This window comes from Solanum dulcamara, chromosome 2 (genome assembly GCF_947179165.1).
Source record: "Solanum dulcamara chromosome 2, daSolDulc1.2, whole genome shotgun sequence".
NCBI lineage: Eukaryota > Viridiplantae > Streptophyta > Magnoliopsida > Solanales > Solanaceae > Solanum > Solanum dulcamara.
The window spans coordinates 65126057-65198145 of record NC_077238.1 but is presented as its reverse complement, the minus strand read 5'-3'; the positions used below and the strand labels follow the sequence as shown (position 1 = coordinate 65198145).

The following is a 72089-nucleotide window of genomic DNA, read 5'->3' as shown; positions in this document are numbered from 1 at the left end:
TCTCCCACCGAAGGGTTAGTGTGGGTGCCAGTCACGGCGTGTTGGGGTCATGACAAAGTTGATATCAAAGCCCTAGATTTTTTGATCTCACCATACCAAAACAAGTCTAGTAGAGTCTTGCAGAATGGTACGGAGACGTCTGTACTTTAGGAAAAGTTTCATTATCTTCTTTCCTTCGTGCTATAACTTGATTCCAATTAGTATCTGGTTATCCAAATTAGTATCTAAATTCTTTCACTCTCTTTTCTGCAGATGGTTAACACTCGCAATAGCAGTATACGGCACATAGCACTAATGGATCCAGAGGAAGAGCCTGTTGTTCGAGGTCGAGGCGGAGGTACAGGCAGGAGAGGGAGACGTGACATAGGCAGAGGCAGAGTAGCACCTGCTCGAGTGGAGATTCGAATTGAAAAGTTGTCAGTAGGTGAAGTGTCATGCCCCGGGAGGGTACCCTAGGAGTGGCCGGCACTCGAAAGCCATTTCTGGCCTTCAAGCGAACCACCTGGTCCAGTCACACTTTCGTTCATTCACCTTCTATCAGCAGAAGACTCAATCATAGGAATATTATTCATATATTAGGCCTAAAGGCCAAACAATTGCCCAATCAACTACTAACTACAATAAAACTAGTCAAAACGAACGAATCATCATCCCCACACTCTAGTCTATGAAGCCTCTATCAACAATCCTGGAGGTGCCAATGCCAAGTCCATGGATACCAACAATCAAAACAAGAGAAATAAATCCAAAATGATAAAGAAAATCTCGATATCCTCCAAAAACTGGGAGGACTCACCAAGTAGTTGGAAGTGATTAGATCTTCAACGGTGCGTTGGTTGATGATCTCTAGTACCTGTCTCTGCATCATGAAACGATGCAGGCCAAATGGCGTCAATACATGGAATATACGAGTATGTAAAATGGCCGAATGAAACAATATCAGAAAGAATCAAACCAACTCGGAATCTCAACTCAGAAGAAAGAACAACTCAGTCAAGTGTCCTAAGTCTAAACAATAATATGGTTTAGACGGGACCAATCACATACAATTCAACTCAATCCGACTTAGAATACTATCAAGACCTATATGGGATTTTCTCTTATCCGACAACCATTACTTATGAGCCAGTGACAGTACAACAAACCGATGTTGTTTCCACGTCCGTTCATACTTTACTAGGGTATGAACGAATCAACCAACCATGGATCCAATCCAACCAAGTCCTATAATGTCATGACAATAATTTTGGGGAAACATCCGACTTTAACGGTTCAATCCCCTCCTACATTTGGCGACGTAGTTATTGGATTCGAGTTATTACTTACTCTTACCCAATTTGGTGCTCGATACTCCTCCCAAGACTCAATGCTCATAAAACTCCATCCAATCAACTTAGTCAAATCATATCGACAAGTCTCATTTACAACCTTGTCAACTCATCAACTCTATCACAATCAAACCTCTCCCAATCATACTCTTCGATCAATCCAATCATATCATCCAAGAGTAGATTAAATATGCATTTATGACAACATACAAACCTATCCAATCATTCCTCTATTCATTTAATAAATCTTTTGGGACTCATCACAACTCCAAGGTTTTAAATCAATAATGCAAGATAAGCAACATATTTAAGAAATTAACATTTTTTTATCACAATCAACATAGTTAAGAAAATTAACAATATATGTTCGACCTCTCATCTCAATCAACTCATACCAACATGTAGCACATCACTTTCTTGACTCTACCATATCAACATAATAAGAATTAAGTTAATAGATAAAAAAGACCTATTTGGACCTAACTCTATCAATAAACTTCATTCTTATGAACAATCAATCTCAAAGAAGGTGTAGGGCTACATGGGTGGACTCTACCCATGCTTTGAGTAGCCTTACATACCTTGGTGAAGACTTTGAAGAAATCTTGATGTTGGGTCTTCAATGGAAAGCTTGAATCTTGAAGTTCTTGAAGGCAAACCTTGTTGGAGATAGATTTGAAGGAGAAGAGAGGGAATTTCTAGGGCTTATAGAGAGAGAGTGGGACTAAAAAATTGTCCAAAAATGTCCAAGACTAGTGTGTATATATAATTTAGGAAATGCCCAATTTGCCCTTTCTTCGAAAATCTAGAAAAAGGGCTAAAACACTACTGGCGCGATAGTAGCGTGTCACGCCACTATGGCGCCAAGTCGAATATAGGCTTAAAACCTGCACATCTAATAGTGGCGTGTCGCGTCAAGGACCAAACTACTGAGGCTATTTTATGGCGCTGTAGTGGCGCGTCGCACCCTTACAGCGCCAAATCTATATTTTCTGGGTTCTGGAAAATAGGCTTAAAAACCCTACACATCTCATAGTGGTGCACCGCGCTAGGGACCAAACTACTGAGGCTTGTTCCTGGCGTGATAGTGGCGCATCGCGCCACTGCGGCGCCAAGCCCAGGTTTCTAGTAGTTGCCACCCAGGCCTGAAATTCCTGCAGTACTAGTCTGTCTTAGGATAGTTATAACTTTTAATTCCGAATTCCAAAAGTTATAATCTTGGCAGCATTGGAAAGAAGACTCAAAGAACTTTAATTTAATAGGTCAGGGGCAACCCAGATCGTCATATTTCAAAAGATATGGTCGTTAGAAGTCGACCCCTTATACGAACTCATTCAAAACTTAGCCAAGACGAATTCTTTGGACTTAGCTTGGTATTAGGGATCCCTTGTGACCCCACATCACCTCTAACACTCTTCAATTACTTGGAAACTCATCCTAACTCATGCATACACTTCACAATAGTCGAGTTTGATCCTACACGCATGCGAAGAAGGGTCCGAATCTTAGTAAAGAATTTTGGGGGTATTACATGAAGCCCCTCCTGCTCCCCCGTATTAGTTAAAGGGAGATGTAGAGGTTGGAGAGGAGGAGAATGATGAATAGGAGGAAGACACCCAAGTTGGGGTTATTGGTCTTCCCCCTCTGGACCCCATACTAGGTCAGTAAATCATGGCCTTTTTGAGTGGGTTGGTTAGCACTGAAGCCATTCCCACTATGCCTATAGTACCAACTCCTATTGCTCATTCTTTTGCTACTGCAGCTCAGCTAGCAGATGAGGTGGTAGGCACTGATACTTTCTTCATACCACTTATGGGTCATTTTATGACAGGCACTGAAGCATGACATGCTCACCAAGTTTTTAAAGCTTAAGCCTTCGGTCTTCCATGGCAGTGAGAATGAGGATGCCTATGAGTTCATCCTTGACTTCTACGAGAGGTTGCACAAGGTGGGTATTGTGCACCAGCATGGAGTGGAGTTTGTGACATTTTAGCTGCAAGGTGAGGCCAAGTAATGGTGGAGGGCTTATTTAGAGTGTCTTTCTCTAATGTTTCCCCTACTTAATTGGGTTTAGTTCCATGCCCTGTTCTTAAAAATATATATGCCCCATACTTTGAGGGGCCGAAAGAAGGATGAGTTCATGGCACTAGAGCAGGGAGGTTTGTCAGTGGCTGCTTATGAGGCCAAATTTCATGCATTGTCCAGGTATTCTACTCAGCTGGTCACTATAGAGGAAAAGAGGATCAGGTTAGTTCATATGACTTCGTTCGGCAGGAGTTTCAAAGAAGTCACTGACTTTGTGAAAAAGTTAGAAGGTGTGAGAAGAGATGGGCAGACTAAACATTTGGCTAAGAAGCCCAAAAGCACAGAATTTCCAGGTATCTTATTCTAGAGGGTCAGGCAGGCCGATAATTGCAGCCTGGCCAATTTAGTCAGCTCTGTCTGCTTCTACTGGCAGTTCTTTAGGTACTCCATAGCAGCACCCAACCCATGAGGGTCAGGGAGTATTATTTCCAGGTAGCAGGTCGTCATTTGATCGCGATTGTTTTAATTGTGAAGAACTGAGGCATATACAAAGGGAATGTCTTACCCCCACGGGATAGTTTTCGCACCCCAGCAAGCTATAGCAGTAGTACCCACGGCTAGGGGAAGCAATGGTAGAGGACATCCATAGGGTGGGCGAGGAAGAAATCAAAGAGGCCGTGGGGGTGAGGTAATAATAGTGCAAGATGAGAAGAAGCCCATCTAGGCAGGAAGGTGGTCCATCAGGATGACCAACCTTATTTTTATGTATTTTGGGCAAGACCGAGGCAGAGGAGTTGACGCAGTGAATACATGTACTATTCTTATCTATGACCAGATGGCTACTATTTTGTTTGATGCGATTTCTACTTATTCTTATGTGTCTGTTAAATATGTCTTGGGTTTTGATGCACTGCGTGATATACTAGATGCCCCTGTTCATATTTCTACCCCTGTTGGAGAGTCAGTCATAGTCACTCATGTGTATCATACTTGTTTTGTAGTGTTTATAGGATACCAAACATGGTTGACATAGTAATTTTAGACATGACTGATTTTGATGTAATGTTAGGCATGACTTGATTATTCCCCTATTTTTCTGTACTTAGTTGTAATGTAAAAACTGTGGCCTAAGAGATCCCATACAGGGAAAGGTTAGATTGAAAAGGGGTGTACAAGCCTAAGCCAGCTAAGATCATATCTTTTCTCCAGAATAGAAAAATGGTGGGAAAGGATTGTTTGGCCAATTTGGCCCATATTCGAAATGTGGATGTAGAGTCTCCTTCTATTGAGTCTATTCCGGTAGTATATGAATTTTCAGAAAGTGCTCCCTTCAGACTTGCCTAGTATGCCTCCTAACTAAGATATAGATTTTTGCATTGATTTAGAGCCAGGTACTCATCCAATTTCCATTCCTCCCCACCGTATGACTGACAGAGTTTAGAGAGATTAAGGCTCAGATCAGGGAGCTTCTTGATAAGGAATTCATTCATCCCAGTGCCTCCCCATGGGGTGCTCCAGTATTGTTTGTTAGGAAAAAAGATAATAATATAAGAATGTGCATCGACTACCGACAATTGAATAAGGTTACCATTAGGAATAAATATCCCTTGCCACATATTGATGACCTTTTTGATCAATTGCAAGGTGCATCAGTCTTCTCAAAGATTAATCTCAGGTTTGGGTTATCACGCCCTGGGAGGGTACCCTAGGCATGGCTGGCACTCGAAAGCCATTTATGGCCTCCAAGCAAACCACCTGGTCCAGTCAGACATTCATTCAAACACATTCTCTCAGCGGAAGACTCAATAAATGAAGTACTATTCATAATTTAGGGCCAAAGGTCAAACAACTATCAAATCAACCAATAATTATAGAAGAACTACTCAAAAGAACAATCCAACATTTCTACGCTCTGGTCTATGAAGCCTCTATCAACAATCTAGGAGGTGCCAATGACAAGCCCATGGCTACCATTAATCAAAATAAAGGAAACAAAACAACACTATGAAGACAAATCTCGGCATCCTCCAGAGACTAGGAGGACTCACCAACTAGCTAGGGGTGGGTAGACCTTTAATGGTGCACCGGTTGATGATCTCTAGTACCTGTCTCTGCATCATGAAATGATATAGGCCAAATGTCATCAGTATAGTACGAGTATGTAAGATGGCCGAATGAAAACAAACATCAAGGAAGAATCAAATTAACTCGGAATATCAACTCAAGAGAAATAACAACTCAATCAAGTGCCCTAAGTCTAAACAAGAATATGGTTTAGACGTGACCAATCACATATCATTCAACTCAATCCGACTCAGAGTACTATCAAGACCTACATGGGAGTTTCTCTTATCCGACAACCATTACTTATGAGCCAGTGATAGTACAATAAACCGACGTTGTTGCCATGTCCGTTCATACTTTGCCAGGGTATGAACAAATCAACCAATCATGGATCCCATCGATCAGTCAGGTCCTATCATTTCAGGACAATAAAATGAGAACCATCCGACTTTAACGGTTCGATCCTATGGGAAGCATCCAACTTTAACGGTTCAATCCCTACCTACGTTGGAGGCGTAGTCCATGGGGTTCGAGTATGGAATATACTCTTATCCACTCGGTGCTCGATACTCCTCCCAAGACTCAATGCTTATAAGTCTCCATCCAATCAACTCAATCAAATTATATCGATAAGTCTCATTTACAACCTTGTCAACTCATCAACTCTAGCATGATCAAATCTCTCCCAATCATACTATCCGATCAATCCCAATCACATCTTTTAAGAGTAGATTAAATATACATTTATAGCAACATACAAACATATCCAATCATTTCTCTATTCATTCAACACGTCTTTGGAACTCATCATAACTCCAAGGTTTTAAACTAACAATTCAAGATGAATAACATATCTAGAAAATCAACATCTTTATCAAAAATCAACATGGTTAAGAAAATCAATAAAGTATGTTTAACAACTCATCTCTATCAACTTATACTCACATGAAGGCTCTTTTTTAGAAATTTCTTGACTCAACAACATCGACATAACAAGAATCAAATTAATAGATAACAATAAGTTTGACCTCTCATCTCAATCAACTCCTAATAACATGAAGCACATCACTTTCTTGACCCCACAATATTATCATAATGGAAATTAGGGTAATAGATGAAAAGGACCTATTTGGACCTACCTCTATCAATAAGCTTCATTCTTATGGAAAATAAATCAAAAAAAGATGTAGGGCACATGGGTGGACTCAACCCATGTTTTGTATAGCCTTACATACCTTAGTGAAGACTTGAAGAAAACCTTAATGTTGGTTCTTCAAAGGGAAACTTGAATTTCTTGAAGCTCTTGAATGAAATCTTTGTTGGAGAAGGATTGAAGAAGCAGAGAGGGATTTCTAGGGCTTTTAGAGAGAGAGAGAGGCTGAAAATATGGTCCAAAAATGCCCCAAGACTGATACATATATAATTTGGGAAAATTCCCAAATTGCCCTTTCTCCAAAATTCTAAAAAATAGGCCAAAAACACTCTTGGCACGATAATTTGTGATTAACCTGTTTTTTGTGACATAATGTTAAATACTGAATGTAATTGTGGTTATTTTGTATGTTGGGATCGGATGTTATGTTCCTACACATAAATTGGATTAGGTGTCATGTTCTGATACAAACCTTGAACCGGATGTCACATTCCGACATAAGTTGAGTGTCTGTAGGTCCCATGAAAGGATCCTTATGTGAAGTTATATGATTTTGAGGTTGTTGAACTCTGATCTTGCTGAATATTGTTTGAGATTACACTTGTTAAGTTATTCTGTATATATGCGTTTATTATATTGAGTTTACTTGTCCATGATTTGCTTACTATCTAGCCGCGTGATCCTACTACTACACTGTTGATTTTATATACTGATACTACAGTTGCTCTATCTTTCGTTGAGTACAGGGCATGTTAATAACAGGTGTTTAATTAGGTCCTTTGTTAACAAAACTCCATATGATCTTATGTTCAATCAAAAGCCTAAGGTGAGTCACATTAAAGCATTTGGGTGTAAGTGTTTCATTCTAAACAATAAGAAGGATGATCTGGGCAATTTTGATACTAAAAGTGATAAAGGTGTGTTTGTGGGATACTCATCTTCAAGAAAGGCATATAGAGTCTACAACAAGAGAACTCTTTATGTTGAATAAAGTGTGAATGTGATCTTTGATGAATTTGGGAGCATTGAAAAATTGAATGACAAGGATAAGTCAGAAATAGAAGAACTCCTGCAAGTGCAAGGTGTCTTAGATGATTTATTAGAAGCTCCATTTTTGAATGAAGAAGTTAGAAAGGATGATGATGAGTGTAGGGAATAAGTGCTGGAGCCTGGTTTACCTTCAATCACTTGTGAAACCAGTCAAGAGCATCCAAAACCTGATGATGAAAATGATGAAGAAGATGGAGAAGGTGATACTAAAAATTCTCAACAAATGTCAAGAGCTTTAGGATGGAAGCATCAGTCATCTCATCATTTAGACAATTTGATTTCTCCATTGGATTCTGGAATTCATACCAGATCCAAGACTAGGAATCTAATGACCTTCTCAGCATTTCTCTCAACTATTGAACCAAAAAATGTTAAAGAGGCCATGTGTGATGCTGACTGGGTAAACTCAATGCAGGAAGAAATGCACCATTTTGAAAGAATCCAAGATTGGCTCCTGGTTCCTAGACCCTCTAATAGAACTTTCATAGGGACCAGGTGGATGTTTAGGAATAAACTGGATGAAAATGGAGTGATCACTAGGAACAAGTCAAGGCTAGTGGTTCAAGGCTACAATCAAGAGGAAGGAATAGACTATGATGAGACTTTTGCTCCTGTTGCCAGAATGGAAGCTATCAGAATTCTCATTGCTTTAGAAGTATACATGGAATTCAAATTATTTCAAATGGATGTTAAGAGTTCCTTCCTAAATAGGAATCTTAAGGAGGAAGTTTATGTGAAACCACCATTTAGATTTGAGGAAATTGATCATCCAAATCATGTATTGAAGCTTGATAACGCCCTATAAGGATTAGAGTAAGCTCCCAGAGCATGGTATGAAAGGCTCTCAGGATTTCTGTTGGATCATGGTTTCAAAAGAGGGAAAATTGATAACACTCTCTTTTTGAAATATAGAGGGAAAAGTCTGGTGATAGTTCAAGTCTACGTAGATGATATAATATTTAGATCTACAACATATTCTCTAAGAAAAGAATTTACAGAGCTCATGAGGAGTGAATTTGAAATGAACATGATGGGGGGAACTCAACTTCTTCCTTGGGTTACAAATTAGACAAACTCCAAGAGGCACATATATTTGTCAAGAGAAGTATATCAAGGAGCTATTGAAGAAATATAACATGTTAGATGCAAAATCCATAGATACAGCTATGGGAACTAGTTCAAAGCTTGACATAGATTAACCTGGTCCTAAGGTAAATGAGACCATGTATAGGGGTATCATTGGGTCACTTCTGTATCTTACAACAAGCAAGCCTAATATTTTATTTAGTATGGGGATGTGTGCAAGATTTTAGGCCTGTCCTAAGGAATCTCATCTCAAGGCTGCAAAACGAATTCTAAGATATTTGAAAGGAATGGAAGGATTGGTTCTATACTATCCTAGTGGTGACACATTCAATTTGGTTAGATATGCAGATGTGGATTTTGTAGGGTACCTGGTTGACACAAAAAGTACTTTAGGCATGGCTCATTCCCTAGGATCTTCACTAATCTCTTGGTGTACAAAGAAACAAAATTATGTGGCTTTTTCTATAGAAAAAGCGGAATATGTAGCTACAGCTGCTTGTTGTACTCAATTACTGTGGATCAAGAAAAAGTTGGAGGACTTTGGGGTCATCACTGATACCATTCCATTATTATGTGATAACACAAGTGCTCTTAACATGGCCAAAAATCTTGTTCAACACAAAAAGACCAAACACATTGATGTGAGACATCATTTTCTTAGAGACAATGTTGAAAAGGGGAATATTTGTGTGAAGTTCTGCAAAATAGAAGACCAAATAGCTGACATCTTCACTAAAGCCTTGACCGAGAATAGTTTGAGAAAAATCGTCTGAAGTTGGGGTTGATAAAATACAACTAATCCCTCATCACTCCCCTATTGGCTAGATCCAGAGCACATGTATCTAGGTTTAGACACGTTAATCTTGAATATGGCTCAATATTTGTGCCATTATAAGTATACGCATTCAGCTGGAACAATGGGATGGAAGTTAAAGAATAGAGAGACTGAATGGTTTGTACTCGACACTTGAGATGGACCAGGTCCATTCTTAGAGGTTAGTATTCATTTTACTACTTTTGAAATATTTACAGAAATCGTTGAAACTTTCACGTGTCACTCATCCTATTTCTGAACCATTGCCTTCACTCTGGAACCTCAAAAGACACCTATTCATAAGGACCTGACATATCATTTCACCCTCTTTAAAAACCCAAACTCAACACTCAAACTCAACTCCTTTTCAAAACTCATCACTCAAATCCCTCTCTCTCTAAAACCAAATCAACATTCTCTCATCTATTCATATTCATCTCTAACTCTCCTTAATAATGTCTCAACCCTCTACTCCCTCAGAAAATATTCCTTCCTTAGACACAGAAACTCCCTCAACTCTCAAAATTGATACTCCACCCTCCACTCCCATATACTCTCATTTTAAGGCTGATGAGTTGAAACTCACTAATAGTAATGTAGACTCTTCTACAGACCAAGATCTCATCAATGCCTGCCTTTATACATCCTTCTTCATTCTCTATAAAAGAAAACACCCCTATTCCTTTGGAAAAAAGGGGACCCTTCTGAAACCCCACAAGTCATTTCTACAGAAGACCAACCATCCTCTTCCCAACCTGGTCCCGTATCTTTTTTTATGTCTGAAAGACTCTTTGAGGGAGATTTTACTTGAAGAAAAAGGCATAGAGTCAAACATACTTGGAGAAGGAGATGAGGGAGTTGTTGAGAGTTTAACAGAAATAAAGAGTGACAGTTTCAAGCTCCCGTTCTCTAATTTTAAAGAAAAATCACCAAACCTGCCTCTTGTTCTTACATCTCTAGTATTTGATTAGACACCTGTGAATGTTGTGAATCCAAGGAGTGTTAATGAGAGTCAAAAAGATGATAATGAGGTGGCGAGCCCTTGATATTGAGGGCTAGGCAAAAAAAGGGAAAAAGTCAAGAAAAAAAAGGAAACCATCCCAACTGAAAGTTCAAAAACTATAGAAAGGAAACGAAGAAGGTTGATAAAGGGAAGAAACTAATGGTGGAAGGCTGCAAAAAACTACCCCGCAAGAGGAACTCAACAAAAGTTGTTAAGTGATGCAATGGTTGCAAACAAGTCTAAAATATTTAAGAAGTGAAGGCAAAGGTCTCTGTCCGTACTTGAAAAGGAAGACATTCCAATGGAAAATTTGATTGATGTTTCTAAAGAAAAGGATAGGAGTGATACTGAGTCGGACACTGTGATTTACAACATTAAAAATAAGAAGTTCGAGTGTTGTGAAAAAGGTCATCAAAGGTACACAAGTTGACAAAAAGGATACCAAAGGTGTTGGTAAGAGAAAGAGGGAGGAACCTGCTCCAGCCAAGGGACCAGGTTCATTAAGCAAAAAGGCGAAGGTAAAAAAGGTTCTGAGCAAGCAAGAACAAATTATAGTTCTTGAGAAATAAAAGGTATTGAGTGGATGAGTATTTGATCCAGAGGCCAAAGGCAAACCTGGCATGAGTGATTTGGTGGATGTTGTGGAGACACAAGGATGGTCTCATTTGTTTGAGTGGACTGTTCCCACTCTTTATGAGGGAGAAGTGCGTGAATTCTACTATAACTTGGAATTTACTGATGATGGTGGTTTCGATACTATGGTGAAGGGTGTTAGCATTCATCTGACAGAATAAATCTTGGGCCGAATTCTAGATGTAGACTGAGTGGGAATAAATTCAGTGGGAGGAAGGGAACCTACCAAGAAATTTGTTCTTGAGGCTGGGAAACTTCCTAATCTGAATTGTGCAGGAGTGCCCAAGAAATTTCTAAAGGGACAGTATCAACTTTACTTCGAGTTCATCAACAAGGTGCTGCTTCCCAGGTCTGAAAAGCGCATTGTGGCTTTCTCTGCTGATTTGTTCTTGATGGAAAACCTAAGCAGATTGGATCCATTGAATTTGTCTTCTCTAATGATGGAGCATATCATCAAGATAATTACTATCAAGGATGGAAAGAACGGGTTGGCATATGGTTATTTGTTGAACAAGGTATTTGATCACTTTGGTGTAGAACTAGGCGACGGAGTACCTGGGACTATCAAACAAGCCTTTCACAAACTACCTTGAAAGATTGTGAGTGCATTGAAGGAAGGGCTGGAAACAAGGCAAAGTCTCAGGTTTTAGACTTGCTTGATCAGCAAGAGAGGTTGAAACACCAAGGGGAAGAGATGACCATACTGCTGGCAAACAAAGATGCTGAAATTGCCAGGTTGAATGCTCGACTGCTGCAGGCCCATAATAAGGGACCAGGTTCAGGTGACATATCAAGGCTCCAAGCGGAGAATGAGAAGTTGAATATTGAAGTGAAAGGTCTCACTCAACAACTCCTACAGGCGCATGCAGATTTCAATGCTAGAATGACTCTCTTACTCCAGTCTCTTGCTTCTAAACCTCCTGTCCCTTAAAGCCTTCCCATTCCATCCTTTTTTTTTCAATTTCCTTTGTTCCCTTGTGGCTAGTCCTCTTTAATACTGATTCCTGTTTATTTCCTAAGTTGTATTATGTAATGTTATCCTTTTGTTGAATGTAACTGTTTTGTCTTTCCTTATTTGATGCCATTTCCACTGATTCTGATTGTGTTGTGCTTTCCCAAGAGGTGGTGAGCTTATGTTTTGCTATATATCTTAATCTGGTTAACTGTGTTTGTTTTAATGATGCCAAAAGGGGGAATAAGTATTGAGGGTTCTGGTTGTCTGGTTCTGAGGGAAGCTGCGAGTAAGGGGGAATAGGTTGAGGGATCTGGTTCAGGAGAAAGCTAAGTTGAGGGGTCTGGTTGTCTGGTTCTGAGGAAAGCTACGAGTAAGGGGGAACAGGTTGAGGGATCTGGTTCAAGAAAAAGCTAAGTCTGCTGGTAAAATACATTACATGGTTTATTATCATCAAAAAGGGGAGAAATGTATTTTTGTGTTTTGATAATCAACAAACCATGGGAACTAATAGAGGGATAATGTCGTATCAACTTCAAACGACTCCTGTCGAAATGAAAGCCAGCTGTAATGCTGAAAGATTGGTGAAAAGGTATTTGTTGGTTCTGCAGACCATACATTACTGCACCAATGAGAGATACCGAGGTTTCTCTCATTGAAACAATTAAAAGTAACCTTTTCACAAACAAAAGGTGTGCTTTTTGGAGATTCAAAAAAAGATCTATCAAGATATTCTCTCAAGGAGAAACATACAATATTCATACTCAAGGGACCTGATCAAGCACGTCTAGTGGAGTCTTTTCCTTAAGTGTTATTGTATCTGAGCTATTAGCCATTGTAAGATCAGTTTCTAGTTTATAAAAAAATGTTGATCAGTTAGGTGTCATTGTGGTGTTGGATTCCTGGTTAAGTGTTAACTTGTAGTGGGCAATAGTCATATTGTTTAGGCTCGAAGTCTTGTGATAGAGTTGTTGCAAGCAAAGAGGTGAAAAGGATTAGTATCTAGGTATAATAGGTTATGATAGATAACTTTGCTCTTGCACTTTAGTGAAGATTGGTTGGGAAATCCTTTAGAACAGGTTATGGTTGTTTCTCCCTTGAGCAAGGAGTTTTTCCACGTAAAAGTCTTGCGTCATTTACTTCTGCATTCTATTTATTATCTTGTCTGAGTTAACGGGACCTGGTCTCATAGTATAGCGGACGCATACATTTTAACAAATTCTTTTATGTTAATTACACTCATAACGATACAATTGCTTTAATCTGGGAAATATGCTGTCTTAATTCTACGACAGATAGTGAATTCAATGACAACTTTTGGAACCATCTTGATCCAGTTATATATAAAAAAAAAAAACAAAGAAATTCTAGGAAAATATGCAGGGAACATCATATTGAATGCCTAAATCTATTGAAATGATATCTGTAGGCCTATGAGTTTTTGTATTACGTTGCTTCTTGCAGTCGTCAACAGATAGGAAAATCTACTGGAGGAGTCTCCAACGATTCCAGTTCACTAACTCCATTTTCCACGAGGAACGCCATGGCCAAACCCCAGGTAATGTGAACGTCCAAGTGACAGTGCATTAGCCACACTCCTGTTTAAGTTAATATTGTTAAGATTGTACCATTGAAATGTGACATTGTATAGAAAAGGGTTGGAAATATTAGCATATTATTCTCTCATACCTGGATTGTCAGCCACAAATCTGATGACTGTCCATCCGTTAACAGGTAAACTGGCCGTATTTCTGAGAGGTGGATCAACAAGGTTGAATTTAGCTGTATCTGTTTTTGGATTAAAGTTACCGAAACCCTCTGCAATAATGTAAAAATCATATCCGTGAAGATGAATTGGGTGATTCTCAGCTGTGAAGATGCTTGTCCCCTGTAACACAACTTGCACTCTTGCCCCATATTTCAGCTTGTACAACTTAGTTCCTCGAATAGGTTGCCATAGTGACCGGCTCACATTGCCTGTATAATCAAAATTTACAGGTGGCACACCTGGAAAATCAGTTGAGAAGACACCAGGTATGCCTTGGTGATGTGCTTGTAGCAGTGAAAAATTGGATGGTAGCACAAAAGATACATTGTTCATACTGGCAGCGAATCGGGTTCCATTTGGACCTTGACAGTTACTAGAGCTTACACCTCTTGGGCAGTTGTTGAGTCCTAGCCCGACTGTGAAGAATAGATTCTCATCAATTTCAGTGGGCACGTCAACCATTCTTGGGCTCCTGTATTTGGTTGTGAAGGCTGTAGCAGTGTTTGTGTCATTATATGCTGGTAGAGATGGGAAAACTGGATTTGTCTTGACACAATTGGAAGAACAAGAAGCTGTCTTGTACTCGAGGATGGCAGTAGTCGTGGTATTATCAAAGGGAGCACCTTGAGCACTTGCGTAGGCACGTGCTGCCATGTAGTATCTGGCTGGTGTCTGGTCAGCTCTGATTAGGACATCAGTTGTCTGGCCTGGTCCCAGCATAAGAACAGATGTTGTGAAGGGCTTAACATAAGAGGCGTCTGCTCCAACAACAGTAAGCTTGTGGTTGGCCACAGTAAAGAAAAGCTGTTGGTTCAATCCAGCATTGATAACTCGAAGGAGGTTAGTTTCGCCAGATTCCATAGGGACTATGGTGGTATCTGCATAAATAAGATTTTTATGAATACATGTCCTGAACAGGTAAATATCAAGTCATAGCTTAGTAAACGCTAGCATAACATAGTTAGGTAGAACTTAGTCTTTTTACTATGTATAAAATTGCTTCCATTATTTGATTTTTTAAGAGTATCAGAAGGAATCTTGCCTGTTTGTATAAAAGAGTCGAGATACAACGTCTCTAAGTCTTCTTTTAATTTTGAGGCAAATTTTTTGGTGTCGTGTTTCAAATATTCTGTGAGATTAGAACTAACCTTGTTTGGAACACTTGTAGAGGTCACCTGGTTGACCATTGATGGTGTACGCATCTGATACTTTAGGAGCTGCTCCTGTTCTTGTAGCTCTTCTTACGACGTCAATAGGATTTGTATTCCACCACTCACCTGATTCGCAAACAGAATATGAGCTAATGCATAATCGAAGCGTTTGGTATTAAGAGAATGTGAAGTAGTACCGAGTAGAACTGGTGTTTCTCTTTTGGGCTTAGGAAATGGATAGTTTTCTCCTTCTTTTGGGTGGATAATTAACGCTCCATAAACAGTGGCCCTGAGCCATGAGCTGTGGGCGTGCCACCAAAGAGTCCCTTCTTGTCCTTGAATGGTGAACCGGTAAGTGTAACTCTTTCCTGGTCTAATCGGGCACTGAGTGATAAATTCTGGTCCGTCTGCCCATCCAGTTCTGATTTGCCTAACCCCATGCCTTTTGAAACACAACAAAGTAGAAGAAATGTCAATACATATAATGCGTCTAATTTATTGAGTAGTAATATATACCAGTTCATTTGAGTTCTGCATGCATGAATATTTTACCAGTGAATGGTGACATTATATCGAGCTCTATTCACAACTTTAACCACTAAAGTATCCCCGTTGTTTACTTCCAATGTCGGTCCAGGGAATTGCCCATTCACTGTTATGGCGTTGCTGGTTTTGCACAGCCTCTTCACTGGTGTTGCTTGAATCTGTTCCAAGAAAAACAGAGGTCAGTATTGTAGAATTTTGTAAAATTTACGAGATGTTGGTAAATTATAATGGGAAGTCTTTGATAGCTTACAACAAAATCATGATAATGAGTTTTCTCAGCAGCTGCATTAGCAAAGAGAAGTAGAACGCATACAAAACATAAAGAACTCAAGGGGTTGGTAATGCTTTTGAAGGCTTCCATTTCTTTCTAAAACTCGATTCGAGTATTTGTAGAAATGCAAGACAGTGTTTGTTTGTGAAAGATATTAGATTTCAGAGGTCTGCTTTTATAACGGAAGAATGTCTGAGATTGACAGATTATGTTACCAAAAAACTTAGTTCAACTCTGTACAACTGATTGGTTCACCCACTTAAACCCATCTAACTGCAGTAAATTTCATGAATATTATTGCTTGAGTGCAGTTTAAGTCAATCATTAAGAAAATTTGCTAAAGCATTAACGATGTGTTGTTATGCAACAAACAGTAGTTTGTTGGTATGATTATACACCAACAATATTATTCACTCTAATTTTTTCCATAGTTCTGGTAAAGATCATTCTCAAACTTTACAACCAAATTTACTTTAACACTTCAATTTTACGGGCATTTAAATACCCTCTATTCTAGTCTGAAAGTGAATTAATACCCCCTTTCCAAAACAACCCCATATCAATACTCAAGTGTTAATTGACAAGTGAGGCTTGCTCAGTTGGTTAAGCACCTCCACCCACGACCGGTAGGTCCTGGGTTCGAGTCACATTGGAGGGGAAGTGTGGAAACACTATAAATCCTCCAAAATGGGGGAAAAAAAAGTGTTAATTTACTTTCAGACTAGAATAGGGGTATTTAAATGTCGTAAAGTAAAAATACTAATGTAAGTTTGACTATCAAGTTTCAGAATAATTTTATGTATTTTCTCTTTTATTAGTTACTTTTTAATAGTTATGCTCCGTCAAACATGGACAAGTAAAAATAAATGGTCCAACGAACCAATGGCTGTAAACAGCAATTTGCATATTGTTTACTTCTTAAACTCTGAAAAATAATGACCAAGTGTTTGGTAAAACGTAAAAAAGAAAAATTGTTGGGTCTTAAAGTCATAGGTTGGTGTCGCACAACAAGATCTTTACCAAAATTAGAAAAACAAAAGAAATAAAATTTGAAGGTGTTAGGTTAATTTATTCAATCAAGACTGCATATTTGGTTCTCTTATTTTGAGAGTTTGAAAAAGATAGAAATATCTCTACCTTCACTGAGTCGGAGTAAGACTGGGCTATTTTTTTTTCAGATTTTACTTGTAAGATTACATTGGGTATGTTATTATTATTGTTGCTAAAAAAATAGAAATACTTTTGAAATATTTATGTTGTCATAAATCTGATGAATGAAAAACTTTAAAATTTAAAGTTGGATTGGTTTCAAATATAAAAAAAATTATCATTTTTTTTGTGACAAATTAAAAAAAAAGGTGTCACATAAATTAGGGCAGGGGAATTAAATATAACATGCTTGGATGGATATTTATAAATTAGTACTTAAGTATAACATGCTTGGATGGATATTTTAGTTTTAGAATGAATTTTTTTTCACTTTTCATTCAGTGTCCTATTCTAAAATTGAGGTGCGATTAAATTAACTTTTATCATGAAGTTCCACCATAAGAAAGTATAGCGCTCTTTGACAAAACGACTTCATATCCTGAAATCCAATTTGTAACCTCAATGAAGGATTACTTAATATAGTGGTAACAGTTTTAATTTGTTATGATAGAGTAAAATCAAATATTGCATGAGTCTAGTGGGATTAAGTTAAAGATGGTAAAAAAGTTTATTCAGTTTGTTGTGTCTAATTAATTAAAAATTAGTTTGTTAAGCATTTGATTGGTTCTTAATTCTAACTATAAGATTTATATGATGTCCCTAAGTAGGTGGTCTGTCAAAATATATATATGTATATATATTATGTCAACCTTTGTCTTATGCCTTTCTCTTTTTACTCTTTTTTCTGGCACAATTGAAAATGAAAAAGTCTAAGATGGTACTTTTACATATGTTATGTTGGATTGGGAATTTCAGCTATGGCTATGGGACATGAAGTTATGGCTATTTGTCTCAGTTTCTTGAAGATTCCCGGTACTGATTTTGTGCCTATTTCGACAAACATATTTTTGGACTTGCAAGGTATGGGCCTCATTTTGTGTCCTCAAAACAGATGAGGCCCAATCTGTAGATAGCACATCTATATGCATAGTATTCCTTTTCTTTTCGTTGTAATTATCCCATTAGGTTTGTAGACAAATTAGAAATAAACACTTGTATAGTTAGTTACAATAATGATGTGCTTTACTTGTATAAATACAGCTCAATTGTACATAATTTATTCATTCAGAAATAACAAAAGGAAATTTTCTATATTGCTTTATTTTGTCATGGTATTAGCGCAGTCTTGATCTTTATCTCTTCGTATAGTCTTCATCTCCTTCTTTCTCTTTGATTTCTGAAAAGTAACTGAAGTTCAAAAATCCTCCTAATCAAACCATTGAAAGAAGTAAAGCGATTCCTGCAACTAATGCAGTGGATTCATCACGTTCTTTCTATATTCACCCTTCTGATTATCTAGGCATTAACTTAGTCTCCACTGTCTTTGATGGTAGGAGATATGATGGTTGGAGAAGGATGTGCTTATTTCTCTTTCAGCTAAGAACAAGCTAGGATTCATTGATGGATCCCTATCTATTCCTATTGATATAACTCTTCAAAAGGCATGGTCAAGATGTAATGATATGGTCATGTCATGGTTGCTCAATTCTCTTTCAAAAGAAATTGTTGAGTATGTCTTGTATTTCAAAAGTGCCAAAGTCTTGTGGTCTGACCTTGATGATAGATTTGGTCAACCAAATAGTGTTAAGTTAATTCAGCATAAAAAAGAACTAAATGCAGTAGTTCAAGAAAACTCTAGTATTTCTACTTATTTCACAAAGATGAAGAGTCTATGGGATGAGTTAAATGCTTTAAACACCTTTTCGGCTTGTACTTGTGATTGTGTGTGTGGTGTAAAAGAGAAAAGTGTAAATTGAAACATAACCATTTGTCTATCTATGAACCCTCTAAACATAGCTGAGAAGTGTCTACGAGGACAAGGCCCCCAATTGTCACGACTGAACCTATCGGGCCGTGCGGGCTAATACCTAGATAGGAGAACCATTACCATCCAAGTTAAAAACTGGAAATGTGGAAGTAAAACAAATTATGATATATTACTTTTATAAATAAAAAAGATCTCAAATCTAGCCTTTCAATATAAGAATTTTGAGAAATACAATAAAAATCCTTTTTGAAAAATACCAAGAAATCCCTCCTAAGAAACAAGTCTAAACATGTACAAGAGATACTAAGAGAGTGCAATATATGAAAAATAAGAAACAACTCCCACCATAAGGAAAGCAGAAGTAAAACTGTCGGATATCATTATTGTCTTCACCTAAGAAACATCACCGATCTTGCAACTAGACTATGCCAAATGGTACAACAAGAGTAGTATCCCTACAAATAACACGTACTGATAGGCATCATCGATTGATCTTAACCCACTACATAATACAAAGTAGATATGTAGAACGAAATATGAAATAAGAAAATGCACCATCTAAGTCTTTATCCACACACTCTTACCATTCCGGGAATAATATCCATAACTAGTACACTTTGACCCCAGCCTCCTGCTTCATTCTGCTGCCAACTCTACCATTTATCATTCCACTCTTTTATCGTGCTAAGACTTCACCAAGCCTACCCATTACACTATTATGAGGCTTCTGAATCCTAAGTTATTATACACACTAAGGCTTCTCAAACCTAGCTTTATCAGATCATAGCCTAACCCTTCTATTACATATGCGTTTACCCGACTACCTACCTATAACAACCCAAAAACATTCTAGCTCAGATCAGTCCTGGAAGGCCTAAGAGAAAGTGAGAATAGTGCACAGTTGAGAGAGCCATGGGTTCCATCTACGAGCCATAGATGGGACTCGTATAGTCCGTCTAGACTTAGTAAAATTTTAAGTATTGAGGTACTTCTATGGATAGCTTCTATGGCCCATAAAAGTTTCTATAGACTATAGGAAACGTCCATAAGGGAGGTCCTAAGTCTAGATCTCTTAACCATCCTATGAACCCAAGCCTATGACTTGTCAAAGAATCTACAACCCATAGAAGGGACCTCGAAGACCCGGACTTGCAATTCCAGTAGGTACTAGAATGTGAACCCATTTCTACTACCTAATGCCTTAGAAACCCTAGTACTTTTCTATGACCGCCATGTATGACCCGTAGAGGGTGTTTGTATACCCAACCTTGAAGTTTCCAGAGAGCTCATTTTTGGGCACCTAGTTTCTACGATTGGCCTTCAATGGCTAGTAGGAGTTCCTACGGTCTATAGGTCGACCCATAAATACCACTAAGACATTTTTAATGAGGGATAGTTTGGTCTTTTCCCACTTTTTTCAAACCAAAACCCCAATATTTTGGAACTAAAATAAGTCTCTTACCAGTACCCTACTTTCCTTTTCTCCTCATTGACACTTAGAAGATTTAGAGCAACGATTGGTGAGGGGAAAAACTAGGGTTCGAGTATTTTAAGAATGTTCATGGATTTTTGCCAAGAACATCGTTTTTCTAGGTATGTAAGACTAAACATAGAGTTGGACTGAGGTCATTCTCACGCCCTACATCTCGATTCAATTAGTATGAATTCAAGTTTGAGTTCTAATCCTAATTCTATTGAGTTTTCAAATGAGTTATGATTCCTATAATTTGAGTCTTATGTATGTTTAGTGATATCATGCTTATTCATGTTATTTTCATTCTTGGATTGTTGTTCATGTTTTGATCACATGAACCCTAAGTATTGATAAATATATTCAAAGCTTTTATGCAGTTATTTTATGCATTAATCTTGGATATTAAAGTACTTTCATGAACGCCTTTAATGTTTCATTGAAGAAGAGTTTTAAAGAGTACAAATGGTTCTAAATTCATCATTTTGCACTGAGGAAAGATGTACTATTTTGAAAAGAGAATAATGAATTTTCAAAAAATATTTCAATAAAGTAAACTTGAGTCAAGTAAAGTAAAGTGAAGATCAGTTTCCCCTAAAGAATATATTTGAGTATTAACTCAACACAGATAATAGATGAGCATTACTGATATTTCTTATTTTTTGGACTAGTATTGAGTATCTATTTGGGTAAGAATTCATATAACTCAAACTCCGATAAACTATATAGCCAGTGTAGTACAGTACCGTATCGTAATACGGATGACTCCGCATTTCCTCTGAGAAGGCCTGTTAGATGGATCCATAAGTTAAAGTTGTTGTCGCATATCCGGACAAGGTGTAGGATGTCTCTGGCAAGGTGGGTAGTGTAACACCCCCAAAAATTTTAAATAAGATTTGGACCCTTCTTCGTATATGTGTAGGATTGAACTCGACTATTTCAAAGTATATGCAGGAGTTAGGATGATTTCCTAAGTAATTGAAGAGTATTAGAGGTGATGTGGGGTCACAAAGGATCCCTAGAACAAAGCTAAGTCCAAAGAATTCATCTTGGCTAAGTTTTAGAATGAGTCCGTATAAGGGGTCGACTTCTAACGACCATACCTTTTGAAATATGACGATCTGGGTGGCCCATGACCTATTAAATTAAAGGTCTTCGAGTCTTCTTTCCAACGCCTCCAAGATTGTAACTTTTGGAGTTCGGAGTTAAAACTTATAACTATCCTAAGATGGACTAGTACTGCAGGAATTTCACGCCTGGGTAGCAACTGCTGGAAACGTGGGCTTGGCGCCGCAGTGGCGCAATGCGACACTATCGCGCCAGGAACAAGCCTCAGTAGTTTGTTACCTGGCACGGCGCGTCACTACGAGATGTGCAGGTTTTTCAAGCCTATTTTCCAGAACCCCAAAAATATAGGCTTGGCGCTGTAAGGGCGCGACGTGCCACTATAGCGCCATAAAACAACCTCAGTAGTTTGGTCTTTAGCTTGACGCGCCACTATCATATGTGTAGGTTTTAAGCCTATATTCGACTTGGCGCCGAAGTGGCACGATGCGCCACTATCGCACCAGGAGTGTTTTAGCCCCTTTTTCCATATTTTCGAAGAAAGGGCATATTGGGTATTTCCCAATTTATATATACACTAGCCTTGGACATTTTTGGACCATTTTTCAGTCCCACTCTCTCTCTAAAAGCCCTAAAAATTCCCTCTCTTCTCCTTCAAATCCATCTCCAATAAGGATTGCCTTCAAGAACTTCGAGATTCAAGCTTTCCATTGAAGACCCAACATCAAGATTTCTTCAAAGTCTTCACCAAGGTATGTAAGGCTACTCAAAGCATGGGTTGAGTCCACCCATGTGCTCTACACCTTCTTTGAGATTGATTATTCATAAGAATGAAGTTTATTGATAGAGTTATGTCCAAATAGGTCCTTTTCATCTATTAACCTAATTTTTATTATGTTGATGTTGTAGAGTCAAGAAAATAATGTGCTACATGTTGGTATGAATTGATTGAGATGAGAGGTCGAACATATATTGTTAATTTTCTTAACTATGTTGATTATGATAAAGAATGTTAATTTTCTTAAATATGTTGCTTATCGTGAATTGTAGATTTAAAACTTTGGGGTTGTGATGAGTCCCAAAAGATTTGTTAAATGAATAGAGGAACAATTGGATAGGTTTGTATATTGTTATAAATGCATATTTAATCTACTCTTGAAAGATATGATCGGGATTGATCGGATAGTATAATTGGGAGAGGTTTGATTGTGATAGAGTTGATGAGTTGACAAGGTTGTAAATGAGACTTGTCGATATGATTTGACTGAATTAATTGGATGGATTTTTATGAGCATTGAGTCTTGGGAGGAGTATCGAGGACCGAATTGGGTAAGAGTAAGTAATAACTCGAATCCAATAACTACATTGCGAAATGTAGGAAGGGATTGAACCGTTAAAGTCGGATGCTTCCCCAAAATTATTGTCCTGACATTATAGGGCTTGGTTAGATTGGATCCATAATTGGTTGATTCGTTCATACTCTGGCAAAGTATGAACAGACGCGGCAACAACGTCGATTTGTTATACTGTCACTGGATCATAAGTGATGGTTGTCGGATAAGAGAAACTCCCATAGAGGTCTTGATAGTACTCTGAGTTGGATTGAGTTGAATTGTATGTGTTTGGTCCCGTCTAAACCATATTCTTGTTTAGACTTAGGACACTTGATTGAGTTGCTCTTCTTTCTGAGTTAAGATTTCGAGTTGATTTGATTCTTCCTTAATGTTGTTTCATTTGGCCATTTTACATACTCGTACATTCCATGTACTGACTCCATTTGGCCTGCATCATTTCATGATGCATAGACAGGTACTAGAGATTATCAACCGACGCACCATTGAAGATCTATTCACTTCCAGCTAGTTGGTGAGTCCTCTCAGTTTCCAGAGGATATTGAGATTTTCTTTAGAGTTTTGGATTTATTTCTCTTGTTTTGATTTGTGGTAGCCATGGACTTGTCATTGGCACCTCTTGGATAGTTGCTAGAGGCTTCATAGACTAGAGTGTGGAAGTGTTGAATTGTCCGTTTGACTAGTTTTATTCTAGTTAGTTATTGATTGGGTATTTGTTTGGCCTTTGGCCCTAAATTATGAATAGTATCCTTATAATAGAGTCTTCCGCTGATAGAGTGTGAATGAATGAAAGTATGACTGGACCAAGTGGTTCGCTTGAAGGCCAAAAATGGCTTTCGAGTGCCGGCCAAGTCTAGGTTACTCTCTTGGGGAGTGACAAACATGGTATCAAAGCATAGAGTTCAAGAGTCCTAGGGAGTCTATGAAGCCGCGTCTAGTAGAGTCTTGCTTATGGGTGTGTTGTGCACGACACTTATAATCAGGAGGCTATAAGACATTAAGAATTATTTCACTTCTTTCATACTCTGAACTCGTGCGATAGAGTTAAATTCTATAAGACTTCCTTTCTAATTCGTGCGTTTATATGTTACAGATAATGCCTCCTCAATATACTTCTAGCCAGAGGAATACTGATAACGCAGAGATGCCACAGCCAGAGGTACGCCCACCGAAGGCTAGGGGCCGACCTGCGAGGTTTGCGGAGGCACCTCAGGTGCCTACTACTCCGCCTACACTAACTTCGGAAGCAAATTTTTGAGAAGCGATTGCTATGCTCATTCAATTAGTGGCTACCCAAAATGGTAACTAGAGTCCGCCAACTCTTAGCTCTAGTTCCCAAGATCTATCTGCTGCCACCAGAATTAGAGACTTTCTAGTCCCCAAAATTTTATTGATGAGATGTGGAAGATCCTGAAAGCTATGTATGCTACGGAGATCGAGGGGGTTGATTTTGTATCTTATCAGCTCAAAGATGTGGCAAACATTTGGTGTAACCAATGGGAACAAAGTAGAGGTGAAGATGCTGAACCTGCTATGTGGGATGAATTTGAGGGAGCCTTTCTTGACCACTTCTTTCCCAGAGAATTGAGGGAAGCAAAAATGGAGGAGTTTGTGAATTTGAAACAAAAGGGTATGACCGTTAAGGAGTATAGTCTAAAGTTTATCCAGTTGTCCAGATATGCTCCAGAGATGATCCCAGATATGAGGTCGAAGATGAGGAAATTTGTCTCCGGATTGGGAAGACATGTGAAGAAGGAGTGCAAAGCAGAATTATTGATCTCCGACATGGATATTTCAAGATTAATGGTGTATGCTCAACAGGTGGAGGATGAGAAGAGGAAAGACAGAGAGGAGCATCTGAACAAAAAGGAAAAATCAGTGGGGCATGAGAATGAACAGAGGCAAAACAAGGGCAGCAGGTCCTTCTTCCAGAACAGGCCTTCCAACTATGCCTCATCTACCGCCAGTGCACCTATGCCGTAGAACAGGTATGATCGGCAGGGAAGTCGCTAAAATTTCAGACCCCGGGGTTCTCAATCCCAAGCTAGCGTGGGTCAAGGTTCATAAGGGAAGCCACCATACGGTAAGTGCGGTAAGCTCCACTTGGGGGAGTGCAGAGCGGGAAGGGTTGGTTGTTATAAATGTGGCCAAATAGACCATTTTTTAGGAGTGTCCAACATGGGGGAACAGAGCCCACTATTCTACCCCCGCACTACCAACTAGGGTTAATCAGAGGGGCACTACTTCAGATACGAGCAGAGGTACAAACCGTCTATATGCCATGGGTAGTCGCCAAGATCAGGAGGACTCCCCAAACGTCGTGATGGGTATGATTCGAGTCTTTTCTCTTGACTATTATGTTTTGATGGATCTGGGTGCCATACTATCTTTTGTGACTCCTTACGTGGCAAGTAAATTCAATAGAATTCCTAAATGTCTTCTTGAGCCTTTCAGTGTAGCTACTCCTGTCGGTGATTCTGTCTTAGCTGAGAGAGTCTATAGAGATTGCACTGTGTCAATCCATCATAGGGACACCTTAGCTGACTTAGTTGAGTTAGATATGGTTGATTTTGATGTGATCCTTAGCATAGACTGGCTTTATGTTTGTTATGGCTCTATTGATTGTAGGACTCAGATTGTCAAGTTCAAATTCCCGAATGTGGCTGTCATAGAGGGGAAGGGTAGTCCTATCGTGCCTAAGGGTAAGTTTATTTCCTACCTTAGGGCTAGAAAACTAATCTCGAAAGGGTGTATTTATCATATCGTTTGAGTGAAAGATGACAGTATTGAGTCGGTCCCGATTATCAACGAGTTTCCTGAAGTCTTTCCTGGAGATCTTCCTAGAGTCCCTCCTAATAGGGAGATCAACTTTGGGATCGATGTCCTTCCTGGTACCCAGCTTATCTCTATCCATCCATATAGAATGGCTCCTGCTGAGTTGAAAGAGTTGAAAGAACAGTTGAAGGACTTGTTAGATAAGGGATTCATTAGGCCGAATGTCTCACCATGGGGTGCTCCCATCCTATTCGTGCGAAAGAAAGATGGTTCCCTTACAATGTGTATTGATTACAGGCAGCTGAACAAGGTCACCATAAAGAAAAAATACCCTCTCCCCAGAATAGATGACTTATTGGATCAACTTCAGGGTGCCACCTATTTCTCAAAGATAGACCTAAGATCGGGCTACCATCAGTTGAAAGTGAGGGAGTGTGACATCCCAAAGACAGCTTTTCGGACCCGTTATGGCCACTTTGAATTCTTGGTTATGTCCTTTAGGTTGACTAATGCCCCTGCAACTTTTATGGATCTCATGAATCGAGTATTTAAGCCATATCTTGATATGTTGTGATTGTATTCATTGATGATATTTTGGTGTACTCCAAGAATGAGGAGGAGAGCGCCTATCATCTTAGGGTCATCTTGCAAACTTTGAAAGACTAGGTATTGTATGTGAAGTTCTCCAAATATGAATTTTGGCTTGCATCAGTGGCTTTTCTTGGGCACATTATATTTGGAGATGGTATTCAGGTTGATGCTCAGAAGATTGAGGCAATGACAAATTGGCCCAGACCCACATCCCCGACAGAGATAAGAAGTTTCTTGGGTTTGGCTGGCTATTATCGAAGGTTTGTAGAGGGATTCTCATCCATATCATCACCATTGACCAAGCTGACCCAAAAGAAGGCTAAGTTCCAATGGTTCGATGCTCGCGAGGAGAGTTTCCAGAAATTGAAGACCAAGCTAACCTCTACTCCTGTTCTAATCTTGCCCGATGGAACAGAGGGTTTTGTGGTCTATTGTGATGCGTCTAGAGTTGGTTTGGGCTATGTGTTGATGTAGAGAGGAAAGGTGATAGCCTATGCTTCAAGACAACTTAAGATTCATGAGAGGAATTACCCAACTCATGACCTTGAGCTGGCAGCTATGGTATTTACTCTTAAAATTTAGCGTCACTACTTATATAGAGAGCATATTGATGTGTTCACCGATCATAAGAGTTTACAATACGTCTTCAGCCAGAAGGAACTCAACTTGAGACAAAAAAGATGGCTCGAGCTACTCAAAGACTATGATATGAGCATTTTCTACCATCCAGGTAAAGTTAACGTTGTTGCTGATGTTCTTAGCATGTTGTCTATGGGTAGCACTACCCATATAGAGGAGGGAAGGAAAGAATTGGCGAAAGAGATGCACAAATTAGCCCGATTGAGAGTTCGTCTTGAAGAGAATAATAAAGGTGGAGTTAATGTTTAGGATGGGTCTGCATCCTCACTCGTGGCAGAGGTAAAAGAGAAGAAAGACCAAGATCCCATCCTTCTCCAGTTGAAGGAATTTGTTCTCAAGTAAGAGGTGATGGTCTTTACCAAAGGGGGAGATGATGTGTTGAGGTACCAAAATAGATTGTGTGTACTAGATGTCGATGATGTTCGAGAAAGGATTATGGCCGAAGCGCATAGTTCCAGATACTCTATTCATCCTGGCTCTACAAAGATGTACCATGACTTGAGGGAAGTTTATTAGTGGAGTGGAATGAAGAGAGATATCGCGAAATTTATTTCCAAGTGTCCGAATTGCCAATAGGTTAAAGTTGAGCATCAAAGGCCATGTGGGTTAGCTCAAAATATAGAGATTCCGGAATAGAAGTGGGAAATAATCAACATAGACTTTATTACGGGTTTGCCGAGGTCCCAAAGGAAACATGATTCGATTTGGATGATTGTGGATAGAATGACGAAATCAGCTCACTTCTTGGTAGTTAAGACTACTGACACCGCAAAAGATTATGCAAAATTATACATTCAGGAGATCGTCAAATTGCATGGGGTCCCCTTGTCTATCATCTCAGACAGAGGAGCTCAGTTCACTTCCTAATTTTGAAAATCCTTCCAGAAGGGATTGGGTTCAAAGGTGAATCTTAGTACAGCCTTTCACCCCCAGACAGATGGCCAAGCAGAGCGCATCATCCAGACATTGGAGGATATGTTGAGGGCATGTGTACTTAACTTCAAAGAAAATTGGGATGATCACATACCCCTCATAGAGTTTGCATATAATAATAGCTATCATGCAAGCATTCAAATGGCTCCTTATGAAGCTTTGTATGGGAGGAGGTGTAGATCACCAATTGGGTGGTTTAAAGTTGGTGAAGCTGAGTTGATTGGGCCTGATTTTGTTCACCAAGCTATGAAGAAGGTGAGAGTTATTCAAGATAGGCTAAAGACATCCCAAAGCCATCAAAAATCTTACACCGATGTGAGGAGGAGAGACTTGAAGTTTGAGGTGGATGATTGGGTGTACTTGAAAGTGTTACCCATGAAGTATGTCATGAGGTTTGGAAGGAAGGGAAAGCTTAGTCCTCGATATATTGGTCCTTACCAGGTTGTGCGGAGGATAGGGAGTGTCGCTTATGAATTGGAGTTACCCTCGGAGCTAGCCGCCATACATCCAGTATTTCATATTTCGATGTTGAAGAAATGCTTGGGCGATCCCTCATTGGTAGTCCCCATTAATAGTATTGGAGTTAAGGATAACTTGTCCTATGAAAAGGTTCCGGTCCAAATTCTTGATCACTAAATTCATAAATTGAGGAACAAAGAGATTGCCTCAGTCAAAGTCTTATGGAGAAATCAATTTGTCGAGGAAGCCACATGGGAAGCAGAAGAATATATGAAAGCTAAATATCTGCATTTATTCGTGCCCATCGATGAGAATGTTGAAGGTAATGCCCATTTCCTTAATTTGAATTAATATGCGCATTTTGAGTTTGAATAGTAATTTATTTGAGGATATGATTGGTTGAATGACTGAACTTTGATTATGATTTGTACCTCGAGTCCATCCTTGGTTTATTCGTCATTTGAGGATGAATGATCCCAAGGGGGAGATAATGTAACACCCCCCAAATTTTTCACTAAGATTCAGACCCTTCTTCGTATACGTATAGGATTGAACTCGACTATTTTGAAGTATATGAAGGAGTTAGGATGAGTTCCTAAGTAATTGAAGAGTGTTAGAGGTGATGTGGGGTCACAAAGAATCCCTAGAACCAAGCTAAGTCTAAAGAATTCATCTTGGCTAAGTTTTAGAATGAGTTCGTATAAGGGGTCGACTTCTAACGACCATATCTTTTGAAATATGACGATCTGGGTGGCCCATGACCTATTAAATTAAAGGTCTTCCAGTCTTATTTCCAACGCCACCAAGACTGTAACTTTTGGAGTTCGGAGTTAAAAGTTATAACTATCCTAAGACGGACTAGTACTGCAGGAATTCAGGCCTGGGTGGCAACTGCTGAAAACTTGGGGTTGGTGTCGCAGTGGCGTGACGCACTACTATCGCGCCTGGAACAAGCCTCAGTAGTTTGGTCCCTAGCATGGTGCGTCACTACGAGATGTGCAGGGTTTTTAAGCCTATTTTCCAGAACTCAGAAAATATAGGCTTAGCGCTGTAAGGGCGCGATGTGCCACTATAGCACCATAAAACAGCCTCAGTAGTTTGGTCTTTGGCGCGACGCGCCACTATCATATGTGCAGGTTTTAAGCCTATATTCGACTTGGCGCCGAAGTGGCGCGACGCACCACAATCGCACCTGGAGTGTTTTAGCCCCTTTTTCCAGATTTTTGAAGAAAGGGCAAATTGGGCATTTTCCAATTTATATATATACTAGCCTTGGATGTTTTTGGACCATTTTTTAGTCCCACTCTCTCTCTATAAAAGCCCTAGAAATTCCCTCTCTTCTTCTTTAAATCAATCTCCAACAAGAATTACCTTCAAGAACTTCGAGATTCAAGCTTTCCATTGAAGACCCAACATCAAAACTTCTTCAAAGTCTTCACCAAGGTATGTAAGGCTACTCAAAGCATGGGTTGATTCCACCCATATGCCCTACACCTTTTTTGAGATTGATTGTTCATAAGAATGAAGTTTATTGATAGAGTTATGTCCAAATAGGTCCTTTTCATCTATTAACCTAATTTTTATTATGTTGATGTTGTGGAGTCAAGAAAATGATGTGCTACATGTTGGTATGAGTTGATTGAGATGAGAGGTCGAACATATATTGTTAATTTTCTTAACTATGTTGATTATGATAAATAATGTTAATTTTCTTAAATATGTTGCTTATCGTGAATTGTAGATTTAAAACTTTGGGGTTGTGATGAGTCCCAAAAGATTTGTTAAGTGAACAGAGGAACAATTGTATAGGTTTGTATGTTGTTATAAATGCATATTTAATCTACTCTTGAAAGATATGATCGGGATTGATCGGATAGTATGATTGGGAGAGGTTTGATTATGATAGAATTGATGAGTTGACAAGGTTGTAAATGAGACTTGTCGATATAATTTGACTGAGTTGATTGGATGGAGTTTTATGAGCATTGAGTCTTGGAAGGAGTATCGAGCACCGAATTGGGTAAGATTAAGTAATAACTCAAATCCAATAACTACGTCGCCAAACGTAAGAGGGGATTGAACCGTTAATATCAGATGCTTCCCCAAAATTATTGTCCTGACATTATAGGACTTGGTTGGATTGAATCCATGATTGGTTGATTCATTCATACCCTGGCAAAGTATGAACGGATGCGGCAACAACGTCGGTTTGTTGTATTGTCACTTACTCATAAGTGATGATTGTCGGATAAGAGAAACTCCCATAGAGGTCTTGATAGTACTCTGAGTTGGATTGAGTTGAATTGTATGTGTTTGGTCCCGTCTAAACCATTTTCGTGTTTAGACTTAGGACACTTGATTGAGTTGCTCTTCTTTCTGAGTTGAGATTTCGAGTTGATTTGATTCTTCCTTGATGTTGTTTCATTCGGCCATTTTACATACTCGTACATTCCATGTACTGACGCCATTTGGCCTGCATCATTTCATGATGCATAGACAGGTACTAGAGATCATCAACCGACGCACCATTGAAGATCTATTCACTTCCAGCTAGTTGGTGAGTCCTCTCAGTTTCCAGAGGATATTGAGATTTTCTTTAGAGTTTTGGATTTATTTCTCTTGTTTTGATTTGTGGTAGCCATGGACTTGTCATTGGCACCTCTTGGATTGTTGATAGAGGCTTCATAGACTAGAGTGTGGAAGTGTTGAATTGTCCGTTTGACTAGTTTTATTCTAGTTAGTTATTGATTGGGTATTTGTTTGGCCTTTGGCCCTAAATTATGAATAGTATCCTTATAATAGAGTCTTCCGCCGATAGAGTGTGAATGAATGAAAGTATGACTGGATCAAGTGGTTCGCTTGAAGGCCAAAAATGGCTTTCGAATGCCGGCCACGTCTAGGTTTGTAGCGACCCTCTAGGGAGGATGCTACTACAAAAAAACATATATTAAATTTGTAACACAAAAAAAATATATATATATAACTTTCTGTAAGGCCCATTTATATGATCAAAAAAAAATGAAAGGTGTAAGTTGTTAGCCAACTTAATTTTTTTTTCCATCTCAATTAAATCAAATAAAAATTTCAATTTAGGACGGGCGACTTCTCAAAATAGTTTTATTTTTTAAAAAATATCTTCTGAGACAATCATGTATTACAATAATTTATGCTTCATTCAAATGTTCTAACTCCAAAGGGTAATTTAGTACTTCATAAAATTTAGAAATGTACATACCCCAAAATTTACAAAACAAGCAACAATCTTTAAGTTACAACTCTCAGAAATACGTGCATAAATACAAATACACAAGCAAACCATAAATCGTATACACGTCCCAAAATACTACAAAATATAGGTGCCTATATGCAAATGTGATCTTTCTTAAAGCTCCCAAAACTTCAACTCCAATGGCCAACCTCAAGCATCTTCTCGGACATTTCCTACGATAGAAACAACTATCGCTAAGCATAAAGCTTAGTGGTGCAAAACTACAAGTTTGAAGCCTTTGGGTGCTTCAACTTATTTTCTCAAGTCATGACAGCACAAATGTACACATAACAAATAAATCAAGACAACAAATATATCATGACTATCAAGTTCGATATGAAAAAGGCTAAGTGCCAATAATTCATGAAAACACGTTAATAAGCTTTAACATTAAGTTTCTCCCAATGTGTACGTCATGCCTTCACACCAAACATGATCAAGTCTCAAGAAGGACCGGAGCCCTGTATCAAGAAGAGTAAACACCCAATAATCAAGAGAACCAAGAACCATATTAAAAATGGCTTCCTAATTTGTACTTAAAATGGACAACTTCCATACTTAAGACGAACTAAAAATCCATAATCAAGATGGCAAAGGGTCTGAAACAAGAGGCATGCCAATGGTGACAAAGTCACAGCCACAAGAAGGACAAAGTACACAAGAATGTCAAGTGATCAAACAATCCGTACAAGTGGGTGAGTTAAGCAAGTGTCTTGCAAATTTCCAAAGATACCAACATGACAAGACATATTTCAAGAAAATAACAAATATACCAAGATAGGCTTTTAATATATTAGTAGGTAACAAGAGTTTATACACAAACCTCAGCCCTTTTAGCATACAACAATTCAACAGTCCCACACGACTTCAAAAGTTCAAACCGTAGGCCATCAAATGTCTCAAGTTCTTCAACTTGCACACGATATAAACAACCTTAAAAATACCATTAAATATCTTATTTAAATTTCCAGAATATACATAATATTTACATAAAACAAGATTTATTATTGCAATTAAGCCTAGAATGTTTCAACCCGAATTATGTTACCAACACAGAAAATTCGGAAAGTCAAGTATCGCAGCTTGAATCTAAATTTCGAAACTCAAAAATGCAAAACTGGATTTTATACCCTTCATGAAACTTTTAGATATATGTCTTAAGTTTGTAACCCAAAAAGAATCAACTCAAAATTCATTTTGTACGAAACGATATCCTCAAAACACTAACAGGTACACATGACGGATTTTGTAAATCACGAATCTGGACAGACATACTTGTCCAGTTGAATCTAAGTTTGGAAACTGAAAAAGGCAAAACTGGACTTTATACCCTTCACCAAACTTGTAGATATGTGTCTTTAGTTTCCAACCCAACAGAAATCAACTCAAAAAGAATTTTATACAAAAGGATATCCCCAAATTACTAACAGGTACACATGATAAACTTTGAAAATCAAAAATCTGGACAGACATACTTGTCCAGTTGTATCTAAGTTTGGGAACTGAAAACGGAAAAAATAGACTTTATACCCTTCACCAAACTTGTAGATCTATGTCTTTAGTTTCCAACCCAATAGAAATCAATGCAAAAAGAATTTTATACAAAGAGATATCTCCAAAACACTAATAGGTACACATGATAAATTTTAAAAATCAAAAATCTGGACAGGCATACTTGTCCAGTTGTATCTAAGTTTGGGAACTGAAAACGGCAAAAATGGACTTTATACCCTTCACCAAACTTGTAGATATATGTCTTTAGTTTCCAACCCAACAGAAATTAACTCAAAATTCATTTTATACAAAACGATATCGTCAAAACACTAACAGCAGTACAAGTAGAGTTTGCACAAACAGAATTCTGGGCAGCACCTGCCATGTACTTCCTCGCCCAGTTTCAAGTAAATACATGAAGATTTGAGTTTTGAAAGCTGAACGAAAGTTGTAAACAGATGAAATATCTTTCTAGAACATCTTGAATCACTTAAAACAAAGCTTTATATAAGAGATTATGCTAAAAACACTAACAACAGTCAATTCCAAAAAGGGGTTTATAGCTTACCTCCATCGTGTGGAGTTTGTTTAGGGATCAACCAAGGAAAGTCTTGATGATAGATTTGGTGGATGAATATGTGAGAGAAGGGAGGTTTTGGTTTCTGTATTTCTTGAAGAAAAATGAAATAGGAGGGTTGGTGGAGAGGATAAGGGGAAAGGATAGGAACTTAAAGAAATGAGAAAATAAATGATAACAAAAAGGAAGTTTCCCCACTTTTGTAAATATCTAGTCCATTTAATAAATTGAAAAGATAATCATAGTAGGAGTAGTTTATATAACTACACCATAACACTTCCAACAAGTTTAAATGTCATCAAGTTCACATTCAAGAAGTGCAAACATATAATATATCTTTACTATCAAAATACTATAAATCAAAAATTTAGGTATTTACTAAAAAAAACTTTTGGGGTGTTACAACTCTCTCCCCCTTAAGAAATTTCGTCTCGAAATTTACCTTGTTTTAGTCATGAAACAAGTATGGATATTGAGTGCTCATGTCTTCCTCTCTCTCCCGGGTGGCTTCTTTTCCAGAATGGTTCCTCCAAAGTACCTTTACTAAGGGAATTCTCTTGTTTCTAAGCTGCTTCATTTCACGAGCTTGAATTAGGATAGGTTCTTCGTTATATGTCAAATCTGGATTAACCTCAATAGATTCTACTGGAAGAACATGAGATGGATCAGAACGATTTCTTCTAAGCATCGAAACGTGGAATACATTGTGGATTTTCTCCAACTCAGGCGGCAAAGCTAATTTATATGCAACTGGTCCTACTCTTTCTAGTATCTCGTAAGGCCCGATAAATCGAGGACTAAGTTTTCCTTTTTGGCCAAATCTCATAATCTTTTTCCATGGAGAAACCTTTAAAAATACTTTATCGCCAACTTGATGCTCAATTTCATGCCTTTTCAGATCAGCATATAACTTTTGTCTATCCGAAGCTATTTTTAGACGATCCTTGATGACTTTTACCTTATCTTCAGTTTGTTGCACAATCTTAGGAACAACGAGTTTTCGTTCACCAACTTCACTCCAGCAAAGAGGGGTTCTACACTTCCTCCCATATAAGGCTTCGTAGGGTGGCATGCCAATGCTTGATTGGTAGCTATTGTTATAAGCGAATTCTATCAAGGCTAGGTGTCTGTCCCAACTACCTTCAAATTCCATAATGCAAGCTCGAAGCATATCTTCCAAAATTTGAATTACCCTCTCGGATTGGCCATCTGTCTGAGGATGGAAAGATGTACTAAAGTTCACCCTAGTGCCCAAAGCTTCTTGCAAGCTAGTCCAGAATCTAGATGTAAACCTTGGGTCTCGATCAGATACAATAGAAACAGGAACTCCATGTAGTCTCACAATCTCATTAACATACAATTCTGCTAGACGTTCAAGTGGGTAGTCCATTCTGACGGCCAAGAAGTGAGCACTTTTAGTGAGCCTATCAACTATAACCCAAATTGCATCATGATTTCTTTGGGTACGTGGAAGCCCAGAAACAAAGTCCATGGTTATTCTTTCCCATTTCCACTCAGGTATTGATAAGGGTTGTAATAATCCCGTTGGGACTTGATGCTCGGCCTTTATCTGTTGACAAGCTAAGCATTTAGAAACATATACCGTAATATCCTTCTTCATACCATTCCACCAGTAGTGTTCTTTGATGGTTTGGTACATTTTTGTGCCTCCAGGATGCATTGCATATGGTGACGTATGTGCTTCATTCAAAATTTCTTTCCTCAAGTTGTCATACTTTGGAACACATAACCTATTATGATAAAATAGAGCACCATCCTCCCCAAAAGTAAAATTAAGCTTTCCTCCAGTTTGAACTTCTTTGATCAATTTCACAAGCTTCTCATCTAACTGTTGTGCTTTTTTCACCTGTTCAAGTAGAACTGGTTTGACTTGCAACCTAGCAACAATAGACCCATCAGAATTAATTGCAAGACAAGTATTCATGGCTCGTAAGTCAAGGAATGAAGTCAAAGGATTAATAGATAAGCTAGCAAAGGCTTTGCGACTTAGAGCATCCACAACTACATTGGCTTTACCAGGATGATAGTCAATGGTACAATCATAATCTTTAATGAGTTCAAGCCATCTACGCTGCCTCAAATTCAATTCTTTCTGTGTGCCCAAGTACTTCAAACTCTTATGATCGGTAAATATGTGACATTTTTCTCCATATAAGTAATGCCTCCAAATTTTCAATGCAAACACTATGGCAGCGAGCTCAAAGTCATGAGTAGGATAGTTCAATTCATGTGGTTTCAATTTTCGGGAAGCATACGCAACAACTTTCCCTTCTTGCATCAGGACACAACCCAAACCATGATGAGAAGCATCACTATATATCACATATTCTTTACCTTCAGTTGGTAGAGTAAGTATAGGAGCTTGTGTCAATAAGGATATGAGCTTTTCAAAACTTTCCTGGCATTTGTCATCCCATGCAAACTTGACATTCTTCCTCAAGATTTTAGTCAAAGGGGAGGCGATAATGGAGAAGCCTTTAACAAACCTCCTATAGTATCCCGCTAAACCCAAGAAACTCCTTACTTCAGTTGGACTTTTAGGTGGTTTCCATTCAACAATTGCTTCAATTTTATTAGGATCCACCTTCACCCCTTCGGCTGACACAACATGTCCCAGAAAGGCCACTTCACCGAGCTAGAATTCACATTTAGAAAGCTTAGCATAAAGCTTCTTCTCTTGCAGAATTTGCAAAACAATTCGAAGATGTTTATCATGCTCTTCTTCATTCTTGGAATATATCAAAATATCATCTATAAAGACCACCACAAATTGATCAAGATAAGGCTTAAATACTCGATTCATCAAATCCATGAATATTGCAGGAGCATTAGTTAATCCGAATGGCATCACTAAGAATTCATAGTGACCGTATCGAGTTCTAAAAGCAGTTTTAGGAACATCTTCCTTTCTAACATGCAGTTGGTGATATCCAGACCTTAAATCAATCTTTGAGAATAAATTTGCACCCTTCAACTGGTCAAACAAATCATCAATCCTTGGTAGTGGATATCTGTTCTTGATTGTTATTTTGTTCAATTGTCTATAGTTAATACCAAGTCTAAGAGTACCATCTTTCTTCTTCACAAATAGCACAGGGGCTTCCCAAGGAGAAACACTTGGACGAATAAAACCTTTCTCAAGAAGTTCTTGCAACTGAGTTTTCAATTCCCTTAATTCTGCTGGTGCCATTCTATAAGGAGTGATAGAAATAGGAGTAGATCCAGGATTGAGCTCAATTGGAAATTCAACTTCTCTTTCTGGTGGTAACCCAGGAAGATTTTCTGGAAACACTTCAGGAAAGTCACACACAGTAGGTATATCTTTAAGGCTAGGACTCTCTACACGTGTATCAATTATGTGAGCAAGATATGCACTACAACCTTGATGAATTATTTTTCTTGCTAAGGCCGCAGAAATAATATTAGATGACAATGATCTTTCACCGTGTACAATAATGTGTGAAAATGTAGGGTCCTTAAAAGTCACCTGCTTAGACCTACAATCCACTACTGCATGATATTTATAAAGCCAATCCATACCGATAATAATATCAAAATCGTGGAAAGGCATTTCAATCAAATCAGCAGAAAAGATCAAGTTTTGAATCATGAAAGGACAAGCTTGGTAAATTCGATTACAGACAACTTGGTAACCTAAAGGACTTTCAACCAGAACATCAAAGTTAAGCCTCATAGATTTCACATTTTCAGGAAGAACCAGTGATGAACAAATATAGGAATGTGTAGAGCCAAGATCAAATAGTGTAAACACAGATAAGCCATATAAGTCAAATTTACCGACAACCATGTCCTGTCCCTCTTGATCATCTCTCTGCCTCATAGCATAAGCTCGTGCAGTAGCTCTGGACCCGCTAGCTTGATTTGCTCCACTTGCCCCTGCTGCTTGGTTGGTTTTAGGCCTTGCACCTCTATTGGTTTGTGGAGGATTATTAGAAGACTTCTGCATTGAGCCCTCAGTGTACACGGGAGGAACGTTTTTAGGATTTGGACAGTCCTTCACTTTATGATCAAAGCTGCCACAATTAAAACAAGCACCAGAAGCTCTCTTACAAGCACCATAATGATTTTTTCCACATTCTGCACAAGTGGGAACGCGAGTCTTGCCTTGGCTATAACTTGGGGTACTAGCTGTAGAAAAATATAATCTGCTTTGTTTCGGTTGATTTGACTTGTTGACACTACTAGCCTTAGAATCATCAAACCTTCCCTTCTTGGATGGACCTCCAAAATCTGACCTAGGCTTCCGGAATCTATTTTCATGTCTACTAGCTTCTTCCTTATCAAGTCTTTCCCAAGTGAAAGCAGCAGAAACTAATTTATAAAAGTTCTCATGTTCCAGGATTGCCACATTCTTTCTGATGGAATCGTTTAGGCCATCTTCAAACCTCCTGCATTTATCTTTTTCATCGGTAATAATGCCTCCAGCATAACGAGAGAGTCTAAAAAACTTTTGTTGATACTCAGCAATAGACATGCCTTGTTGCCTTAGATTCAAAAACTCTTTTTTCTTAGCATCACAATAAGCAGGCGGGACATATTTCATACGAAACTCTTTAACAAAATCATTCCAAGTAAGAACTGGAGGTTTTGCTTTTGCATTTGGCACACCTACCCACCAGTCATAAGCATCCTTCTGCAATAACGAGATGGCATACTTGAATTTGGCAACATCAGAACACTCCAGCTGATCAAACACTCTCTCCATGCGCTCAAGCCATTGTTCAGCATCTGTGGGATCAACAGTACCTTCAAATTCAACTCCACCCATTTTTCTCATTTTTTCAAAGTTTAACCCACGGGGGTCATGGGTCGTTTCAGCCATACGGTGAAAGAATTCAGCCATTTGTTGAAAAGGAGGGTTCATAACGTGAGTACTAGGACTCATGTGAGGATGTGGACCAACTCTTACTCCTTGTTGATTTCCCACACCAGACCCACTAGTATGAGGAATAGATTGACCCGAGGACTGTTCGCCAATTCCTTTTTGTGTATGAGGTTGGGAATGAGAGTCACCTATATCTTCACGAGCAGCTTCCATAGGTCTACGAGAAGAAGAGGCCATAACTTAACTCCTTCAAAAGTGAAGATCGCATTGTATTAGGAACATGAATATGATACATTTGCAACTTACATGCATTAAATATACTATTTACCCTATAGTGATTAACTAATATAACCCAAACCTTCCAAAAACAAAAAAAACAAGTGTGCACAATAAAATTCCTAGAACCACAAACCTAGGCTCTGATACCAACACTTGTAGCGACCCTCCAGGGAGGATGCTACTACAAAAAAACGTATATTAAATTTGTGACACAAAAAATATATATATATATATATAACTTTCTGTAAGGCCCATTTATATGATCAAAAAAAAAATGAAAGGTGTAAGTTGTTAGCCAACTTAATTTTTTTTTTCCATCTCAATTAAATCAAATAAAAATTTCAATTTAGGACGGGCGACTTCTCAAAATAGTTTTATTTTTTAAAAAATATCTTCTGAGACAATCATGTATTACGATAATTTATGCTTCATTCAAATGTTCTAACTCCAAAGGGTAATTTAGTACTTCATAAAATTTAGAAATGTACATACCCCAAAATTTACAAAACAAGCAACAATCTTTAAGTTACAACTCTCAGAAATACGTACATAAATACAAATACACAAGCAAACCATAAATCGTATACACGTCCCAAAATACTACAAAATATAGGTGCCTATATGCAAATGTGATCTTCCTTAAAGCTCCCAAAACATCAACTCCAATGGCCAACCTCAAGCATCTTCTCGGACATTTCGTACGATAGAAACAACTATCGCTAAGCATAAAGCTTAGTGGTGCAAAACTACAAGTTTGAAGCCTTTGGGTGCTTCAACTTATTTTCTCAAGTCATGACAGCACAAATGTACACATAACAAATAAATCAAGACAACAAATATATCATGACTATCAAGTTCGATATGAAAAAGGCTAAGTGCCAATAATTCATGAAAACACGTTAATAAGCTTTAACATTAAGTTTCGCCCAATATGTACGTCATGCCTTCACACCAAACATGATCAAGTCTCAAGAAGGACCGGAGCCCTGTATCAAGAAGAGTAAACACCCAATAATCACGAGAACCAAGAACCATATTAAAAATGGCTTCCTAATTCGTACTTAAAATGGACAACTTCCATACTTAAGACGAACTAAAAATCCATAATCAAGATGGCAAAGGGTCTAAAACAAGAGGCATGCCAATGGTGACAAAGTCACAGCCACAAGAAGGACAAAGTCCACAAGAATGTCAAGTGATCAAACAATCCATACAAGTGGGCGAGTTAAGCAAGTGTCTTGCAAATTTCCAAAGATACCAATATGACAAGACATATTTCAAGAAAATAACAAATATACCAAGATAGGCTTTTAATATATTAGTAGGTAACAAGAGTTTATACACAAACCTCAGCCCTTTTAGCATACAACAATTCAACAGTCCCACACGACTTCAAAAGTTCAAACCGTAGGCCATCAAATGTCTCAAGTTCTTCAACTTGCACACGATATAAACAACCTTAAAAATACCATTAAATATCTTATTTAAATTTCCAGAATATCCATAATATTTACATAAAACAAGATTTATTATTGCAATTAAGCCTAGAATGTTTCAACCCGAATTATGTTACCAACACCGAAAATTCGGAAAGTCAAGTATCGCAGCTTGAATCTAAATTTCGAAACTCAAAAATGCAAAACTGGATTTTATACCCTTCATGAAACTTTTAGATATATGTCTTACGTTTGCAACCCAAAAAGAATCAACTCAAAATTCATTTTGTATGAAACGATATCCTCAAAACACTAACAGGTACACATGACAGATTTTGTAAATCAAGAATCTGGACAGACATACTTGTCCAGTTGAATCTAAGTTTAGAAACTGAAAAAGGCAAAACTGGACTTTATACCCTTCACCAAACTTGTAGATATGTGTCTTTAGTTTCCAACCCAACAGAAATCAACTCAAGAAGAATTTTATACAAAAAGATATCCCCAACATACTAACAGGTACACATGATAAACTTTGAAAATCAAAAATCTGGACAGACATACTTGTCCAGTTGTATCTAAGTTTGGGAACTGAAAACGGCAAAAATAGACTTTATACCCTTCACCAAACTTGTAGATCTATGTCTTTAGTTTCCAACCCAATAGAAATCAATGCAAAAAGAATTTTATACAAAGAGATATCCCCAAAACACTAATAGGTACACATGATAAATTTTAAAAATCAAAAATCTGGACAGGCATACCTGTCCAGTTGTATCTAAGTTTGAGAACTGAAAACGGCAAAAATGGACTTTATACCCTTCACCAAACTTGTAGATATATGTCTTTAGTTTCCAACCCAACAGAAATTAACTCAAAATTCATTTTGTACAAAACGATATCGTCAAAACACTAACAGCAGTACAAGTAGAGTTTGCACAAACAGAATTCTGGGCAGCAGCTGCCATGTACTTCCTCGCCCAGTTTCAAGTAAATACATGAAGATTTGAGTTTTGAAAGCTGAACGAAAGTTGTAAACAGATGAAATATCTTTCTAGAACATCTTGAATCACTTAAAACAAAGCTTTATATAAGAGATTATGCTAAAAACACTAACAACAGTCAATTCCAAAAACGGGTTTATAGCTTACCTCCATCGTGTGGAGTTTGTTTAGGGATCAACCAAGGAAAGTCTTGATGATAGATTTGGTGGATGAATATGTGAGAGAAGGGAGGTTTTGGTTTCTATATTTCTTGAAGAAAAATGAAATAGGAGGGTTGGTGGAGAGGATAAGGGGAAAGGATAGGAACTTAAAGAAATGAGAAAATAAATGATAACAAAAAGGAAGTTTCCCCATTTTTGTAAATATCTAGTCCATTTAATAAATTGAAAAGATAATCATAGTAGGAGTAGTTTATATAACTACACTATAACACTTCCAACAAGTTTAAATGTCATCAAGTTCACATTCAAGAAGTGCAAACATATAATATATCTTTACTATCAAAATACTATAAATCAAAAATTTAGGTATTTACTAAAAAAAACTTTTGGGGTGTTACAAGGTTACCCTCCCAGGACGTGACAGGTAGGACGTTGTATCATTGTTGAGCTCATCAGTGATGATTTTTGGTTAGAGAAACTCCCCAATAAAGTAAAACATATTATTTTAATATTTTGCTTCTATTGCATGTTTTATTGTAAAGTTGAATGGTTTTTACCTCATGTTTATATCTCACTTTAAATTGAGTTATGTTCAATCTTTCATGTTCAGTTATTTGTTATACTCAGATATTATTCATACCATATATTCCATGTACTGACATCATTCGACACTGCATCTTTTCATAATGCGGATAGAGGTATTCAGAATCATCAACAGGCACATTATTGAGATCATTCACCCATCAACGTTGGTGAGACCTCCTTGCTTGGGAGAACTCCTTTCAGTTATTTTGAGTATTTTTCAGTATTAGTGGTCACTAGGATTTGTGGTATCTGGAGGACATTTTTCGACACCCATCATTAGTTTTAGAGGCTTCACAGACAGTTGGAGAGTCAGATTGATGTTATCTTTTTAGACATTCTTGAAAATACTTTTCAACACTTTATGGATTATTTTCAAACTATTGCTTTAAAGTCTATTTTATGTTTAAGATCTCATTCATTTAAACTTCCGCAAGTCACATTTATTTATTTGTCTATAGTTATTGAGGACAAGGGTTTGCTTGGGACCAATAATATTTGTGTGCTTCCCACATCCAGGGTATAAACTCGGAGCATGAAAAACTTAGTATCAGAGCACAAGTTTGAGAGTCCTAGGATGTCTATGAAGTCGATTCTAATAGATTCTCCATTATCTGTTTGAAGCGAGCCACATCTATAATGGAAAGACTACAAGACTTTAGGAAGTTGTCTCACTTCTTTCATTCTCCAATTTCATGCAAAAGAATTTAACTCTAGAAAAGTATTTTTCTAAATTCATGCATTCATGTGTTACATACGCTAATGCAAAACAGGAACACAGGACATTCTAGATAGGATAAAGACCAGCAAGAGCCACAAGTTCTTGACAGATTAAGAGGTCCCGTTGTGCCTGTTTACCAGCCACCCTAGGCCAAAGTTACTAATGTTGAGTTTTATAATGCTATCCAGATATTGGCTCAAGCTATAACAATACAAGTGAACCAACAGGGAGAAGGCCTATAGGATGATCCGATACTTCAAGAGTTTGTGAGTTCATAAGGATGAATTCACCTAAGTTTACTGGGTCTGCACTCAATGAGAATCCAGAGAACTTTGTGTATGAGCTCCAAAAGGTGTTCCAGGTTATGTATATCACTGATGCAGAACATGTTGAATTTGCTACATATCAGCTCAAGGGTGCTTCAAGAGTATTGTTCGATCAGTGGAAGAAGACAAGGGGAGAGGATGCTCCACTCATAAGCTAGGATATGTTCGAAGATGCCTTCTTTGGACGTTTCTTTCACCGAGAACTAAGGGAAGCAAAGGTAAGAGAGTTCCTGAATATGAAGCAAGATTCTATGAGTGTGTAGGAGTACAACCTCAAGTTCACCTAATTTTCCCGCTATGCTCTGGAAATAGTAGATGATATGAGGAGAATGATGAGCCTGTTCGTGTCGGGACTCTCTCGTCTGTCTAGTAAGGAGGGTAAGGCAGCTACACTGATTGGGGATATGGGTATAGCCCGATTGATGATTCATGTGCAGTAGGTTGAGGAGGATAAGCTAAAAGACAAAGAGGAGTTCTGCAATAAGAGGGCTAAGACGTCAAATCATGAGTTCAGTAAGCAAAGGACCGGAAATAGAAATCCACCGTCTTTCCAGCAAAGGCCATCTAGACCTACATCATCATCAGCCAGTGTGCCTGATAAACTATGTATTGATCACCAATTTAGGTAAGGGTTCATATAAATCAAAGACCCATAAACTACATAGTCAGCATAGGATAGGATCGTACTACAATACGGGCGACTCCTCATTACCTCTGAGAAGGCCTATTAGTTGGATCCATAAGTTAAAGTTGTTGTACATCCCGAAAAAGTATAGGATGTCTCTTGCAACGTAGGCAGGACATTATATCATTGTTGGGCACATCAGCGATGATTGTCGGTTAGAGAAACTCCCTAATAAACTAAAGTATATTATTTTAATGTTTTGCTTCTTTTGCATGTTTCATTGTAAAGTTGAATGGCTATTACCTCATATTTTTGTCTCACTTTAAATTGAGTTATGTTCAATATTTCATGTTTAGTTATCTGCTATACTCAACCATTTTACATATCGTACATTCCATGTACCAACGTCATTCGATACTTTATTTTTTCATGATGCAGATACAGGTATTTACGATCATCAATAGGCGCATCGCCATGATAGTTTAAGCGTGTAACTGACTTTTCGGAACAAGTTCAGAAGGAAATTTATGCATTTTACCTTTCATTTAGTTGGTAAGGGAGAAGAAGAACAAATCATGTCTACTCACAAGCTCAAACGTCATAACATTATTTCTTTCCACTAGACAGATTTTAGAGAATTTTTATTTTCTTTTTTTGGGGGAGCTTTTTTCAATGGGTAATGAAATTATGGAGGAAAACTTTTGATGAGAATAGTGTGAACTGTACTTTTGTTTTTGTGAAATTCGTTAAATTTTTGACAAATTAAGAATGAAAGTTATCAAATTTTAAATACTTGTAGAATATTTTTTGTTAAGAAAGACAATTTAAGAATGTAATTTAAATTGGGAGGATAATTTAAGATTTTTTTGGCCAGAAACTCTGTTATTATACTAACTTTTCAGTTTTCAATCCCTAACTGTAATTTATCTTTTCATTTTTTTTAACTTGACTTTTCAAATTCAAAGATCATTAAATTCATCGTTTTGGTGCTTATAAATGTTGTTCCCAAACTAATTTACTAAAAGCAGTGTTATAGATTTTTGAAAATTGTTTGACTTGCACATAATACATTAGCGATTATAGTACTACAGCATGTAGTTTTTCATTTGATAGTTATAATTCTATCTTGATTTTTATATTAAATTCTTAGTTTTTGCACCTTACCTTTTTAAAGACTATATATATAGCTTAGATTATGTGATGTGAACTAAAAGACATATAAATAAGAGATAATCAAGTGTAGAAAAATGGTGATCAATTGAAAAATTGCTTGTGACTAAAGAGGTCCACTTAAAAAAATATACATAAAAATAAATTTAAAAAATGAGTAAGACGTTTTTGATTTGAGAAAAACTTGTGAGGTAATGAATTGAGGCAAAAATAAAAGAAATAAGAGAAGAAAGTAATGAGGTTCGAAAGAAGTGTTAAGTGCTGGGTATTTTTCCTTCGGTAAAAAGTCAAATATACCCTTGTACTTTATGAAATAGCTTAAATATACCCCTTGTATTTTCGGTACAAATATATGTCTTCCGTCATACTTTCGGTCCAAATATATCCTTCCAATATATTTTTGACACAAATTTATCCTTAATTTTAACGGAGAAACACGTGTCAAGCTTAGAATTAATAATCTGCCCCCAAATTTTATATACTCGAGTTTTCTGATGAATTACGTATTTTTTATAGAAGAAAAAGATGAATCCAAGGATTTTTATCAGATTTTCATTCCTTATAATTATTTAAAACAAAAAATAAGCAGAGAAAGAAGAAGTTTGCAGTATAACGGAAAATGGAACAGAGAGAATGTTATTCAGGGAAGCACTTTTGTTTACAGTAGATACACAGCTGTATAAACTATGCCACTAACTTCAACTCCTAAAATAACTCTAACAACTTACTAAGACACCTATATAGATAAACTTCCTTTAAAATAAGAACTGATTTATTTTGACTCGGTAAACTAAACAATGCAGAAGTAAAACAGTAAAAGAAAACACGGGAGATGGACTAATTTTTAACATTCCCCTTTAGTGCATGCTTACTATCAATAACTCCAAGAACAGCATTCAAATACTCAAACAGGCTTTATCAAGGCCTTTGTAAATATGTCTGTGACTTGCTCATTTGTAGAAATTCCTTTATGAATAACTTCTTGCTCCAGCACTTTCTCTCAAATGTAGTGATGATTAACCTTTATGTGCTTCGTCCAATCATGAAAAATTGAATTCGATGCAAGCTTGACAACAACTTCATTATCACAATGAATTTGAATAGAATAATCAACTTTGCACAACATCTCTCCTATTAATCTCTTCAACCACATACATTCTTGTGCCGCCATAGTTGCGACTATGTACTCAGCTTCGGTGCTTGATAATGCTACCACTGGTTGCTTCTTGCTGCACCAAGATACCATAGCTGAAGCAGTATTGAAATAATATCCTGAAGTTGAATGTCTATCATTCGCATTTCCAGCCCAATCCGCGTCGATAAATTCATTGTGCATAAAAATTTCATGTCTTTTGTACATAAGACCATGATCAAGTGAGCCCTTCACATAACGAAGAATTTTCCTTGCTGCATCAAGGTGTGAACTTCTTAGACATTGCATGAACTGAAAAACAATTCCAATGGAATAAGCAATCTCCGAGTTTGTGATAGTTAAATAAATTAAACTATCAAGAAGTTGCTGAAAATTTTTGGCATCTTTTAATGACTTTCCTGCAACTTTCATCAAATTTAGATGTGGTTCCATTGGAGTGCCTTTTTCTTTCGACTCCACTATGACAAAACGCTGCATCAATTTCTTTGCATATGTTTTTTGAGAAATAAAGTATCTTTGATCTGTTTTTGTAATTTTCAGATCAAGAAAATAGTTCACTTCCCCTGAATTCTTCATCTCAAATCGAATCGAAAGATCACTTTTCAAATAGAAATTGCAGCTTCATTATTTCCAGTAATGATCATGTCTTCCACATATAATAAGACCATCAGATGCATATTTGATTCTAATTGAATAAATAGACTAGAATGTGCATCAAAAACTTTAAAGCCACAAAATATAAAGTATTGGGTAACTTTACCATACCAAGCTCATGTTGCTTGTTTAAGACCATACAATTCTTTCTTTAATTGGCAAACATGGTGAGGATAATTCATAGAGACATATCGTTTTGGCTGCTCCATAAACACTTCATGATCCAATTCTCCATAAAGAAAAGCGTTCTTTACGTCAAGCTGCCACAACGTCCAGCTCATAGATGCTTCAAGAGAAAAAATGGTTCTTACATTTACCATTTTTGCAACTGGATTGAATATTTTCCTCATAATTCAGTACATAACTTTGATAAAAACCACGTTCGACAAGCCAAGCTATGTATTTTTTGACAACCCCATCTGAGTTTTTCTTCAAACGATAAACCCTTTTGCAAGTGATAAGCTCGCAATTTTCTGGCTTCAACATCAACTCCCACGTCTGATTTTTATTCATAACGTCAATTTCTTCTTGCATAGCTTCTTCTCATTTGGGATGACCTTTGGCTTCTTCATAGCTTATTGGTTCATCCAATATTTCTATAAAGAAGCATGAAGTAACCGAGCAATTGTTCAAGTGTACCGCATAATCTTTGAAGTAATTTGACTGTCTTTTCTCCCTTGTCGACCTTCTTTCAATTTCTTGTTCAAGGAAATATGAATTTGAGCTTTCATCATTATTTGAAGCTTGCAAGTTTCTTACTGGAATCAACTCAAAAAGTTCTTGATCGACATCAAGAATTATTTCTTGATTGTTAGTATTCTGGGCAGAATGTTAGGATGATATTTCATCAAAAACAACATATCTGGAAGTGACAAATTTCTTGGTTTCAAGATCCATACACCTCCACCCTTTCCTATATGAATCATAGCCAACAAACATTTCTGCTTTCGGGTCAAATTTAGTTCGATTAGATTTTGGAATATGAACATAAAAAGTGAAATCAAATGCCCGAAAGTAATTCACATTTGGCTTTTCATGAACTAGAATCTCAAAAGGAAATTTTTCTTTACCTGGCCATGGAGGCAAGCGATTTATCACATGACAAGCGCATTGAATAACTTTAGCCCAAAGCTCTCGGGGGAATTTTTTATCAGGCAACCAGAAAAGGCTCGTAGAAGCAAGATAAGCTATTTTTCTTTCTGAAACACCATTCAATTGGGGGGGGGGGGGGTATTAGGACATGTCATTTGCCTTGAAGTACCATTGTCGTCACAGTATTTGAAAAATTCATCAGACATATATTCATCTCCATTGTCGCTACGCAAGAATTTAATTTTTACCCCAAAGTCCTTCTCCACGACAGTTTTAAATTCAGCAAATTTAGACGAGGCTTTACTCTTCTCTTTCAAGAACTTCATTCATGTATATCTTGAGAAATCATCTAGGTGTATCTTGATGTAACGAAAACCACTATATCTTGTTGTTTTTGTTGGTCCCATCAGATATATATAAACCAGTTCAAACATTATGGATCTGCAATTCGATGATCTTTGAAATGAAAGACGGTGTGATTTTTCAAATTTACAACCTTGACAAACTACATCTTCATGGTTATTTTGTAGATTTGGTAGACCATTCATCAATTTATTTGAACAGATTTGTTGTAACAATTGGTATCCCAAATGCCCTAGTCGAGCATGTCAAATTGTTGTGCTATCTGTTTGACTTGTGTTCTTCACATAGGCTTCCCCTACTGCCATGACAAACAACGAACTCTTTTTTTCACTCATAAGAACAACATCAACAGATATGTTCTTCATGTTGTCCAGAATCTTCAATCATTTGGACTAAACGAAATATATTTTCCAGAATCAGTGATTTGAGAAATTGAAATTTTCTCTTCAAACCTGGAGTATGAAATGCATCGTTCAACTTGACAGTCCCTATATCTCCAATGTGAATCTTCAAGACTTCTTCATTTGCTACTGTATATATCGAGTTATCCTCTATAACAACAACATGTTCTCTTTTGTGTTGACGCAACTCTGAAAGAAGAGAATCATTTCTGGTTACATGATGTGAGCAGCCAGAATCAAGGATCCATTCTTGTTTGCAACTATCATTATTGTAGAGAGCTTGAACTGGTATGATATCATCATTTTGTCCATTTAAAAACCTCAACAGTGAAGCATTGCTCCCATTTGAGTTTCTCACTTTCATCATTTTCAATTGTAAAATTTGCTTTTGAGAGCTTCACTCTACAATATTTCTTGATGTGTCCAAGTTTACCGCAGCACTTCCTATTTTCAAAGTTGTCACCAGTAGTTTTTTCACTATTTGATTCTTTTTCATTGTTCCTGCTTTCAGATGATGTGTTTTTCTTTTTATTCTTATCCCTTGAAAAAAGAGTTGCATCTGGCTCAAGGTTTTTTGCCATTTGCTTGGCCAATGCCTCTTTGTTGGAAAACAAAATTTTAAATTCTTCAACTGAAGGTTGATTTGTCCATTCTTGAATGGAGGTAACGAATGGATTATACTCCTCCTTTAATCCTCAAATAAGAAATCATTTCAATCTTGCTTAACCATCTCATCAGAATCTAATCTGAAATTTCAGCACAAATAGCCTTAACTCGTAAGAAATATTCAGAAATAGACATGCCTCCCTGTGTTAGCATTGCCAATTCATTTTCCATCAATTGTAGCCTAGCGGTGTTTTTTTTTGTAAACAATCTCTCAAGTATCTCCCAAACTTATTTTGGTGAACTAACACCACGTACATGGTCGATGAGCTCTTTGCCAATTGAAATTCTCAAAGAAAAGAGTACTTTACCACATTTAATCTTCCATTTTCTCCGTGGTTCTGTATTTTTCGAAGTATTTTCTAGAACTTCTGCTTCAACACCAACAATAAGATCCCACAGGTCTTGACCTTGAAGGTAAGCTTCCATACACATTCTCCAATACTTGTAGTTTGTCCCTACAAGCTTCTCGACACCAAACTGAGCATTTGAACTATTTTCCCCATTTATCGACTCCATACAACACAAGCTTTTCTTTCTTTCTTTTCTCTGAAACTTTCAATCTCCTCCAACAAGACTAATAAAACTTGATACACAAGAAGATGGTAATAACTATCAGATCAATGACCTTGCTCTGATACCATAAAACAAAAGATAAGCAAAGAAAGATGAAGTTTACAGTATAACGAAAAATAGAACAAAGAGAATGTTATTCACTAGAGCTTTTTTGTTTACATCAGATACACAACTATATAAACTATGACACTAACTTCAACTCCTAAAATAACTCTAACAACTTACTAAGACTCTTATCTAGATAAATTTCCTACGAAATAAGAACTGATTTATTTTTGACTGAGTAAACTAAACAACGCGGAAGTAAAACAGTAAAAGAAACCACCGAAGATGCACTTATTTTTAACATTATTGAATACAATTTTAGCTTTTGTTCTACTGTTAGCTAGACAAAATGCCCAGAATCCTCTAGCATTTGTTTGACAACTTTCTTTGGTACACCATGATTAATTACCTAATCATCATAAAATCAATAAGGTTTTTGTTAATTGTTGAAATGATATTACTAATTCAATCAATTTAATTTTAGACAATGGGTTAATTAGATGATAAAAACTTAGAAAGAAATCATAAATTCACAGGCTTTGCAATTTAACTGATTATCTGAGTGGCAGAGATCGCTGGAAAGAACTTTGGTTTCCGAAATCTATAGCTATATACGACACAAAACATATATAGCACCCTTTTTCTTCTTTTAAGAAAATGGAATTCATCACCAAAGAACAATTTTTGGGTTGGGTTAAATGGGTGGTGTTTTAAAAAAATGTGGGCATTTAAAATTGTGGGCATGTCATTAATTCTAAATTTGACATATATTTCTTTATTAAAATTAAGGACAAATTTGTGCGAAAGTATAGGGGGAGGGATATATTTGGATCGATAGTATATTGTTAGGGATACATTTGTACCAAAAATATAACGAAAGATATATTTAAACTATTTCAAAAAGTACAAAAGTATATTTAATTCTTTTCCGTTTTTCTTTTGTCAAAAGAATATGTTATTTAACCTAAAGGGTCTGAATGACGGTATTCTAAACATTGGGGGTCTAGCTGAATATAATAAAATCGAATATAGCTTGTAGAGAAAAAATAAATCCTGAAGATATTACTTTAGTTAAAATTGACCACAAGTGATAAGATATATATTTGAAGGACTGGTAGCACTATCTAAAAATCCACAAATTATCTGCAGAAACTTTATTATTTGTTTTAAAAAAAGGAATTGCAGCTAATATGGCTGTTTCTTCTACACTTAGCATGAACTTTGCAGCTTTATCAAGGGATCTGTTTTCACCTTTTCCCCAATCTCTCACTTCAACCTCATTGAAAAGAAGGGGAAGCCATTTCAGAGTTTCTGCTAAATTAGGTTTGGTTTAATTAATTTATTGTTTATGATTTTACTGTTTTCTATATAAGAAAAAAAGTGTATTTTTTGTGTGTGATTCTTGATAGGAGGAGAAGAGGGTGATGTCAAGAAAGATGGGAAGAAGAAATTCATAACTAAAGAACAAGAACCTGAACAGTAAGTTTTCCATCACTCATATATTTTTTTGTTTCTAACCTAGGGCAAAGCTAGAATTTTAACCTTATGAGTTTTGAATTTAATAATGATGATTTTGACGGTTAATAACTAAATTCTAAACTTAATATTTATACATATTTAATAAATCATTTAATACAAATACATTATTTGAGTAAATATTATTGGTCATCGGTTATCGCAAAGCATAGTCCACATTAAAGTGTTGAAGTGTGATACATCCTCTAAACATTGCGTTTAATTTGTTGGTGAAATGATTGGGATTTTTTATCCCTTAATCAGAGTCTCGAGTTTGAACCCATTTGAACCCTTAAAACAAAGAATTGTGTGGTAAGCTAAAATTTTGCTCCTTTAATCGGACTGTATAGAGCGAATCCGGATTAATTTGATCAGTGAATTTTGGTTACCAGATGATTGAAAAGAAATTGTTGAAATCTATGTTGCTTGTATTCTCTAGAAATGCTACTGCATTCATGTTGGGTACTTAGAAGATATACTACTTCGCAAGGATTTGCCAAGCACCCAGCGAAATTTTGGAAGAGTCCAAACAACATAATCGGAATGTAGTCACCTAGGCATACACTACATCGGTTTGTTATGAATAGAAAATAATTGAGATAAAAATGTTTGTATTACCAATCTTTACTAGTTTGAGGAATTGATTTTTAGATGATCACTCAACTAATAGTTATTATCTCATAAAATCACTTTTTTTTATTAAAGTATGTAATTGAATCAAGAATAAAAATAACTTTATGAGTTAATAACTATTAGTTGAGAAATCAACCACTAGTTTGAGATTGGGGCATATTTATTGATTTATGTCTGGTCTATGATTAACACTTGTTTTGGTTTTCTTGATTTTGATATGTATTATTATGAAGTAACACATAGGGAATTTTTTTGAATAGTTTATAATAAGTGAAAGAGCTTGGGTGTTTTAGGTATTGGCAATCAGCAGGAGAAAGAGCAGGGGAGAACCCTATGATGACACCTCTTCCTTATATAATCATATTTGGAATGTCAACACCCTTTGTGATCTTGGCCATTGCTTTTGCAAATGGTTGGATAAAGGTTCCAATAAGATGATTAAACTCTGAATGCAGCAAGAAGGGCTCTTTGGATGTCTCATTTTGACCTTTTTCTTCATTTGAGTTTGCTATATATAAGAGTAACCCCATTTCTATACATATTCTTTTTGTTTTGTGAAGATATAGGATTTTAAGTTTGTTGCACTTGTTATTTCCTTAGTGTGCACTTTCCATGTTGATACATAACTGGTACATTTCTTGCAATCTGTTAGGTATTTCTTGTAAGATGTCTCTGACCATACAAACATAAAAGAACCAGTAGAATGTGAAATCTAGGTCCACAAACATTTCAAATTTCACACAGCCAAGCAGACAAGGGAAAACGATGTTGTAGATGATAAATTCACGTCTAGAAAAATAATAATCAAGGCAGAAAAATATCACAACAATTATAGTATTTATTTTTAGATATAATGAGTGTTAGAATCTCTATGATAATCCTATGATTCTTTCAATATTAATGTAAACTATGTTAATGAATTTGATTTGATTCAAAGGTTGGAGTAGCTTCGTCTTGAATCTTTGTCTTGGATTTGATTTGACTTATCCGCTATGAACACTTGGATGCTTTTCATGAATAATGAATTTGCATTCACGCTAACTACAATGATCTTCAACTCGAACATTCTTCGAATCTTGACTTGTATAGAGAAAATTAACGGTCTTTAATTTACTAGTTTTCTCTTTCGTTTTTGTTATCAATTATCCGAACGTTTTTCTGAATTATGAAGACCCCCATTTATAGTTGAGGGATGAAAGAGTTGTAATGAGGACGATTATTTTTCAACCAATCAGATTGAAGTGACATGCTCATATTTGATTGATTAGAATATATCACTTGTATACATGATACATTTTCATTGGTCTTTGATTTGACTAGTGATGCTATGTTATTCTTACATGCATGTGGCGTGATCCTATTGACCCTTTCATTTGACTTACGTGCCACATCGTTTGAGTATCAATTTAGACCTTTAGGATAAGATGACATTTTAGATTTGACAAAGTAAGCTTGTTATTTGTAACCCAATTAAATCCATATTTGTTGAATTTAAATAATTAACTCGAATTCGACGCCACTGAGTTCAATTCTAAGCTAAACCCATTCAACTGCAGTCAAAAGGTAAAATAACTATATTAATTCACAATATTTATTTAACTAATATTTCTTGAATTTAATATAATTCGAATATCTTACTAATTAAAATTCAATAAAACTTAGTTGTCCATATATGCTTTCTGAGGGTTTTGCCAGATTCCTCTCTCGTAAGCCTAGGGCTGCATGGGTAGAAGAAGGCGTGTGGGAGCAACGCTTGATGACTCTATATATTTTAGTAATTTCAATTCAGATATACACAGAGCAAATAGGCCACATCTTCCACCTTACATCGTAATAGTTAACAATTATGAAATAAAAAATCTAGTGCCTCAATATGGATAAAGGCTAAATTTCCTCATGAGTACATGATCTTTAACATTTTAGTAAGCTGACATTACTGCTGGAATGCATAATAACATGTCTATTCCCTTGGTTTCAATATATGTGATGTAGTTTGCCTGAATACAAAGTTTAAGAAATATGAAAAGACTTTGTAATGTTTTAAAATTATCATTAAAAAGAGTATACGTTTATGGAATTTTTGCCAAATAAGTGGAATCCAACATGGATAAAATGTTGATAGTGTCATTAAATATTTGTCAAATAAAAAAATATGTCATTCTTTTTTAATTCTGCTATCTTTGATCTTTTGGGCAAAAGATTTTGATACACTAAGAAGTCATTTGGTATAGTGTATTAAAAAAAAATCCATGCAGTAGCTTTGCCGTATTACTAGTAACTTGTTTGATACATCTTCCATATGTATAGCTAATGCAAATATTAATTATTGTTAGGAAAGTAAGATTTCTCTATAGACTCCTAGATTGTAGATATTTTTGTAGAAGACAAGTCCTTTGAGTTTAAAAAATTTCAGCCTTCTCCTTCTTTATCTTATAAATTCTATTGCAATTTACAGCTACAACTCTACTGCTACACCTTGTAGCCTTGAAGTTCTTTGTTTTAGCATGGTATCAGAGCTTATTTCTTAAATGATCTGAATCATATCTTGTTGTTTGACTCATATAATTTGTTTTCTTTTTCTTGAATTTATTACCTAAAAATTAGCCAACGATGAGTCCTTTGATTTTCATCGGAGAGAATTATTACATTTGGTCCATCAAGATGAGGGCTTAGCTAAACACTCTCAATTTATGGAAAATTGTTGAGAGAGAAGAACCTGTTGTCCAGCCATTGAGAGTTAATGCAACTCTCAAAGAAATTAAAAATATTAATGAGTTGGTGACTAGATCTACAAAAGCTCTCACCTACATACATTCATATCTTACGGAAGTGATATTTACGAGAATTATGGTTTGTGAAATAGTCAAAGAGGCTTGGGATAAGATAAAGGAGGCGTGTCATGCCCCGAGAGTCAATATCCTGAGTTTGGCTGTCACTCAAGCCATTGTTGGTCCCAAGAAAATCCTTGGCCTGACTTACTATTATATAGAAGACTGAACAACTCATACAGAAGTTTTATAAAAGATAAGTAATCATAATGATTTAAGCAAAAACAAAGTCATCTCAACAACTTTATCTAAAAGTTATGAAAAGTCTAAATAATAATAAATGAGTTTGAAAATATATGAAAACAATGACTTGACTAACTTGTCCAACTCGTCTATGAAGCCTCTACTGAACTAGAGATGGGTGCCGGGACAAGACCCATGGCTATCCGAAAACTCTACTAGAAATGTATACTAAATACTGAATAAGATAAGTCAACTGGAACCCTCCAAAAGTAAGGAGGCCTCTGTCACGCCCCAGGAGGGTACCCTAGACGTAATCGGCACTCAGAAACCATTTCTGGCTCCCAAACGAACCACATAGCCTGATCAAACATCCGTTCATTCATTCAATCAACAGAAGATTTGAAAATAAAGAAATAATTTGGCGGCCAATCCAAATCAATGATCTAACTCAAGAAAGAAAGGTCATGAGCCAACAAATCAAACTTCAATCTTTGTCATTAAAATAGTTCGACAAAAATAATTCAAGAAAAGAAAATACTCAATCGACCCATCACTATCTAGTCTATGAAGCCTCTATCACTACTATCTATTTGGTGCTAATGACATGTTCATGGCTACCTCAAACCAAAATGAAAAGGGCTAACTCGATGCAAGAATGTTATAAGCGGTGTCCTCCGAATGTAGGGAAGGACTCACCAATACGCTGAGTGTGTATAGATCCTCGATGATGCTCCTATTAACGATCTCCTAAACCTGTCTCTGCATCATGAAATGATGCAGGTCCAAATGGACGTCAGTACATGGAATGTACGAGTATGTATTATGGTAGAATGAAACATACCTCAAGGGAGAGTAACGTTGGTTCAAATATCTCAACTCAGAAAGATAAGAAAGACTCAATCACGTGTCATAAGTCTAAGGTAAGAATACAGTTTTTTTGACAAAGACCAATCCTATACCATATAATCCAATCCAATCATGTACAATATAATTCAATTAAATCATTCACAATTCGATCCCATCCAATCATGTATAATCCGATTCAATCTAATCATATCGTATATCCAATCCAATAATATACCCTTCCATCGTACACTATCCAATCACATATCATATAATCCAATCCATCGCACATCACCTAATCCGGTCTTATAGAATCAACTCAACAATCAACTCAACAATCAACTCAATAATCAACTCAAAGGACTCAACTCAATAAATATGCAAATTAAATTATGCAATGTTTTACAATCCAACTCAATCATCAACCAATCTCAATCGAACCCATCATATCATGCACAAACCACTCAATTTGGGAGTTTCTCTAACCGACAACAATCCCACCACCTATATATAGGTGATGCACAATGAGTCACGCCGTTGCTCCGTCCGTTCATACTTGCCAAGGTATGAACGACTCAAACCAATTATGGATCCGTCAATCAATCAAATCCTATCATTTCATGACAATAAAATAGGGAAACATCCGACACAGTATAATCCCTTCCTACGTTGGCGGCGTAGTTTATGGAATTTTGAGTATGGACTATATTCTTACCCAATTCGGTGCTCAATACTCCTCCTAAGACTCAATACACGCATAGCTATTAAGTGAGTAAAATATTTAAAATACTCATTTAGCCTCATCAGACTCTTTCAAATCAACTCATTTAGTCTCATTGGACTCTCTTCAAAACTCAATCAAATCTGGCCTCATTGGACCCTCTTTCAAATTGACTCATCTCCAATCATCAAACTCTTCTCTTTAAAAATCTATATAAATCTCAAAATTTACATTTTAAAGGAAAATAATGCTCAACTCATTTATACTCCAAATACTCATGTTCAAACCTATTTAAAATACTTCTCAAACTCAAATCATGCTTAAACTCTTTTTAAATCGTAGATGAAAATAATCATTCTTTAAAACTCAAAATAGTATATGAACATTTTATGCAAAAATGCTCACAATCATTTATTTAAAACTCTTTCTCAAAAGATCATTTATTTTCAAAATGCTCATAAGACTCAAATCAAATCAAATTATGCAATTCACATATCACATGATCACATTAGACTCCAATCTACTTCATCACAGAACATCATCATCAACATAACCTCTTCATTCACATCATCGTCAAATATCATCATTCACATCATCATCAAACATCATCATCAAATATTCATCATTCACATCATTATCAAACATCTATTCCAAAATCCTTATTTAATTTCTACATTCCATTTATAGAAACAAAAGTGACATTCTAGCTCTACCAATGTTTCAATTCTTTTTATGTCATTCACATTCATAACTATTCAAATTCATTCTTTTCATTCCAATCAACACATATACACAAACCATCCATCTCAACTCAAGACAAATTATGACCAAAGAAATCTCATCTTGGGTTCATGTGAATGAAACATGAATCCATACTCTCAACAAAACTCAACTCAAGAATATCGTCAACATCTATAAATCTATATACAAAGATACATTTGAAATCAATAATATAAAAGATAACTATTTAGTAATTCAAGTCATTAAAATCATCAATCAACTAATAGTACTTAAAAACATTCTATAGTTTAGGAAAACTTTCAAGAAAACCTTCTTAGAAGGTTCAACTCTTTCACAACTCCTATCCAACACATCTATAGGCATATGAAAGAACTAAATTCATATTTTAGGTTAGCCTTACATACCTTATTTGAAGACTTTGAAGAACCTTGATGTTAGGTCTTCAATGGAAGGGTTGAATTCTTGGAACTCTTGAAGGCACCCTTTGTTGGAGGAGGATTTGAAGAAGGAGAGGAAGAAGAGAGGGAAAATTTCTAGGGCTTTTTAGAGAGAGAGAGAAGCTGAAAATAATGGTCCAAAATTCTCAAGGATGGTGTATATATAATTTGGAAAAAGTCCAAGTTGCCCCTCTTCAAAAATCTGAAAAATTGGGTAAAAACCTTGTTGGCGCTATAGTGGCGCGTTGCGCCACTGCAGCGCCAAGCCAAAATAGGCCTAAAACCCTGCACATCTAATAGTGGCACGTCGCGCCAAGGACCAAACTACTGAGGCTGTTTTCTGGCGCTATAGTGGCGTGGGGCGCCACTGGAGCACCAAGCCTGAATTTCGCCCAGGCCTGAAATTCCTGCAGTACTAGTCTGTAGTAAAATAGCCATAACTTTTGACTTCGGACTCCACAAATTGCAATCTTGGTGGCGTTGGAAAGAAGACTCAAAGACCTTTAATTTGGTAGGTCGTGGTCCACCCAATTCATTATATTCTAGGAGATACGGTCGTTTGAAGGTGACCCTTATACTAACTCGTCCGAAAACTTAACCGATAGGAGTTCTTTGGACTCGACTTGGTGTTAGAGATCCCTTATGACCCCTAAACACATCTAAACACTTCGAATACTTAGGAATTAATCCTAACTCATGTGTAGAATTACAAGTCCTCCGGTCCTCAATCGTCGAATTCCAATTTACGAGCGATATTTCCAATCCTCTTCACCATTTCATGAGGTCAATATATCGGTGTCCAAACTTCCCCTCGTTTCCATGCCTCATAACACCCTTCACGTACATCCAATCTTTCCCCCAAATGCAATCATTATTCTACTACCATCACTCTCACAATGACAACCATACACTCAAGCTTATCACTCTAACTACATCACTCATATCTAAGAGTTCTTGAGCTTACTTTAACACTTATACCCTCATCATCGTATGAGCTCTTTCCTGGAGACACACTAACATACTCTTACCTATCTATTGCTCATCACAAGGTCTCATCTCACTCCTCCTCCACATATTTATCCTCAACTAGACAAGTACAACATAACTATCACAATCGGAAAGCACTCACTCTCCCTCATCTACTCTCGCTCAACTCCGTCCACTATCATCTTGGCCAACTCATCACTATCGGAAGCTCAAGACTTACTTTGGCTCATTACCCCATCATTTCCCCCTTTTCTTAAAGGCATCAACTAAAGGACACTAACTAGTCACTCAAAGCGACTCACAAATTTAGAACCTCATTCAAATCTATACTGTTTCATATACACCTCTTAAGCCTCTTCTTACCATATGACTTAGACTTAATCCACTATTTACATCCGAGGGTCACATACCCATTCATTCATAACACTCACTCCTCATAAGTTAATATCTTAATCTCTCGCACCTATCATATCAAGTCTACTAAATCAAGTCCTAATACTAGCAATATCACAATCATTATCGACTGACTCAATCACAGCAAGCTCATCCATGAGCATCACAAAAGATGTGGTACCCAGACCAAACAATTCACAACTATCATAGGAAAGTATTCGAAACATACCAGGGATATCATCTGGCGAGCTCTCCTAATCTTGGTGATTACCCATGGCATACAATTGATTTGTAGCCCCGCTCATACTAGAAGTAGCACTCCTCTGATTTCCTTTAATTGGTAGTACTGGGGTAGAAGATTGGGATTTGTTGGCCCACATTGGACATTCCCTATGAAAGTGACCCCATTGACCATACTTATAGCATCCACTGGTGCCCTGGCGACACTTCCCCAAATGGAGCTTTCCACAAGTACTGCATGGCGGTTTTCCTTTAGGACCTCGGGCCACACCTCTTTTCAATTGAGGATTTTGGACCTTAAAGTTCTAATTACCACGTGGCCTTAGGTTATACTGGTTACTAGACATAGGCGTCCTCACTGATGGTGGTGCACAACTCGAGTACCTCTTGAGAAAGGAGGACTGGTTTTTATTCCCTTGCTTCTGTTGACGATGTCTACATCCTGCCGCTTCAGTCTTTTTTCTCCTGGATTTCTCCTTGTCCTCCTCTCCCAATTGAGTGCGTACTTTGGAATGAGTAACATGCTCGGGCTCCTCTGCCCAGAACTTGGTCTCTATTCCATATTGTGAGGGAATGCTTGGAGAGGAAATCTCAGTGTTGACGGCCTCTCTCGGGCTCACTGGACATTCTGAAGGCATGGTTTGATAACACCGCGTAAACACACGAGTTAGAAGTGATTATACGGAGTTAAACTCTAAAGTACGAAATAGAATACCAAAAGAAGGTCAGCACTTCCTAATGTCATATAGCCTCCCCATTATGGATGTGGCGCGCTTCACACCAATAACAAGGACTCTACTAGACATGACTTTATAGACTCCCTAGAACTCTTGAACTCTGTGCTCTGATACCATGTTTGTCACGCCTCGGAAGGGTACCCTAGATGTAACCGGCACTCAAAAACCATTTCTGGCTCCCAAGTGAACCACATAGCCTGATCACACATCTGTTCATTTATTCAATCAGCAGAAGATTTGAAAATAAAGAAATAATTTGGCGGGCAATCCAAATCAATGATCTAACTCAAGAAAGAAAGGCCATGAGACAACAAATCAAACTCCAATTTTTGTCATTGAAATAGTTCGACAAAAATAATTCAAGAAAAGAAAATACTCAATCGATCCATCACTATCTAGTCTATGAAGCCTCTATCACTACTATCTATTTGGTGCCAATGACATGTTCATGGCTACCTCAAACCAAAATGAAAAGGGCTAACTCGATGCAAGAATGTTATAAGCGGTGTCCTCCGAATGTAGGGAAGGACTCACCAATACGCTGAGTGTGTATAGATCCTCGATGATGCTCCTATTAACGATCTCCTAAACCTGTCTCTGCATCATGAAACGATGCAGGTCAAAATGGACGTCAGTACATGGAATGTACGAGTATTTAATATGGCAGAATGAAATATACCTCAAGGGAGAGTAACGTTGGTTCAAATATCTCAACTCAGAAAGATAAGAAAGACTCAATCACGTGTCATAAGTCTAAGGTAAGAATACAATTGTTTTGACAAAGACCAATCCTATACCATATAATCCAATCCAATCATGTACAATACAATTCAATTAAATCATTCACAATTCGATTCCATCCAATCATGTATAATCCGATTCAATCTAATCATATCGTATATCCAATCCAATAATATACTCTTCCATCGTACATTATCCAATCACATATCATATAATCCAATCCATCGCACATCACCTAATCTGGTCTTATAGAATCAACTCAATAATCAACTCAACAATCTACTCAATAATCAACTCAAAGGACTCAACTCAATAAATATGCAAATTAAATTATGCAATATTTTACAATCCAACTCAATCATCAACCAATCTCAATCGAACCCATCATATCATGCACAAATTACTCAATTTGGGACTTTCTCTAACCGACAATAATCCCATCACCTATATATAGGTGATGCACAACGAGTCACGCCGTTGCTCCGGCCGTTCATACTTGCCAAGGTATGAAAGGCTCAAACCAATCATGGATCCGTCAATTAATCAAGTCCTATCATTTCAGGACAATAAAATAGGGAAACATCTGACACGGTACAATCCCTTCCTACGTTGGCGGCGTAGTTTATGGGATTCGAGTATGGACTATACTCTTACCCAATTCGGTCCTCAATACTCCTCTCAAGACTCAATACACGCATAGCTATTAAGTGAGTAAAATATTTAAAATACTCATTTAGCCTCATCGGACTCTTTCAAATCAACTCATTTAGTCTCATTGGACTCTCTTCAAAACTCAATCAAATCTGGCCTCATTGGACCCTCTTTCAAATCGACTCATCTCCAATCATCAAACTCTTCTCTTTAAAAATCTATATAAATCTCAAAATTTACATTTTTAAGGAAAATAATGCTCAACTCATTTATACTCCAAATACTCATGTTCAAAACTATTTAAAATACTTCTCAAACTCAAATCATGCTTAAACTCTTTTTAAATCGTAGATGAAAATAATCATCCTTTAAAACTCAAAATAGTATATGAACAGTTTATGCAAAAATGCTCACAATCATTTATTTAAAACTCTTTCTCAAAAGATCATTTATTTTCAAAATGCTCATAAGACTCAAATCAAATCAAATTATGCAATTCACATATCACATGATCACATTAGACTCCAATCTACTTCATCACAGAACATCATCATCAACATAACCTCTTCATTCACATCATCGTCAAATATCATCATTCACATCATCATCAAACATCATCATCAAACATCATCATCAAATATTCATCATTCACATCATTATCAAACATCTATTCCAAAATCCTTATTTAATTTCTATATTCCATTTATAGAAACAAAAGTGACATTCTAGCTCTACCAATGTTTCAATTCTTTTTATGTCATTCACATTCATAACTATTCAAATTCATTCTTTTCATTCCAATCAACACATATACACAAACCATCCATCTCAACTCAAGACAAATTATGACCAAAGAAATCTCATCTTGGGTTCATGTGAATGAAACATGAATCCATACTCTCAACAAAACTCAACTCAAGAATATCGTCAACATCTATAAATCTATATACAAAGATACATTTGAAATCAATAATATAAAATATAACTATTTAGTAACTCAAGTCATTAAAATCATCAATCAACTAATGATACTTAAAAACATTCTATAGTTTAGGAAAACTTTCAAGAAAACCTTCTTAGAAGGTTCAATTCTTTCACAACTCCTATCCAACACATCTATGGGCATATGAAAGAACTAAATCCATATTTTAGGTTAGCCTTACATACCTTGTTTGAAGACTTTGAAGAACCTTGATGTTAGATCTTCAATAGAAGGCTTGAATTCTTGGAACTCTTGAAGGCACCCTTTGTTGGAGGAGGATTTGAAGAAGGAGAGGAAGAAGAGAGGGAAAATTTCTAGGGCTTTTTAGAGAGAGAGAAGCTGAAAATAATGGTCCAAAATGCTCAAAGATGGTGTATATATAATTTGGAAAAAGTCCAAGTTGCCCCTCTTCAAAAATCTGAAAAATTGGGCAAAAACCTTGCTGGCGCTATAGTGGTGCATCGCGCCACTGCAGCGCCAAGCCAAAATAGGCCTAAAACCCTGCACATCTAATAGTGGCGCGTCGTGCCAAGGACCAAACTACTGAGGCATTTTCTGGCGTTATAGTGGCGTGGGGCGCCACTGGAGCGCCAAGCCTGAATTTCGCCCAGGCCTGAAATTCCTGCAGTACTAGTCTCTAGTAAAATGGCCATAACGTTTGACGCCAGACTCAAAAAATTGCAATCTTGGTGGCGTTGGAAAGAAAACTCAAAGACCTTTAATTTGGTAGGTCGTGGTCCACCCAGTTCATTATATTCTAGGAGATACGGTCGTTTGAAGGTGACCCTTATACTAACTCGTCCGAAAACTTAACCGATAGGAGTTCTTTGGACTCAACTTGGTGTTAGAGATCCCTTATGACCCCTAAACACATCTAAACACTTCGAATACTTAGGAATTAATCCTAACTCATATGTAGAATTACAAGTCCTCCGGTCCGAGTCTACCCACACGTGAGGAAATATTTGAGTCTTTGCTAAAAAAATTCCGAGGTGTCACAGCCTCACCAAATGCTGATGGGAAAATATTCTAGTGAAATATTTGTTGTCGATCCTGAACACCTGAAACTGCATAATTTAAAAATGTAGTGCCAAATAACGTCGGTACATGAAATGTATAGGCTAAATTGAATATATTGAACTGAAAGAGTAAATATGAAAGTAGACTATAAGATAGCTAATTGAAAGTATGCATATGTACTTTAACAATCAAGCTTTACAACTAAAAAAGTATGCAATAACAACAAATACTGAAAAATAATATAATTTTTTTTGGAAGTTTCTCTAACCGACAATCAATACTTTGAGCAGCGTGATGATACAATGTCTCGCCCACGTTGCCAGAGTTATCCAATACCTTACCAGAATAAAGGACAAACTGAACTACGGGTCCAATATTTAATCCTTTACCAGGGGATTTTTGAGGAGTCCCTCAAACCAACGACCCAATCTTTTCTCAAACACTAATTAAATTGTAGATTAGCATGGGATACATAATTAGGAGGTCAAAATTTTACCTCACAAAGAAATTTATTAAAACCTCATTGAAATTTCCCACAATCGAGCCTCAATCTCCCCAAATCAAGTTATAAAAACTATGTTAGAAATTGGAACTAAATTATGCCTATGTATCAGATGTTCATCGCGATCATGATTCTCCTCCTTGAATGTGAACCCCTAACCTGGACCCAACCTTCGTGAATGTAAGCTTACATAAAAAATGCAAATCATAATGCTTGACCTGACCTAGAACTCTCTTATGCAATCGTGACCGACCCACTACCAAACCCTATTACCCTTCAAAAACGCTACCCAACCTATACGAATGTGAAGAAGGGAAGATCCATTGACTAGAAACAATAGAAAAGAAAAATTGTACGCTCTACCTGCCTATCTATCTGAGGATGAAATACGGTATTAAGGTTCACTTTTGAACTCAAACCTTTCTAAAACGACTTCCTAAAATGGAAAGTGAAATGAGCACCCTTATCTGAAATAATAAACAATGGAACACCATGAAGTCTTACTTTCTTGCGGATATACAATTTGGCGTAGTCCTCTACTGAATATGTAGACTTTACTGGTAAGAAATTGGTTAATTTAGGCATCCGATCTACAATAATCCAAATGAATCATGTTGTTAGCTAGATTGTGGTAATCTTGTAATGAAATTCATGTTGATCATCTCTTATTTCTACTCTGGAAGTTCTATATTCTGAGCCTCACCACATGGACTTTAGTGCTCAACTTTGACTTGCTGACAATTCGGACACTTAGAAACATAATCTGCAATATCTCTCTTTGTGTTGCTCCACCAATTTTCTCTCAAGTCATGGTATATTTTGGTGGAACCTGGATGAATCGAATACCTAGAAATGTGGGACTTTTCCATGATCTTATCTTGGAGACCGTCAATATTCTAAACACAAAATCTACTTTGATATCTCAACATACCACCGCCCCCTTGTTCAAAAGTCATCACCTTCTACTTATGAACGTCTTTCTTCAACTGAAGTAGGATGGGGTCCTTGTCTTACTTTTCCTTTACTTCCACCACTAAAGATGATTCAGCTCCATTCTTAACAAGAACACCACCTTCATTATAGTCTACAAGGAAAACTCCCATACATGCAAGTCTATGCACTTAATTGCTACCAAAGCACACACAAGTGTATGCAGTCTCACCAGTAGTAAAGTGACTCTTTTCATAGCCGAATTGTCAAACCCAAAGGATTTTAATTAGACTTTTAATTGCTTTTCAATAAACTAAATTAATTGCGTGTGTTGTAAAGAGCTGAGATATTTTGTTACTTCTAATTTTAAACAATTGTACAAACTACTACTAAATATGATTCAATGATTTCACTGGAGATTTAATCAGGTTAACATGACTTTCAGGGCTGTAGCATTTATAGATGTCAGACATGATATTCCTTACTTCGCTATCCAATGGGTCATTATATTACGGATTTATACGGTTGATATTCAATCATGGTCTTCTGACTTCTAATTGCCTACCTTTGCTGATAGCCTAACTACATCATTGAGCAGGGATAGGCGTGAACCAACAAAAATGAATTAACGTTATCATCCTATTTAGTACCAAATATGATGTATAGGTGTGTGTCACGAGCATCCTATACAATAATCATCCTAGTTAACTCTAGAAAAAACATGTTCCCAACATTCCATGTTCTATCTCTTATTCGTCTTTCGAGTTCAAAGTAGACAACATTTTTTTCCGAATGTTGGCCAGACATTAAAATAGTAAAATCAAGAATGCAAGAGTAATCATGAACAACAACCCATTATCAACCAAAGCAGAGGAAATTATACCATAATATTGTGGCTAAAACCGTAAAATAGGGAAACTTAGCCACTCATCATTTGAATCACAAGACAAAAATATTTTATGAACATTCAACAAGTAGAAATTAAGGAAGAAGGTAAGAAATAATAACCCTAAGAAGCGTTCTTCGCTGTTCCTATTCATGGTCTCCAAAATGAAAGATTGAATAATCTTTAATCAATACAACTGAGCTATTTATAGAGTCTAAACAAACGACGCGATCAAATTTATATTAAGGTGCCAGGTCCGCGTTGCGGACCTGCTCCCTCGCTTGAGGTCTGAAAAACTCATGTCTTCTCTATGATGAGGCCTTAATGCGGACTCCAATGCTTAAGAAATTTTCGAAGTCAATTTTAATTTCTATAGCGGACCTTCTTCCATATTCTCTCTTTCACATGGCTTTAGCCTTTTTGCTCGTCTCTCCCGTCCTTCTTGAGCCTGATTTCCGTTTTTCTCCCTTTTTAGCTACTTTTGATAAGATTTCATCCCACAAAACTTCTAATTATATTTGTTAGCCCAAAATACATAAATACACCAAAAACTAATCAATGACAAAGACTTTTCTCTCAAACTTAGCTAAAATTATGGGTTAAACATGGTAAATAGGCGTATAAATACACCCAAGATCACCACCCCACACTTAAAACCATTTTTGTCCTCAAATAAATCCACAAGTCAATACCAAAAGACATCACAAACTGTACAACACAAGGTATTACAAGCTAGGCTACCACAAATAGCAAGAAGGGAAACTCACATACAAGCATGTTATCCAAACAATACCACAAAAATGACTTATTCAAAATATTCTAACCTCAAGAATTAACTCCCCAAATAAACAAACTCCTGCATATTACTAGTTCAAGAAATCATATAAGTCATCAAACTCTTGTTGAACATGTTCCCCTCACCACAAAAGGATCATCTCCAAGGGCTCATAAATAACAATTTTTACCCAAGTGGATGTATGAATACAATTTCTCTCACTCTCTCAAATGAATTCTTATATAATAGCAGATTCTCCATAGGCTTGCCTTTAGTGTTTTGCTCCACTAATATAAGGATGTGACAGTTTTAGGATCAACTAAGACTTCACGGGTTGTAATGTAGGCTGAGGGAAGGGTAGGAATTATTATTTATCTATAAATAGTGACTAACTTTCCCAAGCCCTTTAAACATCACACTTCTTATTAAGCTTAGCTTCAACTACATGTCAACTTTACCCCTTCTTCTTGTTTACTCCTTTTCTTTAAGCTACTTATCCATTTTATGGTAGGGAGTCACTTTCATTATTTTTCTCTATATTTTTTCATTTATTTCTTCTCTTTTTTTTGTACTTTCCTATCACAAGGTGCAAGTTTATTTCAAGCACCAATACTTCTTCTTTACATGGCTTCATACTCACTTATTCCTTTCTCTTCATTTTTTTCTTTTTTATCTTCTTTTCATCTAAAGCGCTTAGAATTTTGGCTAAAATTCATGGGCTAAAGAAGGAATGGGGATAGGCTACATATGAGGCTACCAAAGAAAAAGCTTAAGGCTCAAAGGGGTTGATTAGGGATTAGCATTAAGGTTAGGCACAAAGGGAGTAAAAGCAAGGTTGTCAAAGAAACATTTACATCATTTCCTAAAATTCACAATCTTCATTTCATTTCACATACACACCGGGCAATTTCTAGCTAACACATGTAAGCTGTAAGCACAGAATACAACAAATCCTCACATACATGTCACACACTCAACTCAAGTTGGCTTCCTACAGATTCGTGCCCAAGCAATAGCACAAGTTCACATTTACAACAATCACTAATGGGTCACATAAATGAGCTTAGGTGTTTCAAACAAGTTACTTTCATCATGCTTTTCATATTCAATGTATGCCAATATAATTGTATAGCCTAATTAGACACCTTTCACACAACACAATGATGAGCCTACTCTTAAGACGTTCATCATCCATCTATCATTGGGCAGCGTCACTTAACCATAACTTTAGCTTAATCCTACACTTACACTCTTTTTTATATGTATACAATTCAAATGGGCTATCCTTGGCCAAAGAACATATTTTTTTCCAAAGGAACCCAAATAAAACAATATCTAAACAAAACTACATAATTACACATACACAAGCAAGCCCCCACCCCACACTTAAAAGGTTAGCACTGTCTCTATTGCTACACATTAATATATGTAGAATAAAGGTGGGGTAGGAAACTTTCCTATTTAGTCAACCATCTCATACTCGTCCCCACCTTCGAAGCCCTCAATCAGTAACATTGTGTCTATTTCTTCTTCCTAATTTGAGTAGATGTCTAATCCAGCACACTTTTTGTCCTTATCTGCTAGGACATCATCACGACTAAGCTCATAGAAGCCAGGCCCAATCTTAGAATAGCCTCGACGTGCTCATTAATAAGGTATTGCCTTGTTACCTTTAGAAGCATCTCATTTGTAGAGGCTCAACAACCATTTATGTGGTGGATCTTTCAAGCCCAAACATGCGGGTTGTGATGAGATTATATCTATGGTGTCTCTTCGCCATGGTGAGAGTAGGTCCATGTTGCATTTCTGGGCCTTTGGTTTATGTGACATCCACCTGCACCGTGCAAAGGAGGGGCATGTAATCTAGGGGTTCCCCAAGTACACCTGCATTCCTGCATATCAAAGTAAATCTAGGGGTTCCATAGGTATACCTGCATTCCTGCATATCAAAGTAATTATGCCTCCAAAAGCATACCTTCTACCACGATGGACTTTAGCCTTACGCGTTGCAGATTTCAACACTGCTCCCACATTTATCTCCGTACCTTTCATTAGCGCATTTACCAAGCACACCCGATCCCTTATAATATCATTAAAGTGTAGCCCTGGGATCAAATAATTCATCACAATCTATAGATACGCCTTTGCTTCCTAATTCATGTGGGTATAGGGAAATGTTTGGTAATAGCCCAATGTCCAAAGAGCGTTTACTTTCCATGGACCTTGGGCCACACAAGGTGTGCCTAATGTATTGCTAAGGCAGGAAAATTTTAAGTTCAGTTAGCATGGCCGATACGTCAAACCTATGCACAGTCACAAAATGGGAGCGTGCGTCAACCTGCTAGATGACATAGAACTCCCTCAACATAGAACTCCCTCACCTACTGTAGGTTGCATGGCTTAGGATTAGCAAATATGAACTCCATGTTGAGTTCCCTGAGTTGCCTCCAAATTTGGGGGAATTCCCTTTGCAAGTGCCTGTCCTCAATGCACACATACGAAAAATACTTAGCCTTAGTATGATTTTTGTACCAAGTCTTTCCGGTGGTGCTCACAGCCTGCAATTTGTATCTGCATGTCTGCCCATGTGGTACTGTAGGTGCTGGGGGTACAGATGGCCTACCCCAGAATCTTTTGCGGTTGATGGCAGAGGTAATTGGTTCCTTTTAGGGCCTGTGGGTTCCTGACATTGTTAATCTGCACACAAACACCATTATAAATAGTTAATAATCATCAAATATAGAAAAACCACCCTATACTTAGACCTTAGCAATCTTGTATGAGCATCTTTAAACAATGTGGGCCAAAAGAAACCAGACTAAAGTGCCTTGTAAGAAGTGCGTTCCTTTCCATGATGGCCATTGTAGGGTGATGAATGAAAACTATGTAGCACTTGGTGCACCTCAGCTCCAGGCACACATATTTTGATCATTCTGTCAGGGCCCTATTTGAACAAGTAGGGCTTATCCCATATGTAAAACTTGGCTTCACACATCAACCTCTTCTTTTCTGTACAGTTGAGCCTGGTGGGAAGACTCCACTTTCTAAATAGTTGACAATATCTCCGTACCAAGGCAACTCAAACCTCCAAAGCTAATAGCTGCTCATCTGGGAACTCCTTTTTAATCTGCATTTGTTTACCAATATGTGATGAACTCTCAAGTCTGGAAAAATGGTCAAATGTTTGATTCTCACAACCCTTGCGATCATTAATCTCTATGTCAAACTCTTATAGTAGTAGGATCCATCTTATTGAGCCTCAACTTAACATCATTCTTGTTGAATAGGTACATAAGAGCTGCTTAGTCAATATATATAACAACCTTAGTACCTACCAGATATGACCTAAACTTGTCAAATGTATACACTAGTGCTAACATCTCCTTCTCTGTGACTGTGTAGTTTGCTTGGGCTGACTCGAGAGTTTTGCTTGCATAATAGATAGAATGGAAGATCTTTTTATTTCTTTTTCCCAAGATTACTCCCACTACTGTGTCAATGGAATCACACATGAGCTTAAAAGGCAACTCCTAATTGGTAGCTATCAAGATTGGGCTTCAATCAACCTCTTCTTTAGGAGCTCAAATGCCTGCATACAATTGCCATCAAAATCAAACTTTACCTCCTTTTCCAAAAGGTTACATATGGGTCTGGCGATCTTTGTGAAGTCTTTGATAAACCTCCTATAGAACCCAACATGTCCCAAGAAACTACGGACATCCTTAACTGAAATCAAAGGAGGTAGTTTCTCAATCACCTTAATCTTTGCTCTGTCCACCTCTAGCCCTTGTCTGGACACTTTATGGACTAATAAAATCCCCTTCTTCACTAGGAAATGACATATTTTATAGTTTAGGACAATATTGGCCTCTTCATACCTTGCTAAAACCTTATCTAAATTTTGCAAACACAACTCAAAGGACTCCCCAAAGACAGAGAAGTTGTCCATGAAGATCTCTACAAAATCCTCCACCATATCATGGAAGATCGCCATTATACATCTTAGAAAGTTACAGGAGTAATGCACAATCCGAATGGCATATGTTTGAAAGCATATGTCCCATAAGTACAAGTGAAATTTGTCTTTTATTGGTCTTCAAGATCAATAGTGATCTGTTTATACCACGAATACCCATCCAAGAAGCAGTAGTTCTCTTTCCCAAGAAACCTGTCTAGCATCATATCAATGAAGGGAACTGGGTAGTTGTCTTTCCTTGTCGCATCATTCAGATTGCGATAGTCCATGCATATGGGCCATCCAGTGATCATTTTGGTGGGGATCAACTCATTCTTATCATTAGTGATTACAGTCATCCCACCCTTTTCAAGCACATACTGGACTGGACTTACCAACTTGCTATATGAAATTAGGTATATTATGCATGCATCCAACCACTTGATTATTTCTTTTCTTACCACATCTTTCATCACATGATTCAATCTACGTTGTGGCTGTGCAACTGGCTTATGCCCCTCCTTCATGAAAATCTTGTGCAAACACAAAGCTGGGCTAATCTCATATAGATCAGCCATTTGCCATCCCATGGCTTTCTTTCACCTTTTGAGTACCTCTAGAGTTATTGTAACCTACACTTTAGACTAAGAAGAAGAAAGGATTACGGGTAAATTATTATAGTCACCCAAAAAGGCATACCTAAGGTGAGATAAAAGCGGTTTCAACTCTAATTTAGGAGCTTCCTCAATTGATGATTTGGGTGAAGGACCAACACTCTATCCAATGGCTCCATGTGCTTCTTCAACATACTTACATTTGGAATGTCTAATACACTAGCCAATTCCTTTACTTCAACATCACCTTCAATATCTTGACCCAATAAAACTCTCTCCAAATGGTCTTTTGCTAACACACACTATGCTATCACTTCTTTATCTATCACAGTTATCGGAGACAACTCTTCATAAAAAGAAAACAACTTCAATGCCTGATAAACATCAAAAACCTCCACTTTATGATGTGCTCTCATAGTTAATCTCTCAATAACTATATCAATCAATGCCCCTCCTGTTGCCAAGAATGGGCGTCCGAAAATGAAAGGAACCTCTAGGTCAGGCTCGATAAGGAGGGAGAATGTTAAGCTTAGTTAGCATGATCGATGCCCACTCACTAGTCCTGAGAAGTGCTTTTAGTGCCATAGTAGTGAATGGCACATTGACCCTCACTCATTCTCCAACTCCAATGCCTCTTCCTCACGATCAACATCATTCGCAAAATAGTATTTGTCTCTTTGACCATTGACCAAGAATGTCACTATTTTCGTTACATTCCACAACTCAACAACTCCATGTGATGTCATTATCACTACTTCAAAGGGCCCTCACTACTTAGACCTCAGCTTTCCTAGAAAAAGTCTCAGTCTAGAATTAAAGAGAAGTACCTTTTGCCCTGGTTTGAATGTATGAGTGATGTTCTGCTTGTCATGCCATCTCTTGGTCTTTTCCTTGTAGAGTTTTACATTTTTCATAAGAATGTAGCCTAAACTCCTCTAGTTCATGCTGCTTATCCATTCGCTTTCTGCCTGCGAGCTTTGGATCCAAATTGAACTTTTTTATGGACCAGTAGGCTTGATGCTCTAGTTTAACTGGCAGGTGGCTGGCTTTACCAAACACCGTGTGGTATGGAGAGGTCCCAATTGGTGTCTTGTATGAAGTCCTATAAGCCCAAAGTGCTTCATCTAGCTTAATAGACCAATCTTTTCTTGTTGAGTTCACTATCTTCTACAAGATTTACTTCACCTCTCTATATGATAGTTCAACCTTTCC

The 72089-nt window shown here is 37.1% G+C and overlaps 3 protein-coding genes and 1 long non-coding RNA gene across 4 annotated transcripts; 1 reads left to right on the top strand and 3 right to left on the bottom strand.

Moving 5' to 3' along the window:
* Positions 1–13377: 13377 nt before the first annotated feature.
* On the bottom strand, positions 13378–15969 carry LOC129876429 (laccase-12-like). Its single transcript, XM_055951884.1, has 6 exons — positions 15824–15969; positions 15580–15731; positions 15225–15469; positions 15025–15153; positions 13798–14754; positions 13378–13706 (listed from the first exon to the last, which is right to left on the bottom strand). The coding sequence occupies exons 1-6, from the start codon at positions 15932–15934 to the stop codon at positions 13576–13578; spliced, it is 1725 nt and encodes a 574-aa protein (XP_055807859.1). The 5' UTR covers positions 15935–15969; the 3' UTR covers positions 13378–13575.
* A 15312-nt stretch (positions 15970–31281) lies between these two features.
* LOC129876425 (uncharacterized) lies at positions 31282–33544 on the bottom strand. Its single transcript, XR_008763371.1, has 3 exons — positions 33437–33544; positions 32198–32307; positions 31282–31547 (listed from the first exon to the last, which is right to left on the bottom strand). It is a non-coding gene; the product is annotated as an uncharacterized LOC129876425 (long non-coding RNA).
* Positions 33545–50672: 17128 nt separating this feature from the next.
* LOC129880630 (uncharacterized) lies at positions 50673–52337 on the top strand. The gene is made up of 3 exons (XM_055954748.1): positions 50673–50886; positions 50973–51042; positions 52005–52337. Exons 1-3 carry the CDS (start codon positions 50754–50756, stop codon positions 52147–52149), a joined length of 348 nt encoding a protein of 115 aa, XP_055810723.1. The 5' UTR covers positions 50673–50753; the 3' UTR covers positions 52150–52337.
* Positions 52338–70394: 18057 nt separating this feature from the next.
* On the bottom strand, positions 70395–70853 carry LOC129872337 (uncharacterized). Its single transcript, XM_055947304.1, has one exon. It carries the CDS (start codon positions 70851–70853, stop codon positions 70395–70397), a length of 459 nt encoding a protein of 152 aa, XP_055803279.1.
* Positions 70854–72089: the final 1236 nt, after the last annotated feature.

Excerpts from the sequence above, each read along its gene's own strand:
- LOC129872337 (XM_055947304.1), bottom strand. The coding sequence starts at position 70,853 with ATGGGATGGCAAATGGCTGATCTATATGAGATTAGCCCAGCTTTGTGT.
- LOC129880630 (XM_055954748.1), top strand. The coding sequence starts at position 50,754 with ATGGCTGTTTCTTCTACACTTAGCATGAACTTTGCAGCTTTATCAAGG. Across the intron at positions 50,887-50,972 it reads CAGAGTTTCTGCTAAATTAG|GAGGAGAAGAGGGTGATGTC; the intron begins GTTTGGTTTAAT and ends GATTCTTGATAG. Across the intron at positions 51,043-52,004 it reads AAAGAACAAGAACCTGAACA|GTATTGGCAATCAGCAGGAG; the intron begins GTAAGTTTTCCA and ends TGGGTGTTTTAG.
- LOC129876429 (XM_055951884.1), bottom strand. The coding sequence starts at position 15,934 with ATGGAAGCCTTCAAAAGCATTACCAACCCCTTGAGTTCTTTATGTTTT. Across the intron at positions 15,470-15,579 it reads TATAATGTCACCATTCACTG|GCATGGGGTTAGGCAAATCA; the intron begins GTAAAATATTCA and ends GTGTTTCAAAAG. Across the intron at positions 13,707-13,797 it reads ATTTGTGGCTGACAATCCAG|GAGTGTGGCTAATGCACTGT; the intron begins GTATGAGAGAAT and ends TAACTTAAACAG.